We start from the raw sequence: 70685 nt of genomic DNA, 5'->3' as shown, positions 1-70685 counted from the left end.
TGTAGGTAATCAGGGTGGAGAAGGGGAGGTTGATGTGTGTATGAGGGGGGCTCATCAGAGCCTCTTGTTCTCCAGGATGCCCCTCCAGTCATCTGCCCAAGAGAGCAGGCGCCGGTGGCTGGAGCTGGGAAGTATGTGCTTGTTGTGGCAGGCTGTAAATAGGATGTGCTCCCAGCTTGGGTTAGGCTCTACACCTGCAACAGAGGCACATCACAAAGGTCACGTGACGCTTGTAGATTAATCGAACAGTCAAATACTAACTACCGAAAACACCTATATGTATGACACTAGCATGCATATGGCGCCATCATATAAATACATGCACATATATTTACACGCACACAGTTTTCCAGCTTTGCTACAAACACTTGACTCACCGAGGATGTCTGGCTTGTCATCTATGAGGACGTCCCCAGTCACCACAGTCTTGTCTCTGGTTAGGATGATCTGGTCCAAGAAATCATAGCCCAGGTGCTTCTCTATCCAGGCATACTGAACACACAACAGGGAGAGCGCAAAGACCCAAACTATTGTTAGGAAGAGGTACCACAACCACCACTCGGCCTCCAGCCTAAAGGATTACTGTCTTGACTCCGAGCTTACCTTCTCACCAGGGCAGTGTATATAATGTTTTATAGGGCTGGTGCAAATAAAGACATCTGTGCTGGAAAACGGAGAAGAACACAACAGGGTTCATTTGTTTTCAAGGTAAATCTTCTACAACATGGCATTTTTGAAAGGTGAGCAAAGGGGATGTCCTAACATGAGGATACAGGCTAGTATTGGAACAGAGTTACTGTGAATGTACTGTTTCATGGTGAGGGCATTTGCTTGAGGTTAACTACTATATGGTTGTTGACATAAGGTCGGCCAAAATGAAACACTAAAGCAAAGGTTCCCTCTATAAAGACGGCGTGGTCCTCTGTAGCTGTTGGTAGAGCATGGCACTTGCAACAACCAAGATAGTGGGTACGATTCCTGGGATCACTCATACATAAAATGGACGCGTGGATGACTAAGTCGCTTTGGAGAAAAGCATCTGTCTGTTAATGTGCTATTAGCATGATGACATTTTAACACGGCAAATGCATACAGCAGAGCACACCATGACATAGCAGTTCCCTTCCTGAGAGGGTTACCATGCTACTCCAGGACCACCTGCCCGCCTTCTCCACCCTATTTGTTTATAGCCTATCGGGTGATGACTAAATGGCAAATAGTCTCTAGGTGAGGGTCAAAACATTGTAAAGCATGTTGGGAACACAAACAAAACAGCAATTCCTTCTCTTTGAACAGCTGACTCAATACAGCTGACTCACCGGGCAAGTGTCTTTGAAATAAATGTGAGTATTTTAAGAATATTTCGTAAGCTATGGTATTGTTCAGATATGGTTTGAATGACCATATATGGTTCAAACTTACTTCTCCATCTTAGCCATCTCCTTGACGGCCTGCACTCCTCCAGGAAGGGGCTCCAGCTCTATAAAGAAGTCCTTTGACTCCCAAATGCTGATGGCCTTCTCCTACAGTCAATATAGCCTCTGCTTATCATCCAGACTTTTACAGATTGTGTGTGTGTTAATTTATGGCAGACACTGAGGACCTAGACGCATGGCATACTTTAATACTCTCATTATACAATGAGAGTGTTATATACAATTACACAATAATAGGGATATGGGAGACATCTTTATCAAGTGCATGCTTGCTATGACTATACTGTGGAAATAGAGCACTGTCTGGAGAAACTGGGGTTGCATTATAAAGCAGAAATTAAAGCACTTTGTCGAGCCACCATGTGAGTAGGGGTTAACTCAGCACAAGGACTTTCTTATAAATCTGATCTGTGTGTGACTGGCATTTACAGAATTCGATGTATTGACAGCTGCTGCTCTTGAAACCTTTTGAACATGCAGGGGACTTCTGATGCAAATGAATGAGCGACATAATGCCAGACTATACAGACATTTAATGTATGGATATTTCCCGTTTTCAGACAGAATGCACAGTTCGGAACTACTTACACACAGGTCACTCCTCAAGTTCCCATACTGAGACGACACCCAGAATCCTCGTCTGTCCTCCAGGGTGATGTACGGTTCATTGGGGTACCTGGCCCGGTATTTCTTCAGGAATCCCCCTTCGAAGTCTGCAATGACGCCATCCATGTCCACTAGAACCCGAAGTCTCTTACCAGAGGATGAAGACATCTTCGCGGAAATATACTTGAACTGGTCATGGAGTAAGATCCTCCCTCTGTCGCGTAACGTTACTATCTTGGGCAGTAATGACATGATTTACTTGCCTCGCTGATTTCTGTCGGTGATCGAACGATGGCTTCAAGACTCACGAAGCGCGAGATAAGTATTCGAAAGTCCAGAAGATAAAAATGTGTTTTTCCTAATACTGATAGGGTGCCATTTAAACAAAATATATTTTGGGACGTTGCTAATGTAACTAACTATTTGACACGGTCAGCTATTTATTTATGGTTTCAACCTTTATTGCAATTGGTCAGGCTTTGGCAGCAAGCTAGCTAACGTTAGCACTACCGGTATATTGATTAGCGCACAGGGTCAAATTTGACCAATGCCTTTCAGCAATGTATTTGGACTTGTTTACGATTCTTGTCAGTATGGACTGGTTCTTCAGCAGTTAGTGTCGCATCTCACAACCATTGTCAGCCGCACAGCAGCTGTGAAATTGGGTACAAATACTCTTAGATGTGTCGCCTACTGTACAAAATCCTGCAGTCAAAGACAATGTCGTGAAACAAGATTACGCACGTGTCCTCAGTTTCTCAGTGGAGTTTAAAAAGGCATTCTTGTATCATGGAGTGTTAACTGGAAAACATCTACAACATTTAACTTTTTACATCAAAAGAAGCTGAGCATGCATGCAGCAGAGGGAGCAAAATAACAGGGAAGGGAGGAATCAGTCAGATTCAGGGTGTTTAATAGTCACATGTACAGGGTTTGCAGGTGTGATTGCAGGGTACAGTGAAAATCTTAGGTGCTGAGCTCCAACATGCAATACTAAGTGGAATAAAATAATGAAAATTGTAATAAAAACAACAATAGAAATAGCACTATATACACCATACAAACTGTAGCAGTGATTAATAAATACATGTCCATTAGAGTAAAGCCTGTTGAGGGGGTGGGAGAATGAGCAGCAAGACCATTGTGTGGGGACAAAGTGAAATAAGAGTAATAATATACATATTAACAACTGCATCAGTGATGAATGTCGTTGGGGTGGGGGCCCTCGGGGACAGGCCAAATTTCAGCTCTGGAGAACACAGGTGCTAGAATCTTTCCGGTTCCCACACAGCCATGAGTGCCATGAATCTGGCTAGCAAGACTACACAGGTGTGGTCAATGGGAAGACATATCCAATGAGGAGGCCCCAGAACAATGAAGATATTCTGAGAAGCAGCTACAGTTAAGAGTGGAGTGTGCTGGCCTATTGTGTGGTTTGATAATTGTCTGTGGTAGGGAGCAGGGGAGGTCTCTGGCTCGTTGCTAAGCTGCAGGGAGACGTTGAGTGTCCCCTTGTAGGGGCCCCCAATCTAGTTTTGCCAAATCACATCTGAAACAAGGCTAACGTTGTAGACATGATAATTCATGTATTATTTTAATTGTTGTACTGTACCATGTGTATCCTGTGAATATGACAAGTAAACTTGACTCTATACACACATACAGTCAAAAATACAGGTGCAGGGCTATTCAATTAACCTTGTGTTACTGGTGTCCCAGTCCTGATTTGAATCAGTCCGATTAGGGAAACAACAAAAAAACAGTACTGCCCTGTGGCCTCCACGGCTGCATTCGAGTGGGAAATCTCCAATTATATAATGTCTTTGCCTGCAACCCGGTTGCATCTGCACTGTACTTCCTGTGTTTACTAGTGTGTAATCCTTAAAGTGGTAGCACAGGGAGACAAATTCCCAATTAATAAAATTAATGATAGAACATAAAGACAATCAGCAGATGTTTTCAGGGGGTGTACGTTTCGAGCAAAGGAGGAAATAAACGGTAACAAACAGAAATAACTAGGTTTCTGGATAAATTTATATTTTGCGTTTAGCAAATCTGTGCCTGTCAATTTAAGAGCCTAAAGTTCCAACCGTAAATCTCGTTAGATCCCGTCTGTTCTTTCGAAGATCTCACGACACTTCTCTCTCTCAGTGGCGGCTGTGTTGCCCCCTGTCTCAGCCAGCACGGACGGAGTTGTTTCTGACATTTGAATGAAAAACAGTTTGAATTGCTACCACTTTGGACAGATGAAATAATGGCTTCAGCCTTGGAGCAGTTCGTGAACAATGTGCGGCAGCTCTCTGCTCAAGGTATGGACACTAAACAGGTTTTAGTTCTCAGACGAGCTGGAACTATTAGCTAATGCTACCCAATGGGTTACTGTGCTGTTATCATGTATAAATAGCTAGGCTAGGTAGCCAAACTGGATAGATCCGTTTTGCTTTATCATGTAAACACAGCGCTAAATTTATTGTTTTGGTGAACGAGGCCTCAAAAAAGTAGTTCACAAAGATGCGTTTTTACCCCGGGACACTAATATGTACCTCAAACAACACTGCAAACGAATACTTGTTTTAAAATCTTACTTTTTGTTTTTGTTAGAGAAAATAATTTCTGGGGTATGCCTTCCGGTAGTTCCGCCCTAAGCACGCGCGATTGGATGAAGAGCGCCATTGTCAAATGTTATTGGGCGACAGTCCCATCTGTAACGCAATATGCAATAGTTCCATTTGTAATGTACCCAGTGCAGGCCTTGACAGGACACTTGACCGGCCGATATATTTTACAGTTGCCAAGTACCTCAAGTCCACGATGATTTCATCCACGGGGGAAGTTCAGTAGCCGCAAACAATGTGAGCTATGCAGCTAGACCGCGTTCCATTCTAAAAACGTGCTCAATATTCTTAGTGCCACCCAATATTCTATTCTTTAAAACAAATATATATTACTAAATGATTAACGTTATCATTTACATATGCGGGTGTATTCAGTTGACATTCTGGCTATTTTGTTGGTACAGAGGTTTATAGAGGTTTGCTATTATAGTCTGTATTATATTGTTAGAAATAAGCGAGCAACATAATTAAATATTTATTTCTGACTATCATGGGCTTTCATCTCTGGGTAAGATGAGTGTAACGTGGGTCTGCTGTTGGACAGTAGAGTTTGGGAGGGCTCCATCTAAAAATGGGAGAAACACTTGTGTCAATTAAACTCTTTATGATATAGACTCTTCATCCTATATACCCACATGCACTCCCGTTTTTTATTTGGACCTGTACTCTTCAACCAGCTCTAATGGCTCAACTATCAAGTGTTGCATTGTTTGTTTTACCTATTGTCTTTACTGTTGCATATCAGGTCAGATGACACAGCTGTGTGAACTGATCAACAAGAGCGGGGAGCTGTTGGCCAAGAACCTGTCCCACCTGGACACTGTACTGGGGGCTTTGGACATCCAGGAGCACTCCTTGGGCGTGCTGGCTGTGCTGTGAGTAGCCTGCTCTCTTCTGCAGTTATCTAATCCTTGATCAATGATTTTATAAGTCAATCACTGATCTAGGATATGACTGAGTCAGTTTCTGCTTACTGTACCTGTGTGCATTTGAGGCTCATCTTACCTTATTTGCACTCACTGTATATATATACTTTTTGTTTTCTTTTGTTCTACTGTATTATTGACTGTATGTTTTTTTTATTCAATTTCTGTGTTGTTGTATGTGTCGAATTGCTATGCTTTATCTTGGCCGGGTCGCAGTTGCAAATGAGAACTTGTTCTCAACTAGCCTACCTGGTGAAATTATGAAAATATCACACAGATCAAGGTGTTAAAATAAAATTGTGTCTGTTGAAACTGGTTGTCTTTTACAGTCTACATTCTTTGTTTTAATACGGTGACAACATTTTTTTCTTGTGTACTCACGGCCAGTTTTCACTTTCCCTTCATAAAGGTTTGTGAAGTTCTCCATGCCAAACATCCCTGACTTTGAGACGCTCTTTTCCCAAGTCCAGCTCTTTATCAGTACCTGCAATGGGGAGCACATCAGATATGCAACAGACACTTGTAAGTCTAAACATAATTTATTTTTGGTTTCTAGAAGCCATGTATTGATGTGTTTACTCCATACGGTGTTAACGTCTTGTAGTGATGGAAGTGTTTCCTAAGCAATGTGGATAATGTTTTTCAAGGTCAAATGATCAGGGCAAAATGTATTTCGCTTGAACCTGTTAAACCAGGGGTTCGCAGATTTTTTTTTGCCCTGCAACCCCATTTGACATCAACATTTCTTGCGACCCCACCATGTGGGAAAAAAGAGGTAATCAACGGCCAATGTTTACTTTTTTAAATTGGGTTTATGACAGTCTATTACATATCAGCCTGACAGTATTTTTCTGGACAGTATTTCAATCTGAGGAAGCAAAGTTTGAAGTGACTGTAATGCATCAAAGGTATTGGGATGTTCAGAAGATCATCAGGCAATAACTGCAATGGAATCGGGGAGGGGACTGTGGATCTGTCCCTGTACGTTAGTCACACGCGAGTCAGACCGCACTGGCCCGATTTTTGATGCAACTTGGGTGAATGATGCGTCTTGTAGAGATCCGGCATTTACAAAATGATACTGATTGGCCCAAGGCGGGAGCTGTAGTAATGAACTGAAATGTGTGATATCCCAATTGGCTCAAGGGGGTGTGCTGCATCATTCGTGGGGGTGACATGTTTTCTTGTTTTGTATGATGATCTGTGTAGAAAAGAACGTCATTGTTGGTGTTCTTTTCCCTGTCTGATTTTGTGCCTAATGATTTAGTGTTCTAATGAGTCCTGCTCGGCTTGTGGTCATTGTAGAGGGAAACAGAAGATGGGTACGGGTTCCTGAGAGCGTTATCTTTCAGTGATGTGGTTGTAATATTTTGTAGCATAAACCGTTCAAAAGGATAGAGACACATTTTGTAGGAAGCAAACAGAAATGGCTCTGTTAATTACAACCGCATCTAGCGGCTACCAGAGATTAGATATAACTGCGATTCTATGAACCAAGCACAATTATTCTGTATTTTTTCCCCCAGAGTTTCTCGCGATCCCATTTTCATATCCGGTGACCCCAAGTTTGGGAAATGCAAAACCCACTATTTGATTTTTCTCTCCACAGTTGCCGGCCTCTGCCATCAGTTGACAAACGCCCTTGTAGAACGGAAACAGGTAAGTCTTGCCAAAATGGGAGCAACACATTTCAATCAGAAGAGCTAATGCATGAACTTACTTGTCGATTAACTTGGTCTGTTTGAAAAAAGGACTTGTGTTTTTGCAAGATAAGACCCAGCTTATGTCATTACTACTCTACATGATTTAGAAAAAACATAAAGCCAACCAATGAGAAAGCATATTGGTTCATTCTATTTTATATAAGTTTAATGCAGCAGTTTTTTCAAAGAAGGATAGAATTGGCTCTGTTAATTCCATGCTTGGATATTTTATTTGTAATCACAGCAGTAGAGGGTATGTGAAACAGATGTGTGCCAGACAACTCAGGGTAAAATGATCGTACCAAGGCTCAAACCTGTGGACCTCTGTCTTGCTAGCACACGTGATCGCCCTGCTTGGCAACGTACTATCCAGTTATGCCACCAAAACGGAACCTCGATGGCACCATTGGCGACATTTCAAGCTAGCTGTGGAGTGAGTTCATGGCACATTGTTGTCTCTGTTACATTTGGTTTAATGCATCTCTTTCCTTCACAGCCATTGAGAGGCGTCGGCATTCTAAAACAGGCAATAGACAAAATGCAGATGAACACAAACCAACTTACCTCAGTTCATGCGGACCTGTGTCAGGTGTGTAACCGCTTCATGTCAACTGGCTCTTTGGACTTTACATGATTATTGAAATGTATTGATGCTTGGCTATGAGACTAAGCATGAATGAGCTCTCCATTATTTTGTGTGTACATCCACAGCTGTGCTTGTTAGCAAAGTGCTTCAAGCCTGTCCTCCCATTTCTTGAGCTTGACATGATGGACATCTGTAAGGAAAATGGCGCCTACGACGCAAAGCACTTTCTATGTTACTACTATTACGGAGGCATGATCTACACAGGTCTGAAGAACTTTGAAAGAGCACTGTATTTTTATGAACAGGTACTGGCTTATTTGAGAATCTAAAATGTGTGTGCTAAAGCTGTTTTGGATGTGTGTTCCTGTTATCGAAAGTGAATTGATTTAGCAGACTACTAGTAACACATTTGTTCATCTTAATACCATTTGAAATGACCTTTTTTAAGTGACTATTTTGATACTGTGCATGCATGCAGTAGTCAAGTACACTACACCTCGCGTTGACGTTGAATCTGTTAGGGCTTTGACTTGGCTGTAGTTGGTTTACGTCTCTAATTCCATTGTGTGATATTCTTATGCCCCCCTCCCAAGGCAATAACCACTCCAGCTATGGCAGTCAGTCACATCATGTTGGAGGCCTATAAGAAGTACATCCTGGTCTCCTTGATTCTACACGGCAAAGTGCAGCAGCTCCCCAAATACACATCACAGATAGTTGGGAGGTTCATAAAGGTGAGAGTGAATATATTTGACATCCTTAGATGTGCCATTACATCTCGAACACTAGAACCGCTGGGGCTCGAGGGACCCCCCCCCAGTCATTCAGACTGCACCAGTCTAACGGTGTAATTAATACATCATATATATGCTATCGCAAAACAATATGATTTGGTTGTATTTATGAAGGTCTTACGAACATTAGAATAAGAAAACAAAATGTTCAAATAACACAATAGCATTTTCATTAGTTTGTTACTGTACACTATATTTAAAAAGAAAAAGCACCAACATTCAAGTGTGGAGTACCTTTTTAAGTATGAAACAGGAAGCATACGTGTTGGATCGCGGTAACACCAACCAAATGATGTGGCCAAATGATAAAAACACCAGTAGCCTAAACATCATAAGTGTGCCTGATGAGTAATGAAAATCAGCACAAAAGCAATAATGGTATTATTTATTTATTTATTTATTTACATTTATTTAGCTAGGCAAGTCAGTTGAGAACAAATTCTTATTTTCAATGATGGCCTAGGAACAGTGGGTTAACTGCCTTGCTCAGGGTCAGAACAACAGATTTTTCCCTTGTCAGCTCGGGGACTCGATCTTGCAACCTTTCGATTATTAGTCCAACGCTTTAACCACTAGGCTACCCTGCCGCCCCATTATAATGAATATAAGTGTTGATATGACAGCAGTAAACACAAATCGTCAGTTATTGTCAGCTTGTGCTTACATGTTGTGCTGCTTCATGCAATGGCATCAGTTGGAGGGTGTTCATGTCACAAACGAAAGCTGGTGAGTGCGTTGCAGGTGTTTTTTTGCTTGCAACACTCTGATATTTTTGTGCTAATAATCAGCTGCAGCATTGTCACCGGCTTTGTTTTGTCCTGTCTCACCGTTTTCATCTGGTGGTGGCACAGCCACCTGCTCACTATTCTGGCTTTTTTTAACGATTAGGCCTCGGAGGTGAAGGTTCAGGCTGAGGCTCAGAATCAGAAGAATAATCATCAGAGACGTCATGATTCATTTCTTCCCCTGCCTTCTGAGTCGTTTTCTTTCAGATCTTGTAGCAAATGTGCATCCATTAGTCTTCTTGCCACTGTAAATTACACACACTCTCACTGTGTACTCCAAGTAGACCAGAGTAGACTAATTGGATTGGGTGGACTGATATAGGGTACATGCCAGGGTTTCCGTTAGGAAACTGGCAGCATTTTAATTTACCGGACATTTTGAGAAATTTACTGCACCCAAATGCATTGGGTGCGCAACTGGTGCTCAGAATGACAGTCCGATCAGAACGTTTAGCTTAAACTGTTGATAAACTATTATTTCTTCACATAAGCGCAGCAATGCGCGCAAGGCAGTAGGGTAACCACAAATGTTTGTTCCATAATGCAATTAACTGGAAAACATCGGTGTCAAAGCGCACTGCATGTGCGAGCGCTTTCATGTGACAGAGATGAAAATATCTTTAAAATAAATAATTTAGAGAGGGGAGATCTAGTATGCAACAACTAGCATAGGTTGCTAATTTGACTAGGATTGTGCCTTTGGCTACTGGACAATGAAAGAAAGTTGATATCAAATAATTGCCTCCAGGGATATGATCAAATTTAGGCTACTTTGAAGCAAGGTGAGACCTCATAATATGTAGTAAAACGTTCAGGTTTCAAACAATTAAATATGTTTTCAAAATGCATACTGCCTCCAGCTCATTGCAAAGTGGTGTGTGACGTGCTGATGAAGCCTGTTCTGTTGCCTATGCATGCTGTTTGAGATGCTGAAGCAGCAGCTCACGCTGTCTGACAGATTTTCCACTCAAAGGCTCTGTATACTGTAGGCCTAGGTGTGTGATCCATAAGATACATAACGAATATACTGTACACGCGCCAATTTAATTGTACAAAATGATGCAGTGTCACCTATAGACCGATAAGCATGACCAGTCAAATGTATTCCCATCGACTGTTATTTCCATCAATGAATAGGTTAAAAAGCCTTATTTCGCAATGGGATTTTTCCTTCTTCTCTGGGATAATTCGCCAGTGCCAATTTTGATTTATCTGCTTTTCAACAAAGAATATCGGCCAAAAGCCGGCAGTTACGGCTAACTGAAACCCTGGTACATAGCATTTTTTGGATTACAGTTAGAATAGATGAATTCAATAAAATGGTCTGTTCTTCATTCACAATTAGTGACTACATAGTTATGCGTCTTTTGCTTCCCCTTGCTCATCAATTCACCCATTTGCCCCCATCACACTTTACTTCATTTATTTAATCTGTTGACGTGTGAAATTAGTTTTGGTTTAGGTTCAGTTTTGAGGCAATCTGCAGGGTGATTATCAACTGAGCACTGCACCTTCAACTATCGGGAGAAGGAGCGTAGCAGGACCTACTGTTGGGAGGAGGGGCAACAGGAAAACGATAAAAAAAATGACATGCCCTCCTTAAACTGTCTGTAACTCCAGTCTGTCTGATATTAATATTCTAATATAGAGTCAAGGTCGGAGGGGGGCATGACTTTAAAAATGGCAGAGTAATCATTTATTTACATTTTATGAACAGTCCAAATAACTGCTTTAGCTATTCTAGTGTTGTGCTTCTTGTACTATATACTATACATATGACATAGTATTACATATTCTACTGCTTTGTTTCTGCAGCCTCTCAGCAACGCCTACCATGAGCTTGCTCAGGTGTACGCCACCAACAACCCAGCAGAACTGCGCACACAGGTGAACAAACACAGCGAGACCTTCACACGCGACAACAATACAGGCCTTGTCAAGCAGTGCCTGTCATCCCTCTACAAGAAGAATATACAAAGGCTAACAAAGGTATACTTCCTTCCCTTACCACATGTCACCCTTAGCCAAGATATCCTTCCCTCACCCCACCCGAGCCACAGCCTGTTCACCCCGCTACCATCAAGAAGGTGGAGACAGTACAGGTGCATCAAAGCTATGACCGAGAGCCTGGAAAAACAGCTTCTATCTCCTGGCCATCAGACTGTTAGAGTCCCCAACTAGCCGGCTTACGCCCAGTACCCTGCCCTGAACTTTAGTCACTGTTACTAGCCGGCTACCACCCGACACTCAACCTTGCACCTTAGACACTGCTGCCCTATGTACAAAGTCATTGAACACTAGTCACTTTAATAATGTTTACATATTGTTTTACCCTCTTCATACATACATACTGTATTCTAGTCGAGGCTCATCCTATTTACAGTGCATTCGGAAAGTATTCAGACCCCCTGACTTTCACATTTTGTTACGTTACAGCCTTATTCTAAAATGGATTTTACACACAATAACCCATAATGACAAAAAAACTGAAATATCACAGTTACGTAAGTATTCAGACCCTTGACACAGTACTTTGTTGAAGCACCTTTGGCAGCGATTACAGCCTCGAGTCCTCTTAGGTATGACGCTACAAGCTTGGCCCAGCTGTATTTGGAGTTTCTCCCATTCCTCTCTGCAGAGCTTCTCAAGCTCTGCCAGGTTGGATGGGGAGTGTAGCTGCACAGCTATTTTCAGGTCTCTCCAGAGATGTTCGATTGGGTTCACGTCCGGGCTCTGGCTGGGCCACACAAGGACATTCAGAGACTTGTCCCGAATGTGCGTAGGGTCGTTGTCCCAGTTTCAGGTCCTGAGTGCTCTTGAGCAAGTTTTCTTCAAGGATCTCTCTGTACTTTGCTCCATTCATCTTTCCCTTGATCCTGACTAGTCTTTCCTGTCCCTGCCACTGAAAGACAACTCCACAGCATGATGCTGCCACCACCATTCTTCACCGTAGGTATGGTGCCAGGTTTCCTCCAGACATGACGCTTGGCATTCAGGCCAAAGAGTTCATTCCTGGTTTCATCAGACCAGAGAATCTTGTTTCTCATGGTCAGAGTCCTTTCCAAGCGGGCTGTCTGTCGGGTTCTTGGTCACCTCCCTGACCAAGGTCCTTCTCCCCCGATTGCTCAGTTAGGATGGGCGGCCAGCTCTAGGAAGAGTCTTGGTGGTTCCACACTTCTTCCATTTTTAAGAATGATGGAGGCCACTGCTTTCTTGGGGACCTTCAATGCTGCAGACATTTTTTGGTACCCTTCCCCAGATCTGTACCTCGACACAATCCTGTCTGGGAGCTCTATTGACAAGTCCTTCCACCTCATGGCTTGGTTTTTGCTCTGACATGCACTGTCAACTGTGGGACCTTATATAGATGGACACACCACGCCTTTCCAAATCATGTCCAATCAATTGAATTTACCACAGATGGACTCCAATCAAGTTGTAGAAACATCTCAAGGATGGTCAATGGAAACAGGGTGCACCTGACCTCGAGTTTGAGTCTCATAGCGAAGAGTTTGAGTACTTATGTAAATAAGGTATTTCATTTTTTTTTATACATTTGCAGAAATTTCTTAACAGTTTTTGTTTTGTCATTAGGGGCTGTTGTGTGTGTGTAGGGTTGATTGATAAAAAATTAAAATAAAATATATATATATATATATATATATTATGTGATACATTTTAGAATAAGGCTGTAACGTATCAAAATGTGGAAACAGTCAAGGTGTCTGAAATCTTTCTGAATGCATTGTAACTACTGCTGTACACACCTTTTCTATTCATATACAGTTGAAGTTGGAAGTTTACATACACTTAGGTTGGCGTCATTAAAACTAGTTTTTCAACCACTCCACAAATTTCTTGTTAACAAACTATGATTATGGCAAGTCGGTTAGGACATCTACTTCGTGCATGACACAAGTGATTTTTCCAACAATTGTTTACCGACAGATTATTTCACTTATAATTCACTGTATCACAATTCCAGTGGGTCAGAGGTTTACATACACTAAATTGACTGTGCCTTTTAAACAGCTTGGAAAATTGCAGAAAATGATGTCATGGCTTTAGAAGCTTATGATGGGCTAATTGACATAATTTGAGTCAATTGGGGGTGTACCTGTGGATGTATATCAAGGCCTACCTTCAAACTCTGTGCCTCTGCTTCACATCATGGGAAAATCTAAAGAAATCAGCCAAGACCCCAGAAAAATATATTTAGACCTCCACAAGTCTGGTTCATCCTTGGGAGAAATGTCCTAACGCCTGAAGGTACCACGTTCATCTGTACAAACAATAGTACACAAGTATAAACACCATGGGACCACGCAGCCGCCATACCGCTCAGGAAGGAGACGCGTTCTGTTTCCTAGAGATGAACGTACTTTGGTGCGAAAAGTGCACATCAATCCCGGGAACCTCAGCAAAGGACCGTGTGAAGATGCTGGAGGAAACGGGTACAAAAGTATCTATATCCACAGTAAAACTATATCGCCATAACCTGAAAGGCTGCTCAGCAAAAAAGAAGCCACTGCCCCAAAACTGCCATAAAAAAGCCAGACTACGGTTTGCAACTGCACATGGGGACAAAGATTGTAGATTGATGAAACAAAAATAGAACCGTTTGGCCATAATGACAATCGTTATGTTTGGAGGAAAAAGGGGAGGCTTGCAAGCCGAAGAACACCATCCCAACCTTGAAGCATGGGGGTGGCAGCATCATGTTGTGGGGGTGCTTTGCTGCAGGAGGGACTGGTGCACTTCACAAAATAGATGGCATCATGAGGCAGGACAATTATGTGATTATATTGAAGCAACATCTCAAGACGTCATTGATTGCAATGGGTCTTCCAAATGGACAATGACCCCAAGCATACTTCCAAAGTTGGGTCAAAATGGCTGAAGGACAACTAAGTCAAGGTATTGGAGTGGCCATCACAAAGCCCTGACCTCAATCCTATAGAAAATATATGGGCAGAACTGAAAAAGCATGTGTGAGCAAAGAGGCCTACAAACCTGACTCAGTTACACCAGCTCTGTCAGGAGGAATGGGCCAAAATTCACCGAACTTATTGTGGGAAGCTTATGGAAGTCTACCCAAAACGTTTGATTCAAGTTAAACAATTTAAATGCATTGCTACCAAATACTAATTGAGTGTATGTAAATTTCTGACCCACTGGGGATGTGATGAAAGAAATAAAAGCTGAAATAAATAATTCTCTCTACTATTATTCTGACATGTCACATCCTTAAAATAAAGTGGTGATCCTAACTGACCTAAGACAGGGAATGTTTACTAGGATTAAATGTCAGAAATTGTGAAAAACTGAGTGTAAATGTAGTTGGCTAAGGTGTATGTCATCTTCCGACTTCAGCTGTAGACACGACCAATCAAATTTGACTATCAACTCAGCCCAAATATATCCTCCCACAACCTCCAAATGGACTTAGTCTTTTACCTCAATATACAGTGCCTTGTGAAAGTATTCGGCCCCCTTGAACTTTGCGACCTTTTGCCACATTTCAGGCTTCAAACATAAAGATATAAAACTGTATTTTTTTTGTGAAGAATCAACAACAAGTGGGACACAATCATGAAGTGGAACGACATTTATTGGATATTTCAAACTTTTTTAACAAATCAAAAACTGAAAAATTGGGCGTGCAAAATTATTCAGCCCCTTTACTTTCAGTGCAGCAAACTCTCTCCAGAAGTTCAGTGAGGATCTCTGAATGATCCAATGTTGACCTAAATTACTAATGATGATAAATACAATCCACCTGTGTGTAATCAAGTCTCCGAATAAATGCACCTGCACTGTGATAGTCTCAGAGGTCTGTCAAAAGTGCAGAGAGCATCATGAAGAACAAGGAACACACCAGGCAGGTCCGAGATACTGTTGTGAAGAAGTTTAAAGCCGGATTTGGATACAAAAAGATTTCCCAAGCTTTAAACATCCCAAGGGGCACTGCAAATCTACCAAGACCTGGCCGTCCCTCCAAACTTTCAGCTTATACAAGGAGAAGACTGATCAGAGATGCAGCCAAGAGGCCCATGATCACTCTGGATGAACTGCAGAGATCTACAGCTGAGGTGGGAGACTCTGTCCATAGGACAACAATCAGTCGTATATTGCACAAATCTGGCCTTTATGGAAGAGTGGCAAGAAGAAAGCCATTTCTTAAAGATATCCATAAAAAAGTGTTGTTTAAAGTTTGCCACAAGCCACCTGGGAGACACACCAAACATGTGGAAGAAGGTGCTCTGGTCAGATGAAACCAAAATTGAACTTTTTGGCAACAATGCAAAACGTTATGTTTGGCGTAAAAGCAACACAGCTGAACACATCGTCCCCACTGTCAAACATGGTGGTGGCAGCAACATGGTTTGGGCCTGCTTTTCTTCAGCAGGGACAGGGAAGATGGTTAAAATTGATGGGAAGATGGATGGAGCCAAATACAGGACCATTCTGGAAGAAAACCTGATGGAGTCTGCAAAAGACCTGAGACTGGGACGGAGATTTGTCTTCCAACAAGACAATGATCCAAAACATAAAGCAAAATCTACAATGGAATGGTTCAAAAATAAACATATCCAGGTGTTAGAATGGCCAAGTCAAAGTCCAGACCTGAATCCAATCGAGAATCTGTGGAAAGAACTGAAAACTGCTGTTCACAAATGCTCTCCATCCAACCTCACTGAGCTCGAGCTGTTTTGCAAGGAGGAATGGGAAAAAATGTCAGTCTCTCGATGTGCAAAACTGATAGAGACATACCCCAAGCGACTTACAGCTGTAATCGCAGCAAAAGGTGGCGCTACAAAGTATTAACTTAAGGGGGCTGAATAATTTTGCACGCCCAATTTTTCAGTTTTTGATTTGTTAACAAAGTTTGAAATATCCAATAAATGTCGTTCCACTTCATGATTGTGTCCCACTTGTTGATTCTTCACAAAAAAATACAGTTTTATATCTTTATGTTTGAAGCCTGAAATGTGGCAAAAGGTCGCAAAGTTCAAGGGGGCCGAATACTTTCGCAAGGCACTGTACCTCCCTCTACTTAAATATACCCCCTTTAGCTCATGTATCTTCTTAACCTCAAATGCCCCCCTTACCTCACATATACCTCCCTCCTAATGTCTACCAATAGTCCCACTCACCTTAAATACTTCACCTTTACCCCTAACATACCATTCTCATCCCTAATATCCCTCCATCCGCATTCAGCTATATTCAAAATATACCATCTGTCCTTCACCTCAAATGAACCTTCCACATCCCTATCTTCTCCCTGTTACCAGGGTGTAAACAAAGTTTTTCAAGTAAATGGTCAGATTGTATATGACCACCGTTCTATTTTTGCAGACTTTCTTGACTCTGTCCTTGCAAGACATGGCAAGTCGAGTGCAGCTGTCAGGGCCCCAGGAGGCGGAGAAGTATGTCTTGCACATGGTAAGCCAACGCGACCGCAGGAGGAAAGGCATGCTGTATCTCAGTACTCCTAAGAACACTCACTTTTGAATATCTGAAAGAAAATAGGCTTTACCTGATTTGGATTTTTCCATTGGTTACGTTTTCTGTTCCTTACAGATTGAAGATGGCGAGATCTATGCCAGTATCAACCAAAAGGATGGCATGGTCTGTTTCCATGACAACCCGGAGAAATACAACAACCCCGCAATGCTTCACAAAATTGACCAAGAGGTAAGAGAATAGCAGTGTTGATTATCTATCCTTGTATGAAAATGACTGAGGTACAATGGTGTCTCTTTTGGTAATGTTTTAGTGAAGTAAATGCCTTGTTCTGTGTCCTTCACAGATGCTGAAGTGTATAGAGCTGGATGAGAAACTAAAGTCCATGGATCAAGAAATCACAGTAAACCCGCAGTTTGTGCAGAAGGTAAAAAGCAACTGTTCCGTTTTCTAGGCTCCTCTAGAGGTTTTCCAAGAGGAGTATATTTGAAATTCAGGTGTTTGAGGTGTTTTTTTTTGTTGTTTTTTTTGAATATATATTTTTTTATCCCATTCTAAGACATGAAGTAGCTATATGAAACGTGTGGTCTTCCAATTATTAGTATAGAAATTATTACTAATGGTTAGCATCACATTGTGTGTTTCAGAGTATGGGAACGCAGGAGGATGATGTAGGCAGCAAAACGTCAAGTTACTCCTGAGGGCCATGGACAGGGGAGAACACTGCCACCCTTCAGGTTCTCATTGGATTACTTTTTTTAAAAGTGGAAAAACATTCTATTGAGTATGGACATTGGTCAAGGAAAATCTAAATGTGTGGAATGATAATTTGGTTATTTCTTTCACGGTGTCTTGAGGAAACCTAAACAAAAAAACAATTTTGTCAGTGTTTTATTTATCATTGTTCAGGCGGAAGAGCCACTGCTGCATTAACAACCATAATAATAAAAACTGGACTTATTTGTTCAAAAGGAATGTGTGCTAAAGCACCGTTTTTCTGTTGCATGATATATATTTTTTTTAGGAATTTCCTTATAGGATAACATGCAACATTTGAGGAAATCTTAAGTCTCATGTTTCGAAGATCAGTAATTTCCCTCAACCTGCTAGACACATTTTCTGGTATATCACATGGAGATTTGACAACAAAAACAAGGCTGTACTTCTGCCCATGAACAAATGTAGAGAGGATAGTACAGCTTAAAAAAATAAAACAATTGGTGCACTGTTTTTTTCCATCCCCTAGAGGTCTCTCGTGTACTGTGTTGTACTGTAGTTTGCATTTACTGCAGGTGGGATGAGCTCTGAGCTGGAGTCATACTTATCTGTTATCTGGAAGGACTCAAGAATACATTGATTCAGTAAATTGACACAATTTTGGATTAAATGGATCACATCACATTCCTGTTTTGTCAGCAGTGTTTACCGTAGTCTTCTGATATTCTGTGCTACTTATGCCTCAGCTATTTGTGCAGTGTTTCGTTTGTCATATGTGAACGGAGAGATGTAGGATTTATTGTATTGCAAAGCCTCAACTTCACCCATTCATGTCCATAAGACATTTTTAAATGTCCTTTGGTACACTTGTTCTCTGAGCTTACTGATGCATCATTTGAAGAAGAGAAAAAAAGTATCGGCCAAAGCCTATGTATACAATGTGAGTTTTTGGTATTGTACTACATTTCATTAATCAAGTCATGTGAATACATGTTCAAATGATCAGATCTTAATAATGTTTGATATATAGATTGCCTGGATGTGTGTGTCCTATCCATCTACACAAAAAAAGCAGAGTGCTGAAGCAGGTAAAAAATCACCTGTCCTCAGTGCCAAACACTCACTACCGAGTTCCAAATGGCCTCTGGAAGCAAGGTCAGGACAATAACTGTGCGTCGGGAGCTTCATGAAATGGGTTTCCATGGCCGAGCAGCTGCACACGAGCCTAAGATCACCATGCCAAGCGTTGGCTGGAGTGGTGTAAAGCTCGCCACAATTAGACTCTTGAGCAGTGGAAATGCGTTCTCTGGAGTGATGAATCACGCGTCACCATCTGGCAGTCCGATGGACGAATCTGAGTTTTGCGGATGCCAAGAGAATGCTACCTGCCTGAATGCATAGTGCCAACTGTAAAGGTTGGTGAAGGAGGAATAATGGTCTGGGGCTGTTTTTCATGGTTCGGGCTAGGCCCCTTAGTTCCAGTGAAGAGAGATCTTAATGCCACAGCATACAATGACATTCTAGACAATTCTGTGCTTCCAACTTTGTGGCAACAGTTTAGTGAAGGCCCTTTCCTGTTTCACCATGACAATGCCCCCGTGCACAAAACGAGGTCCATACAGAAATGGTTTGTCGAGATTGATGTGGAAGAACTTGACTAGCCTGCACAGAGCCCTGACCTCAACCCCATAGAACACCTTTGGGATGAATTGGAACACCGACTGCGAGCCAGGCCTAATCGACCAACATCGGTGCCCTGTGGAGGCTGTTATAGCAGCAAAGGGGGACCAACTTTAACACATTGCTTTATTCTTTATTTTGGTGTTTCTAAAATGACATGTATGCTACTTGACGTTCTGTGTGTATACTTGAATTCTCATTGTTTGTTTTCTATGAGTATATTGTTGCCATTTGTCATTATTATTCCATCACTTTAGTAGTTTTTAGTATTGAACGTTGTGTAAGTATTCTTACACATATGTATACTGTATGATACGGCTAAGAATAAAGTAATCTACTCTTTAACACTTTAAATGTTAGGGGTGGACCTCATCGGACCCTTCACGAAATCCAGGAATGGCAACATCTGGTGTCTGACGGCAATACCCATTAAGGTCAGTAAAGAAAGAGAAGGTGCTTAAACCTAAATTCCCGTATGTAACCCATTTAAAAGGGTCATACGAGGAACCTAATACATTCCAATAGGCACCAAATAAAGTGTGGGGATTGAGAAAATGAGAACTCTTAGCCTAGCAAGTCTATTACCTGTAGAATGAGCAATATTTCCATTCTTCAGCACCATCATTGCTCATACACCGTATAGAACTAATCCTGAAATGGAGTGAAGGAGAATCATCTCATCTATCCTTTTTCTCCCCTGTGTGATCTGTTCATCTCCAAGGCTTATTCAGGTTTGGAACTGTGCTCCCTCCTGAGGGGTGTCTCACCCCTTACATTCTCTCCATACATCTTTTTAGAGTTCTTGCTCCTCCTATCTCTTCCTCTCCATGGTGATGTCATGCATAGTACTCTACATAATATTTAACATAAACAGCCATGGATAGGTCCTGTCTGTCTGGCGACTTGGTGTTTTGATACAACCAAAAACATCCACCGCAGACAGCACAGGTTACTTCAGTCAATATTCGCTACAAATCACATGCAATAACTGTTCATATATTTTTACCTTTTGAAACACATTTGGCATTGGGCTTAGAATGGGTCAAATAAAAATAGTGGTTGCTTTTAAACAATTTAAGTCTAATATATTTCAATATACATATGAAGTTTTTTATATATATATTTTTTTAAACGTTTTCTCAAATCCAACTTTGACATTGGAAGTATGATAGATTATGACAATTGTAACATTTGGCCAATGTGGCCTGTGGACACTTGTACTAACTACAGTGCCTTTGGAATGTATTCAGACCCCTTCCTTTTTCCACATTGTAGTTATGTTACAGCCTTATTTTAAAACGGAATAAAAACATGTCCTCAAATCTACACAATATCCCATAATGACAAAGCGAAAACAGGTTTTTAGAAATGTTTGCTAATTTTTATTAAAAAACATACCTTATTTACTTAAGTATGCAAACCCTTTGCTATGAGACTCGAAATTGAGCTCAGGTGCATCCTGTTTCCATTGATTATCCTTGATGTTTCTACAACTTGATTGGAGTCCACCTGTGCTAAACTCAATTGATTGGACATGATTTGGAAAGGCTGTCTATATAAAGTCCCACATTTGACAGTGAATGTCAGAGCAAAAACCAAGCCATTAGGTCGAAGGAATTGTCCGTAGAGCGCCGAGCCAGGATTGTGTTGAGGCACAGATCTGGGGAAGGGTACCAAAAGATTTCTGCAGCATTGAAGGTCCCCAAGAACACAGTGGCATCCATCATTCTTAAATGGAAGAAGTTTGGAACCAACAAGACTCTTCCTAGAGCTGGCAGCTCTGCCAAACTGAGCAATTGGGGAGATGGGGAGCCTTGGTCAGGGAGTTGACCAAGAACTCGATGGCAACTCTGGTCTGATGAAACCAAGATTTAACTATTTGGCTTGAATGCCAAGCGTCACATCTGGAGGAAACCTGGCACCATCCCTACGGTGAAGCATGGTGGTAGCAACATTGTTTGTGGCGATTTTTTTTTTTTTTTCAGCGACTGGGAGACCAGTCGAGGGAAAGATGAACAGCGCAAAGTTGAGCTCCTTAATGAAAACCTACTTCAGAGCACTCAGGACCTCCGACTGGGGCAAAGGCTCACCTTCCAACAGGACAACAGCCCTGAGCAAACAGCCTAGACAACTCCAGGAGTGGCTCTGGGACAAGTCTCAATGTCCTTGTGTCCCAGCCAGAGCCTGTACTTGAACCTGATTGAACATCCCTTGAGAGACCTGAAGAAAGCTGTACAGTGACACTCCCTGTCCAACCTGACAGAACTAGAGACAATCTGCAGGGGAGAAACTCCCCAAATACAGATGTGCCAAGCTTGTAGCGTCATACCTGAAAGACTTGCGTAATTGCTGCTAAAGCAAAGTACTGAGTAAAAGGTATGAATAGTTATATAAATGTTTTTGCTTTGTCATTATGGGGTATTGTGTGTAGATTGGTGAGAATCTATGTCATTGATTTTAGAAATAAATGTGGAAAAAGTCGAGGGATCTGAATACTTTCCTAATGCACAGTATGTTGACAACCCAATGTCATGCCTTTACACCAAACATGTGTTCTGGACGTGAATGCGTTTAAATATGGAAGATGGAACTGTATATTTTAGTCACAAATAAAAGGGATAGTTAAAATATATTTGGTACAGTCAGTGTGCTGTATTTACCACCAGTGCTTTTATGTAGCCATTGGGAATCGCTTGACGGGCGGATGTGGTTTGTAATAAAGAATTGAGCCAATCAGTTTCCGCATAGGGGCAAAGACATCATAGGGACACACCAAGGAGGAGAGTCGATTAAGCTGCACCGGGCGCCCATTTACTGGGTGAAAAGTGATTTGCATTCATTTTGGGACTTGGCTTTCTCACGGTCACGAGACAGTTGCCCCGTTTTGGCCGGTGAGGAAGTAGGCTCAAACTCTGCTCTTCGGTTAAGCACGCGGAGCAGAGTATGATTCGGTGTTTTCACCTGCCTAAGTGGTTGCTTTTCATAGGAACGCATTATCAGCCTTACCAATTAAAACGAGTTTGAAAATTCGACATATTTCATGGAAAATATAACGAGACAACATTGACAGAGCGGCGCAAATTACTGTTCGATTTGAGCAGATCGTACGGTTCCGCCCGTGCATCCCGTGCCATTGTAATATAATCCTCTCAATCAAAACCAGGTACCTCCTTTCCATTGGTCAGTAGAGGTATGACTGAGGTGGGGCTTGCCGCAAAGCTCGCGGTATTCTGTTGAAATTCCATTGCCGACCATTAAAACAACGGACTAACAATTTACCGAAGTGGAGACAACGAGAAATAAGACACAATGTTGGATTTAGTTGCAGAAGAAATGTTAACATTCGGAAATAGGATTACTCAAGGATTGCATTGAAGTGGACTGCATTTTCCTCTGGTTTTGCCGTGGCTAGCTAACTCTCAAGCTAGCCGAATCGGAACAATCGGTAGCTAACCAGCCAGCTATCTAACGTAGCTAGCTAACTACAGTAACTACAGACTTGTGTTATATGTAGTAGGACAAGGACGGTGCACTTTTCATCGCTAAAAATACGCAAAACGAATGTTGTTTCTGTCATGAGTCCAGCCGGGTGCCCCCATGTGAACGGTTTCAAAGTGGATAACTGGAAACAGAATCTACGGGTTATTTACCAATGCTTTGTGTGGAGTGGATCTGCCGAAACCAGGAAACGCAAGGTAAAATGTTTAAACGCTAACGTTAGCTGACTAGCTCAGAACATGCTGCAGCAGACCCGCTCCTCAAGCGAACTGCCCTCAACGTCTCACAGGCTAGCTGTCGCACATCACTATGTCTAAGTACCAAGTCACACAGGAAGAGGCAGCTCATAACAAGTGTGACAGTGTGACAGACCCTGGTTAGTCAATTAGCTATCGTGAACGTTAGGTCTAACTAGTGATATTTGCTACTGGTTACCACCATAACGTGTCAAACGTTGGCTAGGTAACGTTAACTAACCACAGTACACATTTTCAGGCATGTCTGTTTCTCTCGGCTTGGGCAGGTGCAGTTTTGGACAGGATATTGACACTGTATGTGAGACCTTTAACATACTACCTAACCTCCCACGTCTTATGCATCACACAATCGTGTGTGCCAGTAAGCAGTCCCTACTCTGTTTACGGTGCTTGCATCCCCAGCTAGATACATTGCTTGTCCGCCTGGAAAGTATCGCGTAGGCTACACAGAAAATAAGTACATCTCAGCAATCTACATGCTTCTTGAATAACATGAACACAGTACTTGGGTTATTTCTTCCAAGTGTACAATTCCTTTGCTAGCTCTACTTTTCCGTGTGCCATCTGCGCTCGTCACCGGCCGCCCCCGCGCAACGGTACAGACAGACAAAATACGATAATCTTATGTTCCTTATGAGCCAAATACAGTCGGATCTGGGGATATTATATAACTAACGTAGTTAGCTATTGTAAAAAAAATATACATTACATGTGTGTCCATATCATGATAATTTAACCGATGCATCCATTGGCTACAGTAGGAGAGAATCACCAAATATTTTTTTCACCAATTTATTTTCAGACAGTTTTGGGAGATCATCTCTCAAAGCATATTCGGCTAGTCTGCATTAGAATTCTCGTGCAGTACAGTCTGTGTCCACGCAATGCGTCATATAGCTGCTGTCGTTCTAGCGAGACTAGAGCCTCCACTTGTTGGTGTCATTGTGTTGGTAGGCAGTGCATCGCCTACCATCTCCTCCGTTCACACACATTTTCAAAGGTTAGGGCGTCTTAAACCCACTAAGCGTTTTGCCCGAGTTCATCAAGTGATACTGAGAGGCTGCAGTGAAGGATTCACACAAGCAGGAAGCCAGCAATGTCTATTCTTGAGACCCAATCCAGATATCATGTGTGTGGTTGGACTAACCCCAGGAGTTTGCATACCATAGTCCTCATGTAACAGTATTGTCTGTTCAGTGCAGCGATGTAGATGGTGCAGGGCTCTACACGGAACTTTTTTTTATAAGGAGCACGTGTACGCCTAAAGTTGAAAAATTTAGTTGCGCACACACATTTAGGAGCACAATGGAAAATACTTGAGGTAATGAAGCTAGAATCCTTGTCTGTTTCCCCCCCAGGCCTCTGTCTCTGTGGGTTCAAGGGTTTATTGGTGTCATGTGTACAGTGTAGCTTCCTTCCAAATGGTTTCAACAAGAGGTCGACCGATTATGATTTTTCAACACCGATACTGATTATTGGAGGACCAAAAAAAGCAGATACGATTAATCGCCGATAAAAATAATAAAAAATAAAGAATAATTATATATATATATTTGTAATAATGACAATTACAACAATACTGAATGAACACTTATTTTAACTTAATATAATACATCAATACAATCTATTTAGCCTCAAGTAAATAATGAAACATGTTCAATTTGGTTTAAATAATGCAAAAACTAAGTGTTGGAGAAGAAAGTAAAAGTGCAATATGTGCTATGTAAGAAAGCTAACGTGTCAGTTCCTTGCTCATAACATGAGAACATATGAAAGCTGGTGGTTCCTTTCAACATGAGTCTTCAATATTCCCAGGAAAGTTTTTTTTTTTTTTCTTCTTTTTTTCTTTTTTTTTCCTACTGTATTATTGACTGTTTTGTTCATTCCATGTGTAACTCTGTGTTGTATGTGTCGAACTGCTATGCTTTATCTTGGCCAGGTCGCAGTTGCAAATGAGAACTTGTTCTCAACTAGCCTACCTGGTTAAATAAAGGTAAAAAAAAAAAAACTTATGTAGTTATTATAGGACTATTTCTCTCTACCATTTGTATTTCATTAACCTTTGACTATTGGATGTTCTTACAGGCACTTTAGTATTGCCAGTGTATCAGTATAGCTTCCGTCCCTCTCCTTGCTCCTCCCTGGGCTCGAACCAGCAACACAACAACAATTAGCGCGCGCTAACTAGCTGCCATTTGACTTCGGTTACACAAGCCTCATCTCGGGAGTTGATAGGCTTGAAATCATAAACACAATGCTTGACGCACAACGAAGAGCTGCTGGAAAAACACATGAAAGTGCTGTTTGAATGAATGTTTACGCGCCTGCTTCTGCCTACCACCGCTCAGTCAGATACTTAGATACTTGTATGCGTGTATGCTCAGTCAGATTATAGCAGGACACGCTAGATAATGTCTAGTAATATCATCAACCATGTGTAGTTAACTAGTGATTATGATTGTTTTTTATAAGATAAGTTTTATGCTAGCTAGCAACTTACCTTGGCTTACTGCATTCGCGTAACATGCAGTCTCCTTGTGGAGTGCAACAAGAGAGATGCAGGTCGTTATTGCGTTGGACGAGTTAACTGTACGGTTGCAAGATTGGATCCCCCGGGCTGACAAGGTGAAAATCTGTCATTCTGTCCCTGAACAAGGCATTTAACCCACCGTTCCTAGGCCTTCATTGAAAATAAGAATGTGTTCTTAACTGACTTGCCTAGTTAAATAAAGATTAAATAAAAAAATCGGGGACCAAAAATACCAATTTCCGATTGTTATGAAAACGTGAAATAGGCCCTAATTAATTGGCCATTCCGATTAATCGGTCGACCTCTAGTTTCAACATTGTAACTGTTTCATCTCAGGGCCTTCAGCTTGCTCACCGCAACACACACACACTGTAGCCAGTGTTTTGTAAGGTAAATGGTAACCATCTCACTATCTAAAAACATCATGAACAATTTTGTCCTTTGAGTCCTCATCACTGGTTGTTTGAGGTTAGGGATAGGCACGGGAACGGACGTCAACGCCATCTTTTTGCCAGAGATGTATTAAAAAAAAAATACTGTGATACTATTTGGTGGAATGTGCTTGGTGGCTTGTCCCAGGATGAAAATAAAATAGTCTTGACTGTTCGAGGCACAAACAGATCTTCTCCCTGTCGGATCACTAAACAATGGTGTCTGTTTCTCGTATCGAAGTTAATGACTGAGCACAGAATGCATGCATCCTACAAATAGAATGTCTGAGTTCAGAGAGTGTTGTCATATCCGAATAAGTGCTTCAACCAGTACCATGTGTGACAGCTGTGAGCAGTCTACTGCACCCCCCCTAACCAGCCATGTAGCCTACTCGGCTGCTTTTCTCCATCTGTTCTTTCTGCACTTCTCCATCAGTTTTAATATGTTACTTAGCCGTGATGGCGAGCTAGAGTGTGCAGACAGGGATGGGGTTGGAGCGGCTTGCAGCGTGAGCCCAGTGGATGCGTATCTCCTGTAAGAACAAGCAGGCCAGTCTGACTTTGCTGTCACGCTGCCTCTGAGTGCCACTGCCATAGATGAAAAAGAGGGCACAGTGAGTCATCCTTACCCTCTCTCCCTTGTACCGCGAATTGGCGTATGTTTTCTGTAATTTTATAAACCATGTCAGGGGCAGTTTTTTTTTATTTTGTCTTTAAAAAAAAGATATATTTTTTTACATCTCGTAGACTGCAAATGGTTGGTTTGATAACAAACAATCCTGTTAAGTCAGGTTACTTGGCTAGCAAGTTAACCACATGGGACCTTGGCTATGCACACATTTGGATGGCACAGAAAAAGGGATAGATAACCTACTCAGATGCTTCAAAGGTAGGATACATATGCCTAATGTATTTCAAAGATAAATCTGAGTCAAATCAAACTCTAGTTCTGGTGTTAAATTGTTTGGTGCCTACCTTTTGGTGTCTGTGCGAACTAGAATGACTGCTGTGTGTGTGGGAGAAAGCGAGCAAGAGATTGTAGGCTGTGTAAAGTTGTCTGAAGAGTAGGCTAAATATGGTTTCATATTGTTTTCCCCTGCCCCAATGAAAATGTAGCTGATTTATGCATTTATATTCCTTACTACATTCCTCCTGCCCAATCACAGGTAGCCTTCGGATATGAGTAAATCAGCTATTTTCAGCAATAGCTTTTTCTGTTATACAGAGAAAATGTGAAGTTAAATTCATTGTGTTGTATTAAGGACATGTGTGAATACCCGGGAAAGACTTCAGTGCAGCACACATGCAGAATGTATGGAAAACAGGCATCTGGGGCAGGGCAAACCCTGTGATATTTGGCCTGATATCACATTGTTAGTAAAATGTTGGTATAGTGACAACCTCTTTGATAATAGGCCATTTTTCTTGTAGTTTACCAACTATATATATATTTTTGTTGTTGTGTGTATCTGTGCTAAACCATCACCTTTTTGGGCCCTCACCAGTTAGCATCCCTGCTTTCTAGTTGTTTGACTCCACGCCACCCCATCTTGCGTTAGGCCGGGAATCTATATTTAACCATGTGTGGCATGGTAATCTAAACCCACCTGTCCACTGGGTGGTGGTGTGTTATGGGGAGACCTGTGTTCAGAGCTGTCAATGACCAGGCTTGGTGTGTTTAATCAGGGCTGACGCGGCGATCTGGGGTTGTGGAAGGGCAGCAACAGACTGATGAATATCTATTGTTTTTTTCTTAGCCCCCCCCCCCTCTTTCTGTCAAGTTCTTTCTCTACCTCTTTCTTTCTCCTTCAGCTCTCCTTTCATACCCCCCCACCATGCAGTCACCCCTGCTCCATGGATACCTCAATTAGGGTTAGCGGAGTGAGTGATGCAGGGATGAGGAGAAAACAAACGGATCGACCACCTGGGCTGGACCTCCTAATGAGCAGTTGATTGTATCATCAGTCTGTTTAAACGCCTCATTTCTGTCCTGAGAGAGAACAGACCCACAGAGGTGACATGGCACCCAGGTCGTGTTCACTAAGGCACACCGTAGCGAAACCCTTTGAAACAAAAATGTATTAAAATAACTGCAGGTATTACCTCCCTGTATCACTTTTTCAAACCTGTTCCATGCCTCAACCTAGTCATTCTCTTCTGATACTGGCAGTGCCCACCTCCTAAAGTCTATGAAGGCTGCTCCATTGAAGCAGTTGTTTTGAACGCACCTTGGTGCTGTCCTCATCACCGCCTTTGACCAGCCACTCTATGCCCCATTAACTTTGTGAATTTTGCTCGCATGAAATCTTCAGGCACCTGGGTCTTTTGAGCGATCTGATTGTTGAGGAAAGCCTAATACCTATGGTCAAAATCATAACCGTAATTCGACCATGTGTCCCTCCCACCTAACTCTTTTTCTAGAGAAACCTTCAAATCTAAGTTTATTTGTCACGTACAGGTGCAGTGAAATACTTGTCATACTAGCTCCAACAGTGTAGGAGAATGTGTAGCAAATGCAACACAAATAATAAAATCATTTAAACACATGTCAGATTCCAGAATGTAAATGTATGTGTGTGTATACAGGATATAATCTGGAAAATAAAACATGTACAGTAGTAGGTATATTAGTGACTGATGTCCAGACAGTAATATAAATAGTACCTGAAGTGATCAGTGTTCAATGACTATATATATTGTATTCAGAGTACCTTTTCCACATTTTGTTATGTTACAGCCTTATTCTAAATGTATTCAATATTTGTATTTTTCTCATCAATCTACACACACTACCCCATAATGACAAAGTGTAAACAGGTGGACTTCAAGTTGTAGAAACATCTCAAGGATGATCAATGGAAACCGGATGTACTTGAGCTCTATTTCAAGTCTCATAGCAAAGGGTCTGAACTTAAATAAATAAGGTATTTCTGTTTTTTATAAATGAAAATGTATCACTGTCATTTGAGGTATTTTGTGTAGCTGGATGGGGGGGGGTTATTTAATCCATTTTAGAATAAGGCTATAACAAAATGTGGGAAAAGTCAAGGCGTCTGAACTTTCTGAATGCACTGTACATGGAGCATTAGTCTCAAGGTGCAGGGCAGAGTACCGGGCAGGTAGCTGGCTAGTGATGTCTGTTCAACGGTCTGATGGCCTGGTGATAGAAGCTGTCTGTCAGTCCTGGTGCACTTCAATGTGTAGGCTAGGTTTAGTGCTTGATTCAGAGGACCATGGCCCGTCAAGGAATTCACTCAATCCATTGTCGAACATGTCCTGTTTTAATGACCCTCTCCATTCTTCATGGGTTCTTTCATTCTTTCCTTTACACGGATCAGTCGTCCTGGTCCCTTTGCAGAAAAACAGCCCCAAAGCATGATGTTTCCACCCTCATGCTTCACAGTATGTATGGTGTTCTTTGGATGCAACTCAGCATTCTTTGTCCTCCAAACATGACGAGTTGAGTTTTTACCAAAAAGTTATATTTTGGTTTCATCTGACCATATGACATTCTCCCAATCTTCTTCTGGATCATCCAAATGCTCTCTAGCAAACTTCAGACAGGCCTGGACATGTACTGGCTTAAGCAGGGGGACACGTCTGGCACTGCAGGATTCGAGTCCCTGGCGGCGTAGTGTGTTACTGATGGTAGGCTTTGTTACTTTGGTCCCAGCTCTCTGCAGGTCATTCACTAGGTCCCCCCGTGTGGTTCTGAGATTTTTGCTCACCGTTCTTGTGATCATTTTGACCCCACGGGGTGAGATCTTGCGTGGAGCCCCAGATCGAGGGACATTATCAGTGGTCTTGTATGTCTTCCATTTCCTAATAATTGCTCCCACAGTTGATTTCTTCAAAGCAAGCTGCTTACCTATTGCAGATTCAGTCTTCCCAGCCTGGTGCAGGTCTACAATTTTGTTTCTGGTGTCCTTTGACAGCTCTTTGGTCTTGGCCATAGTGGAGTTTGGAGTGTGACTGTTTGAGGTTGTGGACAGGTGTCTTTTATACTGATAACAAGTTCAAACAGGTGCCATTAATACAGGTAACGAGTGGAGGACAGAGGAGCCTCTTAAAGAAGTTGTTACAGGTCTGTGAGAGCCAGAAATCTTGCTTGTTTGTAGGTGACCAAATACTTATTTTCCACCATAATTTGCAAATAAATAAATTAACAATCCTACAATGTGATTTTCTGTTTGTTTTTTTTTCTCCATTTTGTCTGTCATAGTTGGAGTGTACCTATGATGAAAATTACAGGCCTCATCTTTTTAAGTGGGAGAACTTGCACAATTGGTGGCTGACTAAATCCTTTTTTGCCCCATTGTACCTAAAAAATATTGAGTACTGAGTAACGTATCTGAATACTTATGTTAATGTGATGTTTCTTTTTTTTAAATACATTTGTCAAACCTTTTTTTCCTTTCTCATTATGGGGTATTGTGTGTAGATTGTTTGGGGGGGACAATTATCCATTTTAGAATAAGGCTGTATCAAAAAGTGAAGGAGTCATTACTTTCCAAGTGCACTGTATATACAAAGGTATGTGGAAACCCCTTCAAATGAGTGGATTCGGCTATTTCAGCCACACCTGTTTCTGACAGGTGTATAAAATCGAGCACACAGCCATGCAATCTCCAAAGACATATTGGCAGGTGAGAAATGCTCACTGACAGGGATGTAAATACATTTGTGCACAACATTTGGGAGAAAACAAGTTTTTGTGTGAATGGAACATTTCTGGAATCTTTCATTTCAGCTCATGAAACATGGGACCAACACTTTACGTGTTGCGTTCATCATTTTTGTTCAGTATACTACCTCTGAGCTATAGCCAAAGAATAGGTATTCCATTTTTGTTTACTTTAGATTTCGGATGAAGATGGCTTCTTCTCAGTAAAGTTTCTTGAGAGAAGGAACTGAGGGTTAGCAAATGTTCAAGCGCAAACCAACTATGCTGCATGGCCTTTGGCTTCCAAGGGTCTCTCCCCTGTTCTCTCAACTCCATTTATCCTTCTCTTCTCTCCCTTTCTCGCTCTCTCTTCCCCATCTCTCGGGCACATCTTATTGCTTTCTATCCCATCATGCCTTTCACTTCACAGCCATGCTGGCTCACAGCAGCAAGCTCGCCTCATCTGCATGCGTTTGAACTGTCACTATTCATCCTCTGCTGCCACGTCCTCCCCCTCTTTCTCTCTCTAGGTCCCTCGCTCTCTCTTTCTCTTCTCTCCAAGTCACCCTCCATATTTCACATTATCCCTCTGCAGCAGTATGCCTTCCATTCCATATACCCAACCCGTCACAATGGATTCAGGGTATGGTGGCCCTAGCCGTCAGTTATGTGTAAGATGTTCTAGCCCAGTTTTCCCCGTCTGTCTGTCTCTCGGTCCGAGCAGGACCGTAAGTAACTGTCTTTGTTGGTCAGTACACTGAGGATCTCTCCATCGGCCTGCTGCTCGCCTCGCCTGTTATGTTTGTGTAGTTGGCGCTGTCGCACTTCCTCTGACTAGCCCCCTTTCCATCTCACTGCATCATGCTCCATCACCAACACAGAGCAGCCCTTCTCTCACTCCGGCCCAGCCAAAGTCTGATGTCATCCCGGAAGAAGACCAATCAACATTCTTAGGCCACTCACTCTGGTCCAGTTCCACAGTCACCCTCAGGATCTAGGTGTGTGTGTGTTCAACTAAAAAGCTTCAGCATGAGGGGGTTTGTATCGTGTGTGTGTGTGTGTGTGTGTGTGTGTGTGTGTGTGTGATGTATCAGTGTATAGCGAGCCAGCAGCAGTCTTGTAAGAGGAAGCTGCTCTGTCTTTAGCCCTCTTTATTAGATGATCTGGTCAGGGGGCACCGCTGCGATGGATACACCTCTTTATAGGATATTAACACCAACAGGAAAGGGTGTTGACAACAGTGCCATACTCTGGCTTGGTGTTCAGTACGGTGTGTAACTTTGAAAATCGGCAGAAACTGTACTGCGCTGAACGACCAGTTGAAAAAGGTTGATTATGGTACGCTTTACTTTTTCAAATGGGGTAATATTACAGTTGCTTTGTCAAACAACGCGTGCGTTACTTTCACAATCCTATCTCTACCGGGTGAGTTTTTCCGTGATTTGGCCTCAACCGGTTTCCTCAGTTTTTAAGCTAGCAGAGAAATGCCATGACAGCTGCTGTCCATAAAAATGTATAGAAGGCGCACCACTGATCTTTGCCATTGATCACTTCTGTGATAGCAAAGCCCATAGAGCTTTCCTGTGTATTGGCAAGTGTGCCCTCTATACATCTCTATGGGTCTGTGTTAGAGATGTTAACCGCCTAAAATACGTTTGACTGGTCATGTTTATCGGGCTAGGTTCATTTTAGCTTTATGTAGCTAGTTTGCATAACGTGTGTACTCGTTATTCGTCATGCATCTTATTTATCACACACATACAGCACAGCATACAGAGAACCTGTTTTGAGGAGCGGAATGGCCCCATCACCTGTCAGACGGCACGAGAGCAGGCCCTCAAAAAGCTGGTACTGAAAGTGAAACGTGCTTTTATAAGCCCGGTCATTGTGCAAGAATGAACACACGATTGCATTTAGAATTGTTAACGATTTTGATGGCCATGATCTTTAAAAAGGGCGATATTAAATATATATATATATATATTATTTTTTTTCTCTCAATCTCAACTGGTAATTAAAGTGTGCCTGTCATTGGAGTGCGTAGGCTATAGTCAACTGTACGAAAGCTATCAGCCACCGCTTTACCATGTGACCTTGAGGCTGTAGTTTTAAACCTGAACATTTTTACTTCAAATAGTGAGAAATGTCTTCTTAACTTGCTTCAAAGTAACAAATCCAACCATTAAAAATGTAGAGGCTTTAAAGACTTCCTCATGCCATTTTAACCAGCATTTCTCTCTTGAAGAAGGGAGTGTGAATATGTATTTTACATTTTTATTTAACCTTTTAACTAGGCAAGTTACTTAAGAACAAATTCTTATTCACAATGACGGCCTACACCAGCCAAACACGGACGATGTTGGGCCAATTGTGCGCCGCCCTAATGGACTCCCAATCACGGCTGGTTGTGACACAGCCTGGATTCGAACCAGGGAGTCTGTAGTGACGCCTCAAGCACTGAGATGCAGTGGCTTAGACCGCTGCACCACTCAGGAGCCCAAGAAAAGAGAAAATGGGAGAGGGACAGAGGATGGGGAATGCAGATGGCTGAAGTGAAGAGCACGATGAGAGGAACAGACGGAAAGGAAGAAAGAAGAGGGGGAGTGAACAGTGGAGGAGAGATCTCAAAGGATGTTTGAGGGCAAGCTGTGAGTCTGGGACAGACCGAGGGAGAGGGAGGCTGAGAGCAGCTGTACTGCAGTGCAGAACACCCAGTACTCGTGTGTGTGTGTGTGTGTGTGTGTGTGTGTGTGTGTGTGTATGTGTGTGTGTCAGACTAGGGGTGTGTGTATTTCCTCTGTTTTATGGAGATAACCTGATCCTAGGTCTTTGGCTGGATTATATTACTCAAACAAAAAAATGAGGAGGAATGCATTGTTCTTCCAGTCATTTTGCAGATTCCACATCCTGTGTTCTACCTCTCACGTCTTGCTGCTTTTACTCCCCTTTGCTCCCGCCCTCTCTTTCTACATCCTTTGCTCCCGCCCTCTTTCTACATCCCCCGCTCCCCTTTACTCCCGCCCTCTCTTTCTACATCCCCCGCTCCCCTTTGCTCCCGCCTTTTTCTACATCCCCCGCTCCCCTTTGCTCCCGCCCTCTCTTTCTACATCCTTTGCTCCCGTCCTCTCTTTCTACATCCCCGCTCCCATTTGCTCCCGTCCTCTCTTTCTACATCCCCCGCTCTACTTTGCTCCCGTCCTCTCTTTCTACATCCCCGCTCTACTTTGCTCCCGTCCTCTCTTTCTACATCCCCCGCTCTACTTTGCTCCCGTCCTCTCTTTCTACATCCCCCGCTCTACTTTGCTCCCGTCCTCTCTTTCTACATCCCCCGCTCTACTTTGCTCCCGTCCTCTCTTCGTCTCCCTCTCTGGTCTGGCGGAGATCAGCTGCTGAGTCTCAAGGCTCTGCTTAGATCAGGCAGGATTGACTTTGGCATCCCTCTTTCTTTCCCTCTATCACTCCTCTTCGCTCCTTTCCACCCTGTTCTAGTCTTGTTTTCTCTCTCACACACACACTGTGATTGTGCTTTCACTGCTGCTCACCAACTGCGTTGTGTGATTTTTGTTTTGTTTTTTTGAGGCTGAGGCAATAAAGGTGTGAAGATGTCCCTGTGATCTCTCTGCTCACTCAGGTGGCGTGCCGCTAGGGACACCCTGGCAGGACAGCTTTAACGGCGACATGGTCTCGTTGCATAAATGGGGTGCAAAATGGTACAGCAGAGAAACCGTGACAGTAAGGTTACCCTAACGGCAGCCTAAAAAAAAGGGATCAAAAAATCTAGGTTAGTGGTTACTAAACAGCCGGTCGACTCATTGATCTCCAAGGCATTCCGAGTCGATTGCGAAACATTTCAAGACTAAACAACGATAAAGCCTTTCATTCCTATTCTTTTCTGTCTACTACTTTTGGCAATAGGTGCACTTATTTCAGCTGCCCTGCGCCTGGTTGGTGAAGTGTTCCCATATCGAGCCGATTCATGCGTACAAACTCTGCATAGTCATCGTTCCTGGAGAGTAAATCAAGTGTACCTATAGGCTTACCGTGAGTCAGTCGGATTGCTCAGGTCAGCGTGTCTGCAGCTTCCCCGTTGATACGTAATTCAAATACTTTGAATGTTTCCAAACTTTGCGTTGTCTTCAGTCCATCGAAGAACAGGAAGTGGCCCAACCACGGAAGATGACTGAAGTTTTCGGTGATGACTTTATGGGATAGCTAGCAACTTGTAAACAATTACCCATTCCTATAAGTGAGTGCTATTTTAATGGTAATGTTAAAATAATAAGCTACACATTGTCTGTAAAGCAAATTGACTGTCTCCCATTTAAGTTTATTGGGATGGTAATGACTTTTGTTGTTGATGATAGTTATTATGTGGAGGTCGCTAGCTACAGCGGTATCTTCAGCCTAGCTTTTAGCTAGCTAGCTGCTCTGCAAGCTAGCTTGACTTGCCATAAAGTTAGAGAAACAAATTGAGGAAAAAGTAATAATCAAAGCATCTTTTATAACTTGAAACAATATATTTCTGTCTTGAATGAAAAGGAATATTTTGCAATCTACCAAAATAAATGTGATCTCTGACCAAAGACAGACTCTCCTCCATCTTGCGTTACAAACACTTCACTGTGACGTGTCTGGGGGGAAATTCAGACACATCATACGGGCTATTGAGCTGAAGCATCTGTTTGTAGAACATTTTCTCACGCCCAAATATGGTAGTGGGAGGAAGTCCAGTAGTGGGAGATGGAACTTCTGATCATTTTGTCATCGAAGAAACATCTGATCCCAATACATTTTCCTGTTCCCAAAACGATACTGAAATAAATGTTAATAAACGCAATGTAGGTGTTGGTCTCATTTTTCATGAGCTAAAATAAAAGATCCCAGAAATGTTCAATGTGCGCAAAAAGCTTCTCAACTTTTGTGCCAAATTTGTTTACATCCCTGTTAGTGAGCATGTCTCCATTGCCAAGAATATCCACCCACCTAACAGGTGTGGCATATCAAGAAGCTGATTAAACAGAATGATCATTAGACAGGTGCATCTTGTGCTGGGGACAATAAAAGGCCACTCTAAAATGTGCAGTTTTGTCACAATACCACAGATGTCTCAAGTTGAGGGAGAGTGCAATTGACATGCTGACCGCAGGAATGTCCACCAAAGCTATTGCCAGAGAATTGAATGTTAATTTCTCTACCATAAGCCGCCTCCAGCGTTGATTTTATCGAATTTTGGCAGTACATCCAACCAACCTCACTACTGTAAACAACATGTAGCCACCCGGACAACTGATGAAGCTGTGGGTTTGCCAAACCGAAGAATTTCTGCACAAACTGTCACAACCCGCCTCTAGGAAGCTCATCTCCGTGTTTGTTGTCCTCACCAGGGTCTTGACCTGACTGCAGTTTGGCGTTGTAACCGACTTCAGTGGGTAAATTATCTTCACGAATGAATCCCAGTTTCAACTGTTCCCGGGCAGATGGTTGACAGCATTGTGTGGGTGAGTGGTTTGTTCGTGTTTATGTTGTGAACAGAGTATGGGAAGGCATAAGCTACGGACAGCAAACACAATTGCATTTTATCGATGGTGCAGAGATACCCTTACGAGATCCTGAGGCCCATTGCCACCATCACCTCGCTTCAGAAGGATAATGCACAGTCCCATGTTGCAAGCATTTGTAAACAATTCCTGGAAGCTGACAATGTCCTGTTCTTCCATGGCCTGCATACTCACCAGGCATGTCACCCCTTGAGCATGTTTAGGATGCTCTGGATCAACATGTACGACAGCGTGTTCCAGTTCCCGCCAATATCCAGCAACTTTGCACAGCCGTTGAAGAGGAGTGGGACAACATTCCACAGGCCACAATCAATAACTTGATCAACTCTATGTGAAAGAGATGTGTCGCGCTGCATGAGGCAAGTAGTGGTCTTACCAGACACTGACTGGTTTTCTGATCCACACTACTTTCCTAGCTTAAAACATGTTTTTGTTTATCTGTGACCAACAGACACACATCTCTATTCTCAGTCGTGAAATCCATAGATTAGTGCCTAATTACTTTATTTCAATTTACTGATTTCCTTCTATGAGCTGTAACTCAGTAAAGTCTTTGAAATTGTTGCGTTAAAAAAAATAAAAAATAATTGTTCAGTGTAGAATTTGTTTACGAGTGCACTAAATTGTATAGATTTAACACTGAGCCAAAGTTTTTTTTAAATTGCATTGTTTAGTACTGCAAGGTTAAATTGAGTGTGCACTTCACAGAGAAAATATGCAAATACTTGATACAACACGCCATAGGATCTCGCTAGCTTGTGCTTGGCTTTGTCCACCGCCTTGCTTGTTCTGCACGTTATGGTTAATTTGCTCCTACTGTAAATGACACCGATGAACTATCTTGGTTTAGTGAATACCTTTGCTACATTTATCCCTTCAGTAGCGGGGAAAGCCTCCGTGAAGATGGTGTACGGCGTACTGAAATATGTCACAATGTGTACGGGGCATTAGCAGAGTGGGAGAGCTGAAGTGCGGTCTGAATTTGAGAGGTGGACCCCTGATGCTCTCCTGCTGAGACTGACCGTCAGATGCAGACACCAGCAGTCCAGTAAAATAAAGAAAACAAATTATTTCAATTGATGCTCATTTAAGCTGGGCCTCACAAGTAATACAACAAATTATCTATTACCAGTCTGATTATATACCTAAGGTTTTTAAAAATAGAATTTCAAAATGGTTTGAGAAGAACAACATTGGTAGGGCAATTCAAGCATAGCCAACAGACAGTGATAATCTATTGGGCATATAGCCTACTGCACAAATCTCACTGCTCCAGAATGGCTTTTAAATAGGTTGTTGCATAGGCTTACTTTTTTAAAGTCCCATGTTTTACATTTAAAAATATATTTTAAATACAAAATATGAGCGGTAGATCTAGGCCTGCATTTTGACTCCAAGTGATCTAGGTCTATTTCAAGAACAGGTTCAAGACTGACGTGTATAAACCCTGGCTGACTGACAGGGGGCACTTGTATTGAAGCCACCACGCATATGGGTACCCCTGTGTCACATATGGGTACTCCTCATATGGGTACTCCTCTAGTGGACTCGTGATCTCCAGACTGACGATGTCATTGGTATGGGACAAGAGAGATTTGGCAGGTGTGGGAGCTGCTGATCTGGCAACCCTGTTGTCAATCTTCTCCACCCTGCCAAAGGTGCAGAGATTAGGCAAGGACAGTGAAACTAAACATGTCAGCTGAAAATTGCACGCTGGCTTTCTCTCTGAAAAAGGGATATGTTGTTTCATCATTAGCCCTCAATCCCTTTGCGTCTCAGAGATGCCAGGTGTGCAACCTAGCCTGTTTGGTGAAAAGATCGTAAAGAACAATGTCAATTTTCTCCTCATTTCGTTGATGGCAGCCCATAGTCACTAAACTGTCTAAATCCAGTCTAATTGACTTACCAGCTTCTTCGTGAGTTTAGGATGATAACGATGCTTTTGGTTTCTCTGTTAGTGATCCTCAACCTGTGGCCCTCTCTCGCCCCCTGCAGGCCAAGTCGTGTATCTGTCACATGTGCGGCGCCCACCTGAACCGGCTCCACTCCTGCCTCTCCTGCGTCTTCTTCGGCTGCTTCACCAAGAAACACATTCACGAGCACGCCAAAAACAAACGACACAATCTAGGTAAGATGATCACAAGCACGACAACCGCCAACCCTGCTTATGAGAACGTCACAGCAAAGAGCTGTGTGGCTGTAGTGTCGCTCCTTCATGGACCACAGCCTGAGTCCCACCGTCTCAGCCCTGCCCTCCGAGAGGAGAGGCCATAGAACATCTGCTCTGCTCCAGTGCCTCAGTCTCCTAACACATTCATAATCAACACATCGGACCTGATCAGCACCATTAGCACCGCCACAACACACCGCCCACTGCCAGGTCTCCCCCCGAAACATCAAAGACCACTAATTACCCTCTCCGCTTAACGAGGTAGGCCTTGGCCGCCCCTCTGCCGCCTCAATTCACACAAGTAGCTAATTCTACTGTTGTGGAGGAGGGTAATAAAGCACCCAGCCTGCTTCATGAAGCAGGGAGACGGTCATTTAACACAGTGGCCTTTTGTTCTCCTCAAGGGAAAGCATGAAGATGAGAGAAAGCACTGCTTTTTTTATGATGGCAAAACCCCAAATGATCACCCAGAGACCCCGTGTTAAGCTGAATGTGTCAACACACTTTGTTACTGCTGTTGCCGGCAAATCACCAAATCCTTATGGAACTTAATCACAACACAATTCAACACCCCAGGACTATTCCCCAGGAGCTTTTGAATGTTACCTCTGTATTTGGTCCCACCTAGACTCTAGGCACCAATGAGTTGTTTTCTGCAGCTAGGTCAGTGCATTGCAGACCAGGGTCTAATTGGCCTTGTCCTCTTCCTTTTTTCAATACTGTGCGACTGCACTGCAACACAAAGTAATGGGCCTCCGGCTCGGAGCTAGGATAGGATATACACTCATCGGCCAGTTTATTAGGTACACTAATCTAGTGCCAGCTCGGGACCCCCCCCCCCCCCTGCCTCCAGAACAGCCTGAATTCTCAGTGCATGGATTCTACAAGGGATGTTGGTCCATGCTGACGTGATGACATCATGCAGTTTCTGCAGATTGGACGGCGGTACACCACCAGCCTGTACTGTTCACACCAGGCAAGATGCGTCCATGGACTCATGCAGCTTACGCCAAATCCTGACTCTGCCATCAGCAAGACGCAACAGGAACCGGGATTTGTCGGACCAGGCAATGTTTTTCCACTCCTCAATTGTCCGGTGTTGATGACTGTGTGCCCGCTGGAGTCGCTTCTTGTTTGTTGCTGCTAGGAGTGGGACCCAGTGTGGTAGTCTCCTGCAATACCCCATCTGCGACAAGGATCGACAAGTTGTGCGTTCTGAGATGCTGTTCTGCACACCACTGTTGTCCTGCGCCTGTTGACTTGCACGATTCTTGCCGTTCTCCTTCGACCCATGTTTTCGCCCACAGGACTGCCGCTGACTGGATGTGTGTTTGTCGCACCATTCTTGGTAAATGCTAGACACTGTCGTGCGTGAAAAGCCCAGACGGCCGGCTGTTTCTGAGATACTGAATCTGGCATGGCTGGCACCGATGATCATACCACGCCCAGTCACTTAGGGCACTCGTTTTGCCCATTCTAACGGTCAATGGGACAGTAACTGAATGCCTGTCTGCCTGCTTTATATAGCAAGCCACGGCCACGTGACTGTCTGTAGGAGAGATTTTTTTGTGAACGGGGTGGTGTTCCTAATAAACTGTCCACTGAGTGTGTGTGTGTGTGTATAGCAATTGCTTTTCTCTTTCCAATATAGGGAATAATGGACAAAAGTTATTGTGCCATGTTTAGATGTAGTAATGCTTGTTAGGGGGATTATATAGGCTAGTGTTAGTGCTGCGGCAGTGCAGGCTTCCTATGTGCTTGGCAACACAGACAGTTCAGTGTTATCTCCTAGCCCAGGCCCGTGCGTGCCCTCCCTCCCAGCCACTGGAGATTAATTGGTGTGTTAATTAGGTTAGCTACTGAATAAAAATGTGCCAGCGTGCAGATAGATTTACGCTACAGCAGCAGCAGAAGAAAAGGACAGATCTCACTAGACTAGCGTGCAGGGTAATTAACGTCTTCGTAAACACTACAGAATTAAATTAAAATGATTCCTTCTCTTCTTGATCCTTTCACTCCATTTTCCTTAATGTTCTTCCTTTCAGATATTTGATCTGTTCTTCTATTTACCTCATGTTATGTTTGTCTCCTCTCTTTCTCCCCCTCCCTTTTCTGCGTTCCCATGGTTACCTGAAGGTCCGCTGGTTTATTTTCGTTTTGGTCTTCTCTCCAGGATTAATAAGCCTGGTCTCACCTTGTTACACAACTCTGTTCGCTCTCTCTCCTGTTCTTGTCGTGCCATTGACAGCGTGGCTGTCATTCAATCTGAGGCCCAAGGCTAGTGTTTCACTCTCTCTGTCCTGTTGGGCTCGATTAGGGAGTTGCCTCCGTCGTTGATGTGACAATCTGCAGGGAAGTTCTCTTTTCACAGCAATATCAGCATTAGAGGCTTAGGTGCAATATCCACGGCATATTGCATCTGTAGAACAAAGTTTTTATTTGTTTTGGTGTGAATTGAATCTACAGGCAGACATGTTCTTGTATTTGCTATCAACTACAGCTTGGTACTAATTCACCTATACCTGCAGGGCCCAGCCTGACATTTTCAATACATTCAGTCACACCAGTCAACACCATATCTAATCCACATTAATACTGTAATTAATCATGCGGCCGACCATTTACACACACACACACACACACAGGCGCACGTCCGTGATGTACACCTGGTGCTCATAACTTCTGGCTCAAGCAGACAATTGAAAGAGGCAGGTTGTCATGGGAACTGCAAACAGGTATTGACGCTGCGGTAGCTTAATTAAAAGGTGAGGAGGATATGATAGGTAATGGGATAGAGAGGTAGCTTTCACCTGTTTGTTTTTTTTGTCTGTGTCTCTGTCCCGCTGGCTGTGTCTCTGTCCCGCTGGCTGTGTCTCAGTAAAGATGTCAGCACATAAGCTGGCCTTGCAGAGGTATAGAATGTGTTCAAGAGTGGTGTAGCTGCAAGCTAGCTGCATACCCACCTTTCTCAACAGCTAACCCGGGGGCTGCAAATTAGCAAACATAGCCTTGAGCTTATTCATTCCTTCTTCCTCCTCCCATCTAATTTCTTCCTCTCTCGGTCTTTCTTTTTATCTTCCAGCTATAGATCTACTGTACGGCGGGATATACTGCTTTGTGTGCCAAGACTACATATACGACAAAGACATGGAACAGATTGCCAAAGAGGAACAAAGGAAAGCGTGGAAGTTGCAAGGTAGGTTCTTTCCCCTATTTAGGTAGGTTCTTTCCCCTCTGGCTTGCACCATAGCACACTGACACCTCAGCTGTAGGTACATCTTTAGGGATCCACAGTGTAGTACATTGATGCACCTCTTGTTGTACACAAGCACTATGTAAAATACCTGTATTCACTAATAGAGATTCCACTGCCTTGGGCCACATATGTTTCCATCTTTCTTATTCACTTCCTCTCAGGCTTATGGTTAACTTCTTGTGGTATTGGGGACACTTGCGTCCCACTTGGCCAAAAGCCAGGGACAATGCAGCGCGGCAAATTCAAATAAATTGATATAAAAATCAGACTTTCATTAAATCACACATGTAAGATACTCAATTAAAGCTACACTCGTTGTGAATCCAGCCAACATGTCAGATTTTAAAAAGGCTTTTCGGCGAAAGCAATAGAAGCTATTTTCTGATGATAGCACGACAGTAAACAAAGGGTAGCATATTTCATTAGTATTTTTTTCCTGTCGTTTGTATGTCAGGTGTAGGGGAGAAGTATTCGACGTGGGAGCCCACCAAGCGAGAGCTGGAACTGCTGCGGCACAATCCAAAGCGCCGGAAAATAACAACAAACTGCACCATCGGTGAGGGCACCTCCAGCGCTGCAGAGGCTGGCTATAGCAAGAGTTGTCTTGTGCCTGATCCCTTTATCCTAGCTCCTTACCCTGGTCCCTTTAATCCTAGCTCCTTACCCTGGTCCCTTTAATCCTAGCCCCTTACCCTGGTCCCTTTAATCCTAGCTCCTTACCCTGGTCCCTTTAATCCTAGCTCCTTACCCTGGTCCCTTTTATCCTAGCCCCTTACCCTGGTCCCTTTAATCCTAGCTCCTTACCCTGGTCCCTTTAATCCTAGCTCCTTACCCTGGTCCCTTTTATCCTAGCTCCTTACCCTGGTCCCTTTAATCCTAGCTCCTTACCCTGGTCCCTTTTATCCTAGCTCCTTACCCTGGTCCCTTTTATCCTAGCTCCTTACCCTGGTCCCTTTAATCCTAGCTCCTTACCCTGGTCCCTTTTATCCTAGCTCCTTACCCTGGTCCCTTTAATCCTAGCTCCTTACCCTGGTCGCTTTAATCCTAGCTCCTTACCCTGGTCGCTTTTATCCTAGCTCCTTACCCTGGTCCCTTTTATCCTAGCTCCTTACCCTGGTCCCTTTAATCCTAGCTCCTTACCCTGGTCCCTTTTATCCTAGCTCCTTACCCTGGTCCCTTTTATCCTAGCTCCTTACCCTGGTCCCTTTTATCCTAGCTCCTTACCCTGGTCCCTTTATCCTAGCTCCTTACCCTGGTCCCTTTTATCCTAGCTCCTTACCCTGGTCCCTTTTATCCTAGCTCCTTACCCTGGTCCCTTTAATCCTAGCTCCTTACCCTGGTCCCTTTAATCCTAGCTCCTTACCCTGGTCGCTTTTATCCTAGCTCCTTACCCTGGTCCTTTTAATCCTAGCTCCTTACCCTGGTCCCTTTAATCCTAGCTCCTTACCCTGGTCCCTTTAATCCTAGCTCCTTACCCTGGTCCCTTTTATCCTAGCTCCTTACCCTGGTCCTTTTAATCCTAGCTCCTTACCCTGGTCGCTTTAATCCTAGCGCCTTACCCTGGTCCCTTTAATCCTAGCGCCTTACCCTGGTCCCTTTAATCCTAATGCCTTACCCTGGTCCCTTTAATCCTAGCGCCTTACCCTGGTCCCTTTAATCCTAGCTCCTTACCCTGGTCCCTTTAATCCTAGCTCCTTACCCTGGTCCCTTTTATCCTAGCTCCTTACCCTGGTCCTTTTAATCCTAGCTCCTTACCCTGGTCCTTTTAATCCTAGCTCCTTACCCTGGTCCCTTTAATCCTAGCGCCTTACCCTGGTCGCTTTAATCCTAGCGCCTTACCCTAGGCTTTCCCCTTTCTGTGTTTCCAAATCTGAAGAAACCCAATGATGGGATAAGCAATATGGCAGAAGGAAGTTCTAAGGCTTGGTGGAGTCATTGCCATATTCAACACACCAGACCTGCAAACACATAAGGGTTAGAGGAAGGAGGCCGGGACTAACACAAGCCTGGTCTGCATCTCTCTTTCTGGGTGTAGTTCATTCCCTATGAGGTTCAGTGTGATGACAGCAGCTGCAGTGCAGACTGGGTGTCTGGAACACATGGGTGGATATAACTCCCAGTCTCTCCTGAATCTCATTGCAGGGACTCCAGTTGGGTGTGTCTGAAAAGGTGTGCGCAAGTGCGAAATATACACAGTTGTGTTAGGTACTAAGTACCGGACAACAAGGAAAATCTCAAACCAAGTTTATTCACCCAATGGGTCAGACAGCTGAACAGGCAAAGGCATGTTCCCGCCAGTACAAGTATATATACCCCACTTTAGGTGAAGTCTCCTCCTTTTCTCAAAGTTAAGTGACGTGGGTAATAAACGGTCCCTTCTTCCTTAATGTGACCTGACCTGACCTCTGCCCCCATTCCTCACCAATCCACAGCTCTCCACCCTTATCAGTGACCACAACCATGTGATTGCCCTTCCCTTACTCAGTAACATTCCAAGCCTCTATCCATATCCAACCTTAATTGACCCCACCATATACATTCCTCCTACAGATAACCATTCACTTCTGGTGTAGCAAGTAGTTCAAATTACAACCCAACAACTGAAACCAGACTGTGGCCCTTCTTCTTTCCAGAGGATACCTGATGTCTAACAATAACGTGAACGTTACGTATCCTCCTCTGTCCCTCAGTACCATGAACAAGGAGATTTCATATTTCAAGTTCAGAACCCATCAATAGTATGTTATCGATCTGGGATTTCTGAAGTGCTGTCCATTGGGGAAATAAAACCTTCCTCTCCTCCCTTTCTCACCCCTCATCCACACAGCGAGGGAGCAGATCTGCTCAGACTGAGATGGAGAATCAATGGTGTTAAACAGTGTCGCTGCAGGCTACTGCTAGCCGCTCGCTGTCCCTCTCCTCTCACTCTATGCTAAACGTAATGAGGTTGGATGAGATGAAGAAAGACCAAGTCTAAATGTGTTTTTGTCAAGCTGCCTATGTGTGTGTGTGGCTGAGTCCAAGTACATTGAACCTGAATGAAGCCTATGCGACACAGAGAATGGTGCATGATGGGGAATGTGTTCATGTCCAGAAGGCAGAAGCCTCCTCACTCTCTTGACAGGTGCTCGCAACTGAATCTGCTTGTCTTCTCCTCAATCCCGCTCTCGTTCCGTCCCTCCTCGTCCCTGTTTTCGCTGTTAACTAAACTATGGGTTGTAACGTGAGCAGGTGGTCATGAACAAGGGCATTGGAGCAGGTCCAGGCTTCAGAGCATGGCATTTAGTGTGTCTGTGTGTGTCTGTGCAAGAGGGAGACAAATATTCAGTAGTATGTTATTATCGATCAGCTGTTAATGAAGTGCGGTACAGTGGGAGGAAATGACCTTCGTTTCTCATCCCTCTCTTTCTCACCCCTCCTCCACACAGCGAGGGAGCCGCTCAGAGATGGAGAATGGTGTTAAACGGCATCGCTGCAGGCTACTGCTAGCCGCTAACCACTCGCGTTCCCTCTGCGCCCTCGCTCTCTCTCTCTCTGTCTGCCTCTCTCTTTCTCGGTCTCACTCTCGTGAGAAATATCAAATGTGATCATTTCTTTTGTCAAGATGCGCTCTTGCCCCCTTAGGAAAGACACCGAGAAGGGTGCTCTGTGTGTGTGTGGGGGGGGGGGGGGGGGGGGGGGGGGGTTTAGTTGTCCGGAAAGGAGCGACCTCCTCACTCTTGTCTCTCCCTCTCCATCCCTCCTCCTTTTTCCTCCATCTCTATTTTTCTTGTAACTAAACTTCTAGAGGGAGCAGTTGGTCAGGGCCAAAGTGTGTTGCGTGTGTGCCTGGTCTCACCTGTTAGGGACGCCCATCTCTCTGGGTCTCTTACCCTGTTGTCCTGACAGTTTGGGGCTGCTGTTGTCACTCCAAACTTCCTCTAGGGACCACTGTGGCCATCTGTGTTAGTGTGGCCTCCACTGGTCCTCGATTACTGTGGTACTTTTGGCACTGGTAACTATATTCAAGATGCGTTTTCTCTCTTTCTGTCTGTCTGTTTCTGTCTGGCCCTCTCGCCCTCTCCCTCTGGCTCTCTCGCCCTCTCCCTCTGGCTCTCTCGCCCTCTCCCTCTGGCTCTCTCGCCCTCTCCCTCTGGCTCTCTCGCCCTCTCCCTCTGGCTCTCTCGCCCTCTCCCTCTGGCTCTCTCGCCCTCTCCCTCTGGCTCTCTCGCCCTCTCCCTCTGGCTCTCTCGCCCTCTCCCTCTGGCTCTCTCGCCCTCTCCCTCTGGCTCTCTCGCCCTCTCCCTCTGGCTCTCTCGCCCTCTCCCTCTGGCTCTCTGGCTCTCTCCCTCTGGCCCTCTCGCCCTCTCCCTCTGGCTCTCTCGCCCTCTCCCTCTGGCTCTCTCGCCCTCTCCCTCTGGCTCTCTCGCCCTCTCCCTCTGGCTCTCTCGCCCTCTCCCTCTGGCTCTCTCGCCCTCTCTCTCGCCCTCTCCCTCTGGCTCTCTCGCCCTCTCCCTCTGGCTCTCTCGCCCTCTCCCTCTGGCTCTCTCGCCCTCTCCCTCTGGCTCTCTCGCCCTCTCCCTCTGGCTCTCTCGCGCTCTCCCTCTGGCTCTCTCGCCCTCTCCCTCTGGCTCTCTCGCGCTCTCCCTCTGGCTCTCTCGCGCTCTCCCTCTGGCTCTCTCGCCCTCTCCCTCTGGCTCTCTCGCCCTCTCCCTCTGGCTCTCTCGCGCTCTCCCTCTGGCTCTCTCGCCCTCTCCCTCTGGCTCTCTCGCCCTCTCCCTCTGGCTCTCTCGCGCTCTCCCTCTGGCTCTCTCGCGCTCTCCCTCTGGCTCTCTCGCGCTCTCCCTCTGGCTCTCTCGCCCTCTCCCTCTGGCTCTCTCGCCCTCTCCCTCTGGCTCTCTCGCCCTCTCCCTCTGGCTCTCTCGCCCTCTCCCTCTGGCTCTCTCGCCCTCTCCCTCTGGCTCTCTCGCCCTCTCCCTCTGGCTCTCTCGCCCTCTCCCTCTGGCTCTCTCGCCCTCTCCCTCTGGCTCTCTCGCCCTCTCCCTCTGGCTCTCTCGCCCTCTCCCTCTGGCTCTCTCGCCCTCTCCCTCTGGCTCTCTCGCCCTCTCCCTCTGGCTCTCTCGCCCTCTCCCTCTGGCTCTCTCGCCCTCTCCCTCTGGCTCTCTCGCCCTCTCCCTCTGGCTCTCTCGCCCTCTCCCTCTGGCTCTCTCGCCCTCTCCCTCTGGCTCTCTCGCCCTCTCCCTCTGGCTCTCTCGCCCTCTCCCTCTGGCTCTCTCGCCCTCTCCCTCTGGCTCTCTCGCCCTCTCCCTCTGGCTCTCTCGCCCTCTCCCTCTGGCTCTCTCGCCCTCTCCCTCTGGCTCTCTCGCCCTCTCCCTCTGGCTCTCTCGCCCTCTCCCTCTGGCTCTCTCGCGCTCTCCCTCTGGCTCTCTCGCGCTCTCCCTCTGGCTCTCTCGCCCTCTGGCTCTGGCTCTCGCGCTCTCTCTCTGGCTCTGGCTCTCTCGCGCTCTCCCTCTGGCTCTCTCGCGCTCTCCCTCTGGCTCTCTTGCTGTCTGTCTCTCTGCCTCCCTCAGGTCTTCGAGGTCTGATCAACCTGGGAAACACGTGTTTTATGAACTGCATCGTCCAGGCCCTCACCCACACCCCCCTGCTGCGGGACTTCTTCCTGTCCGACAGACACAAGTGTGAGATGCAGTCCAACTCCTGTCTGGTGTGTGAGATGTCACAGCTCTTTCAGGAGGTATGGGCTTAAAAATATATTTATCTTTCAGTCTCACACGCCTCCTTTCTCCTACCTCGTTCTCTCTCAGCCTACCTCTACAGCTGTCTAACCTCCATCTGTCTCAGCCCAACTATCTTCACTCTTCTCTCCTTCTAAAACTATTATTGTGGACGTACTTAGAATGTAGTATGGTTTAAGTGCCTGTTTCATCCTGTCCTTTCTCCAACCTTCATTCTCTCTCTCATCCCTCTTATTTTCCCTTGCCTCACCTTTTACTTTCTTTCTCTCTCTTCATCCTCCTCTCTCCTTGTCCCATTTCTGTCCCTCTTTTCCACATCCTCTGCCTCTCCTCCTAATGTTTCCCTTTTCTTCCCTCTCTCTTTCTCTTCTCTCGCTCTCAGTTCTACTCGGGCCACCGCTCGCCCCACATTCCCTTCCGGCTGCTGCACCTGGTGTGGACTCACGCGCGCCACCTTGCAGGCTACGAGCAGCAGGATGCCCACGAGTTCCTCATCGCTGCCCTGGATGTGCTGCACCGCCACTGCAAAGGTCTGCATCATAGCACACACACACACACACTACATTATAAGCCTTAGAACTACCTTGTGCATACGGGAAGTATTCAGGCCCCTTGACCTTTCCCACATTTTGTTACGTTTACAGCCTTATTGTTAAATTTTATAGCATTTTATTTTTCTCATCAATCTACACACAGTACCCCATAATGCCAAAGCCAAAACAGGTTTTTAGACATTTTAGCAAATTTATTAGAAATTTAAAAAACTCACATTTTACATAAGTATGCAGACTCTTTACTCAGTACTTTGTTGAAGCACCTTTGGTAGCGATTACAGCCTTGAGTCTTCTTGGATATGACGCTACAAGCTTGGCACACCTGTATTTGGGGAGTTTCTCCCATTCTCTGCAGATCCTCTCAAGCTCTGTCAGGTTGGATGGGGAGTGTCACTGCACAGCTATTTTCAGGTGTCTTCAGAGATGTTTGATTGGGTTCAAGTCTGAGCTCTGGCTGGGCCACTCAAGGACATTCAGAGACTTGTCCCGACGCCACTCCTGCGTCGTCTTGGCTGTGTGCTTAGGGTTGTTGTCCTGTTGGAAGGTGAACCTTTGTTTATGTGTAACTCTGTGTTGTTTTTTTTGTCGCACTGCTTTTGCTTTATCTTGGCCAGGTTGCAGTTAGAAATTAGAACTTGTTCTCAACTGGCCGATCTGGTGAAATAAATAAAAACTTCACCCGACTCTGTTGTCCTGAGTGCTCTGGAGCAGGTTTTCATCAAGGATCCCTCTGTCCTTTGCTCCATTCATCTTTCCCTTGATCCTGACTAGTCTCCCAGTCCCTGCCTCTGAAAAAACATCCCCACTGCATGATACTGCCACCACCATGCTTCACCGTAGGGATGGTGCCAGGTTTCCTCCAGACGTGATTGTTGGCATTCAGGCCAACGAGTTCAATCTTGGTTTCATCAGACCAGAGAATCTTGTTTCTCATGGTCAGAGTCCTTTAGGTGCCTTTTGGAAAACTCCAAGTGGGCTGCCTTGTGCCTTTAACTGAGGAGTGGCTTCCGTCTGGCCACTCTACCATAAAGTCCTGATTGGTGGAGTGCTGCCAAGATGGTTGTCCTTCTGGAAGGTTCTCTCATTTCCACAGAGGAACTCTGTCAGTGACCATCGGGTTCTTGGTCTTGGTGGTTCCAAACTTCTTCCATTTAAGAATGATGGAAGCCACTGTGTTCTTGGGGACCTTCAATGCTGCGGACATTTTTTTTGTACCCTTCCCCAGATCTGTGCCTCCCTACAATCCTGTCTCGGAGCTCTACGGACAACTCCTTTGACCTCGTGGCTTGGTTTTTGCTCTGACATGCACTGTCAACTGTGGGACCTTATATAAACAGGTGTGTTCCTTTCCAAATCATGTCCAATCAATTGAATTTACCACAGATGGACTCCAATCAAGTTGTAGAAACATCTCAAGAATGATCAATGGAAACAGGATGCACCTGAGCTCAAGTTTGAGTCTCATAGCAAAGGGTCTGAATACTTATGTAAATAAGGTATTTCTGTTTTATATTTGTAATAGATTTGCAAAAAAATGTCAACCTGTTTTTACTTTGTCATTATGGGGTATACTGTGTTGATTGATGAGGAAAACTAATCCATTTTAGATTAAGGCTGTAATGTAACAAAATGTAAAAAAGGGAAGAGGTCTGAATACTTTCTGAATACACTGTATATACAGAGACGCATATATTACACACACACACACAGATTGTAGAAAGCAGACTGCTCTACTCAAATGGCACCCACACTCTCCACAGTCAACGGGTGGGAGGAAAAGCAGGAATATGAGAGAGGGGGAGAGAAGGATCTACAGAGGAGGAGAGTGTGGGAAATGGCTGTGCTGGTCTGCTAACTAACTGCCCGGATGAGGCAGATAACTGACTCGCTGGATGAGATGAGATGAAAGGCAGATGATTGACTGCCTGGATGGGATGAGATGAGATGAGCTGAGAGGCAGATAACTGACTGCCTGGATGAGATGAGATGAGAGGCAGATAACTGACTGCCTGGATGAGATGAGATGAGAGGCAGATAACTGACTGCCTGGATGAGATGAGCTGAGAGGCAGATAACTGACACAGACACTCTTTACATAAAAGCGCTGATTGTGTTTGCTTGGCTCTGTCGTCCTCCACCATCCCTCTCTGTCTCATTCCCTCTCTGATATTGCGGTCAGGGGAGGGGAGGGTTGATGTGGTAGTTCGACATGCTTTGATTCTCAATCGTGTGTCCGTGTCCCTGTGCTCACCAAGGAGATGACAACGGGAAGAAGGCTAACAACCCCAATAACTGCAACTGCATCATCGACCAAATCTTCACTGGAGGCCTGCAGTCTGACGTCACATGTCAAGTCTGCCAGTAAGCGCCCGTGTGTGTGTCATTGTTTTTTTCCTTCTATGTGACATTTATGCTTCATCCTTACTTTGTCTCTGTGTCTCTGTCTCTCTGTCTGTGCTCTTGTTGCATCATGTTTTACATCACTCAGTGTCAGCCCTGGTCTGACCCCCTCTCCTCTGCAGTGAGTCAGGGAGAGTGGGACTGATTTGAACAGACACACACCACCCACTGTTTCACTCCCTCTGCTGTAGCAGGCCCCCTACCGGACAGTGTAGACCGACAGTGTTCTATCTCCACCTGGTGGACACATGGAGCATTGCAGTCAGTCAATAATCCACTCGGTTTCCTCCTTCAAAATGCATACAAAATGAATCCCAAACGTTACCAATAAACTTATCCAAACAAGTCAATCAACGTTTATAATCAAACCTTAGGTACCCTAATAAGCAAATATACGCTAACATTTAAGAAGGAGAATCGTTATTGTCTTTACCGGCGAAAAATACCAAAACACGCTCTCATCCACGCGCTTGGAAACACTACAACCAAAATGGGAGCCACCTAGAAAATCTACAATTTCTGGCTCATTTAAAAAAAAAAAAAAACAGCCTGAAACTCTTTCCAAAGACTGACATCTAGTGGAAGCCCTAGGAACTGCAATCGGGCACAATTTCGCCCTATTATGAAAGTGCCAGCCATTGAAATCAGTGGCAGGATTAATTGCTTTTTGGGGGGATAGTTTGTCCTCGGGGTTTCGCCTGCCATTTCAGTTCTGTTATACTCACATACATTATTTTAACAGTTTTAGAAACTTTAGAGTGTTTTCTATCCAAATCTAATTATATGCATATCCTAGCTTCTGGGCCTGAGTAGCAGGCAGTTTACTTTGGGCAGGCTTTTCATCCGGGCGTCAAAATACTGCCCCCTATCCCAAAGAAGTTAACTTGTGTGAACATAACAAGATTCAACAACTGAGACAATAACTGAACAAGTTCCACAGACATGTGACTAACAGAAATTGAATAATGTGTCCTTGAACAAAAGGGGAGTCAAAATAAAAAGTAACAGTCAGTATCTGGTGTGGCCACCAGCTGCATTAAGTACTGCATTAAGTACATCTCCTCCTCATGGACTGCACCAGATTTGCCAGTTCTTGCTGTGAGATGTTACCCCACTCTTCCACCAAGGCACCTGCAAGTTCCCGGACATTTTTAGGGGAAATGGCCCTAGCCCTCACCCTCCCATCCAACAGGTCCCAGACGTGCTCAATGGGATTGAGAACTGGGCTCTTCTCTGGCTATGGCAGAACACTGACATTCCTGTCTTGCAGGGAATCACGCACAGAACGAGCAGTATGGCTGCTGGTATTGTCATGCTGGAGGGTCATGTCAGGATGAGCCTGCAGGAAGGGTACCACATGAGGGAGGAGAATGTCTTCCCTGTAACGCACAGCGTTGAGATTGCCTATAATGACAACAAGCTCAGTCCGATGATGCTGTGACACACCGCCCTAGAGCGATGTACCGATCCTATGCAGGTGTTGTTACACGTGGTCTGCCACTGCGAGGACGATCAGCTGTCCGCCCTGTCTCCCTGAAGCGCTGTCTTAGGCGTCTCACAGTACGGACATTGCAATATATTGCCCTGGCCTCATCTGCAGTCCTCATGCCTCCTTGCAGCATTCCTAAGGCACGTTCACACAGATGAGCAGGTACCCTGGGCATCTTTCTTTTGGTGTTTTTCAGAGTCAGTAGAAAGGCCTCTTTAGTGTACTAAGTTTTCATAACTGTGACCTTAACTGCCTTCCGTCTGTAAGCTGACAGTGTCTTAACGACCGTTCCACAAGTGCATGTTCATTAATTGTTTATGGTTCATTGAACAAGCATGGGAAACAGTGTTTAAACCCTTTACAATGAAGATCTGTGAAGTTATTTGGATTTTTACGAATTCTCTTTAAAAGACAGGGTCCTGAAAAAGGGACGTTTCTTCTTTTTGCTGAGTTTACATGCAAAGAAATATTGTCACAGTGTTGTGACTACTGGTGGGGGTCATATTGATGGTTCCATAAGCTTCAGGTCTGTCGAAGCCCAAACCTTACAGTGCCATTCCCTCAGACTCCTCCCCTCTCGTCCTGTAGCGGTGTTTCCACGACGATTGACCCGTTCTGGGACATCAGTCTGGACCTGCCAGGGTCGTCCACGCCCTTCTGGCCCCTCAGCCCCGGGGGGGACGGCAGCACACTGAACGGAGAGAGCCACCTCTCCGGGGCCACCACGCTCACAGACTGTCTTCGCAGGTACTACTCACCCCTTTTATCTCGAGTTCTTTCTCCCTCTTTCTCTATCCCTCTCTCCATCTATCAAAGGCCACCACTCTGACTGTCTACTCCGGTATCTCATTACTATTCTTCACTTCCATATCACTTCCTGTTTGTCTCTCTAGTCTGCTGTCCAGCTCTCTCCACATCAATGGAGACCCCATCAATCTCTTACACACACACACACACACCCGGAGTGTGTTCTGACCATGGTCCTGTCTTCTGCAGGTTTACCCGACCAGAACACTTGGGGAGCAGCGCCAAGATCAAATGTAGCGGTTGCCATAGTTACCAGGAGTCCACCAAACAGCTGACCATGAAGAAGCTCCCCATTGTGGCGTGTTTCCACCTCAAAGTCAGTGTGTGTTTTCTCTGTATTTGTGTAAAAGGTAGTGAGCACTCCAGTTTTAGTTCCCTTTTCCACTTCAAACTCATGTCCTACCTCTGTTGTCTCTACCCGATCTCTCTTTCATTTTTTCCTCTCTCCTCTTTCTCTCTCCAGCGGTTTGAACACTCAGCGAAGCTGCGGAGGAAGATCCCTACCTATGTCTCCTTCCCCTTAGAGCTGGACATGACTCCCTTCATGGCCTCCAGGTCAGTCTGAACAATGAGCCAGGCCCACCGTGGAAGAGATGAGGGCTGCATCTCAGTAGTCGGAAGTTACTTCCACATATTTTCGCCAGGTGAAGTCACCAAGTGAAAGTCAGCCCTCTGATGGTCTCCTTGCTATGTAGCGTTCACGTGGCAATTCTCAAATCCGTTCTAACGAAGGAAAGGAGACAAGGAAAGGAATCCCCGTGAGTCGACTGAGATGCAGCCCTTTTCTGTCATAGAATTAAATAGGTGTATGAGCTGTCTGACCAACCACGTCCATTTTCTGTGTGTTTAATTGGTGTGTTAACTTAATTAGCCAGACACAGGTGTGTGTGTACACATTAATGCAGAACTCCCTATGCGTATCCCCTGTCGTGACGTTGTATTAGTTAATGTGACGACTGTTGCTCATCGAATGATTACAAGTTTATAATTGCGTGATTAACTGAATCAAGCAATTATTAACTCATTAACCTGGGGCACCATGGGAAAACTAGTTTTTATTGAGTTTCTATTTCCCAAATGAACTCAAAGAATATCAGAATATTGATTTTACAACAGCCGCTAATTAATCAGTTGCCTCTACCAATCGCACGGACCCGGGTCTCGCCAATGAGTTCGTACCACACCAATCTTAGATTGAAATGATGATAGCCGCTAATTGAAATGATAAAAGATACACATAGACAAAACACATTATAGGCTATTGATTAGAACTTAGTATAACGGGCCAACACACTATGGCGCGTGTCACCCAAAATGGGGATTTCAAAGAGAGAGGAAAAGAGAAAGTACACGAGAGAAATATACATTTGGGTGAATTTGTCAGCTATGCTATTCTAACCCTAGCCTTGCCCCAATCTGCCGCTCTTATGGGTCAGATTATAATGATGTAATTACGTGGGGTAGAACTCCGAGGATTCTCTGCGTGGACCGTTCAGGGGACCGTTCAGCTGCTCGATGACGCACTTCTTCTGCGCACCTCTCTCTGATCGTCCTCCCGGTGTCAGTGTCCTTTTGGCTTAGGAGTCTGTTCTCTCACCCTTGCTATGGAAGGGGTATTCTGAGGACAGACAGCTCTGTAGCTCAGAGCTCACAGCATAGGAATGAACCCTTGAGATACCACGATTCGCTGGGATTGGATGCTAAGGGGGTCCGGCTTGAATTCACCCGCTTAGACACAGCTACTCATCTGTAGCTTGGGTAGAAAATGATTTATTTGTCTTCAAACTTGTGTTGCGTTCTGGGTTCGTTGACTTTTTAGACCGTGGCTGCAGCTTGGGTCACGTAGTCTTCTCTGTGAATTCTTTACTCACAGGTTTTATACCCTTGGGTCAGAAGTGGGCGTAACCGCCTTTAGGGCAATTCTCTGGGCGTACCAAGTTAATAAGGCAAGGCTAGATTTTCTCAAATCCAATTTTAGACAACTAACTTAACATTTCATCTTTACCAAAACATTCCCTTTGATTTTGACATTTTCCACACAACGTACAATGTGTAAACATCAAACATATGCTAGGAAAACTCTTCACGTTACAATGTTTTCATAAATAACGTAATCTATTAACCTTTAATAACAAAACAAAAATGACATACATTTTCATATTCCATCTATCGTCATGACCACCATGACGGAAACCATTGTTCCAAAGTCCCTTTATTTCATGTTTAATGTTCTGAGGCTGGTTTTACATAGTAACAGGACAAAATAATTTGTCTGTGGCCTGAGATTTACCAGGGGCGTGAGGGGTCATAAAAACCCCACATCTTCAGACCCCTAGATCTCTCCTCCTCTGGTGGGGTTGAGAGATAATCTGTAGGGTTGTGGTCTCCTGTAACCTGACCTGATCAGGACAGTCATGACACCCCTGATGCACAGCATGTCAAAACAACACCTGCTGCTGAGGGGGACTCAAATGGATTCAGATCACTCTCCTCCAGAGAGGAAGAGCGATGCCTGGAACTGCATCAGTTAATTGACTGAATGACTGTGTGGGTGTGTATGAAAGAGATGCGTTATAATGGTGTGGAGGTGGGAATATAAACTGTAGGGTTAGTGTCACACCAGGCAGTCAGTCAGGGGCCTCATTGGAAACCGTGCCTGGCAGGGTGAGATGTTAATGTCATAGCTAACACGGCTTAATAGGGGTGCTATAGGATTCATTGTAATCTACACGTGTGGTATTAAAGGGATCGTTCACCCAAATTACAAAATCACATTGGTTTCCTCACCCTGTAAGCAGTCTATGGACAAGGGTGAGACGGCAAACCATGCTTTGGTTTAGTTTCCCTGGTACTGTTAGCGGTAGCATGTGGAAGCGGTGACAGGGAAACTAAATCAAAGCATAGATTGCCGTCTCATCTGGTCCATAGACAGGTTAAGTTATTTGGTGAACTATCCCTGGAGTGAAGCCTAAGGATGGCTCAGTATGACGGTCTTTGTTCATCGTTGCTGACATGTCGTCTGTGTGTCTTTCAGTAAAGAGAGCAGGATGAACGGACAGTACCAGCAGTCAGTAGACGTGTTCAACAACGACAATAAGTATGTGCGCTGTCCCGCAAACAATGGTACTAGGTTGCATATAAAGAACACCATAATGACAGTGAATTGGCTCTCATGTTCTCTCTCGCTTTGACTCGAACCAATTCTCATCCATTTTCTGCCTCGCTTCTTATCTCCCCTGTTTTCTCCCTCCAGGTATTCTCTGTTTGCGGTGGTCAACCACCAGGGTACTTTGGAGAGCGGTCACTACACCACGTTCATCCGGCAGCACAAGGACCAGTGGTTCAAGTGTGACGACGCCGTCATCACCAAGGCCAGCATCAAGGACGTACTGGACAGCGAAGGGTAAGCTCTGAAAATATCCTGAGTTTGAACTGTGGTCATAACGAGTAATTTTTGTTCACAAAAGTAGTACACTGGGCCTTTACTAGTATTAGCAGACTGATGTGGAGACGTCTGTAGCACGGGCAGACTGTTTATTTTGCTGCATCTCCCCTTTGGCAGAAAAGGTAGCTGTGTAATTAAGAACGGTATCCTGCAGGATTCAATAGTTGGAAATGTAAGAGTTGACTGGAATCCAGAAAGAACAAAACATGTACATCAAAAGGTGCGAAGACTCAAAACATCCACATCAAATGAAATATTTTTCTTGATCAAATATATCAATAAAGTATTTTTATATTCCACAAGTATTCACACTGTACAGATAATACTGGTTTACATTTCTTCACCAAGGTAGTGTCCTACTGTCCTGTGTACCTATATAGACATCTTCAGCATGGCCAATTATTTTCTTTCTGCATTTGCCCCACCCCCGAGGCTTTAAAAAAATGTAATTTAACCTTTATTTAACTCGGCAAGTAAATTAAGAACACATTTTTATTTGACAATGACTGCCTACCGGGGAACTGCCTTGTTCAGGGGCAGAACGACAGCTCTGTCAGCTCTGGGATTCGATCCAGCAACCTTTTGGCCCAACGATCTAACCACTAGGCTACCTGCAGCTTTGACCTAGTCCAGCTAGGTCTTCTCCAAATGTAATCCACAACTCCATCTCCATCATGATGCAGTAGCCTCTACCTTCTGTTGTTCATATTTTTTTCATTATCATGAATAATTACTTGTATGTATCAGTGTGAAATCTTATCGATGAATCTCTCTCTGTTCTCAGGTACCTCTTGTTCTACCATAAACAGTTTCTGGAGTACGAATAGCCACCTTCCTTCAGCACTGATGTCAACAGCCACCAAGAGACTTGCAACAACAAGGTGGCGACATGACGCACGCCTACCTGAAACTCTACGTCAGTGAAGATTGAAGCTGGGGGAATGGAGGGAAAGGAAAATGAATCATGTATCCTTTCTGCGTAAAGGACACTCCAAAACCAATCTGCACTGAAGCTACTCAGATCTACTTGATGAGGAGAAAGAGAGGAGAGGTGGAGGGAAGATTGCAGGATGGAGAGGGGGAGGGGGGTGTGTGACTATGGAGGCCTTGTTGGAAGAGAAAGCGCTTCCTTCGCTCTCAATCTCCCTCTCGCTATTCTTGTTTCAGACAGACGGGCAGATGGAGGGACAGACTGACCGTGGGCACATCTCATAAAAACTTCACATTCAGTTATTTTATCATTTCTGAAATCCATCATTCCACCCACACATACACCCATCTACAAGTGACCAAGCATTTTCAAAGGCGGAAATATATTTGGTTGTCTAATTTCTTTATGCATTATTGTTGCGCTGACTGCAAAACAAGCTGACAAATGGTATTTACAATATTGCAAAGACAAAAGTGGTTACTATAATCGTTGTTTGTGACTTTTTAGTAAAAAAATACTGTATGATTAATCTAACACATCTATTTTGAAACCCCGGAAAAAGACTTGAGTTGAATAAGCGGAGTGTTGTTCTGTGAAAAAGCTATCCTCTTTTGTGTTTTACTATTCGCGATGGCAGCGAAAATACATAAGTATATTTTTATAATTAATTTTAGTCCTTGTTTATGGTTTCCCATCCTCCCCTCTGCCTCGAACAACCTTATGTTGTGCAGTCAGTGTCCTTTTCAAAAAGACACCGTTTCACGTTTGTTCCTTTCTTACGCTGATGGTATAATTCTGGTGTTGCTGACATATCGTGGCGAATTAGTTTCAGGTGATGCGCTGTTGTGGATAAGAAAAAGACTGGCACATTGTGCATCCTGCCGGAGACGATGGCTCGATCTGACAGTGTTAAAACTTGTCCACGTGTTTCTTGAATTCCGTGTATGCGCGCGCGCACGTGTGTTGTGCATATGTTTGTGTACTGAATCAGTACTTTCAATTCAGCATGCTGTCTACGATGGATATAAAGTCGGTGTCGGAGAGGTTTTTTTTTTCACATCATGTGTATGTATGTATGTATGTGTGTGTGTCTGTGTGAGTTAAAATAAGAAACCAAGGTATAAACTGAGTTACTTTATCGGCCAAGGATCATTATGGTCTAGTCAAGACTACACCCCCAACACTTTATCTGCTGCAAGAACTGGACACTGATGGTGAGACCCAAAATAAAAACCTATATCTTTACCCGCCCGTGTGCTGCAGGGTTTTATTAGCTTGTTGAAGATTTACTGGAGGTCTTTCATGGCACGTGGAGGCCACCTGCCTGTGAATGTCCAGCCAGGTCACCTGGGATAGTCAGTATTTGATGTCCGTCCATGTCTGAGCACGTCGGCTGATGACGTGGAGACCGGCCACTAGGGTCAACAGTGAATGCCTAAGCATCCCCCTCTGGTGCCAAAGGTTGCATGTTCAAATCTAGCAATAAAAATATGCTTTTGAGATTTCTGTTTTAAGTCTACCCCAAACCGTAACCCTTACCTTAAATATTCTGAGTTAATGCCTAACCTTAAACATGAACTTCGTAATTTGACATTTGAGAAACATGGATGAACGTCTAATTCTGACTGAGAGGTAGTTGTAATGTCTCCCAAGAGACGGAGAGGGTGTCCTAATTTGATCATTTTTGTTGCTGAGAATTTTCTTGCACAACAGGAAATGCAAACTTGTGTATTCAAGGTTTTTAAAATCTCCATTTTAAAATGTCAGACGTGATTTGCCCTATTGAAAAATGTATCAACCACTACAAAAATGTCCATTAATTATAATCCACATAATTCACATTTCTTGTTGCTGCAGGATTAGTTTCCTGCTGTAGAAAACTGGCTCAAATGAATATCCAACATCTGTACAGGCATACAGTGGGGAGAAGAAGTATTTGATACACTACCGATTTTGCAGGTTTTCCTACTTACAAAGCAAGTAGAGGTCTGTAATTTTTATCATAGGTACACTTCAACTGTGAGAGACGGAATCTAAAACAAAAATCCAGAAAATCACGTATGATTTTTAAGTAATTAGTTTGCATTTTATTGCATGACATAAGTATTTGATCACCTACCAACCAGTAAGAATTCCGGCTCTCACAGACCTAGTTAGTTAGTTTTCCTTTAAGAAGTCCTCCTGTTCTCCACTCATTACCTGTATTGACTGCACCTGTTTGAACTCGTTACCTGTATAAAAGACACCTGTCCACACACTCAATCAAACAGACTCCAACCTCTCCACAATGGCCAAGACCAGAGAGCTGTGTAAGGACATCAGGGATAAAATTGTAGACCTGCACAAGGCTGGGATGGGCTACAGGACAATAGGCAAGCAGCTTGGTGAGAAGGCAACAACTGTTGGTGCAATTATTAGAAAATGGAAGAAGTTCAAGATGACGGTCAATCACCCTCGTTCTGGGACTCCATGCAAGATCTCACCTCGTGGGACATCAATGATCATGAGGAAGGTGAGGGATCAGCCCAGAACTACACGGCAGGACCTGGTCAATGACCTGAAGAGAGCTGGGACCACAGTCTCAAAGAAAACCATTAGTAACACACTACGCTGTCATGGATTAAAATCCTGCAGCGCACGCAAGGTCCCACTGCTCAAGCCAGCGCATGTCCAGGCCCGTCTGAAGTTTTCCAATGACCATCTGGATGATCCAGAGGAGGAATGGGAGAAGGTTATGTGGTCTGATGAGATAAAAATTGAGCTTTTTGGTCTCCTCCAAACACTCGCCGTGTTTGGAGGAAGTAGAAGGATGAGTACAACCCTAAGAACACCATCCCAACCGTGAAGCATGGAAGTGGAAACATCATTCTTTGGGGATGCTTTTCTGCAAAGGGGACAGGACAACTGCACCGTATTGAGGGGAGGATGGATGGGGCCATGAATCGCGAGATCTTGGCCAACAACCTCCTTCCCTCAGTAAGAGCATTGAAGATGGGTCGTGGCTGGGTCTTCCAGCATGACGACGACCCAAAACTCACAGCCAAGGCAACTAAGGAGTGGCTCCGTAAGAAGCATTTCAAGGTCCTGGAGTAGCCTAGCCAGTCTCCAGACCTGAACCCAATAGAAAATCTTTGGAGGGAGCTGAAAGTCTGTATTGCCCAGCGACAGCCCCGAAACCTGAAGGATCTGGAGAAGGTCTGTATGGAGGAGTGGGCCAAAATCCCTGCTGCAGTGTGTGCAAACCTGGTCAAGAACTACAGGAAACATATGATCTCTGTAATTGCAAACAAAGGTTTCTGTACCAAATATTAAGTTCTGCTTTTCTGATGTATCAAACACTTATGTCATGCAATAAAATGCTAATTAATTACTTAAATCATACAATGTGATTTTCTGGATTTTTGTTTTAGATTCCGTCTCTCACAGTCGAAGTGTACCTATGATAAAAAAAAATTATAGACCTCTACATGCTTTGTAAGTAGGGAAAACCTGCAAAATCGTCAGTGTATCAAATACTTGTTCTCCCCACTGTATATAATGTTCTATGTCACTCGCTTCTGTCTCACTCCAGTTTCTCCTGTATCCCCACTAATTGTTCAGGTTAGGATTGGGGAGGAGAAGTTGATCCTAGATCTGTACTTAGGGAAAACTTCACCCTGGAGTGGGCGGTATCAGATCTGTCCTGAGTTGTTTATTTATTTAGTGTCCAGTCTGGTTCAGTTCTGCAATCAGAAGCTGGGCTGACTGGGGGAGCAAATGATTCTCTGTGATGATCCACACTGAGGGGCTCTGGTCGGAGAGTGGAGGTCCTGGGGGACAGCCTGCTGGTAGAGGGTGAGTGGGGGTCTCTGCTGCTTCTCTCCCCTGCCAGGCACTCCGAGGTCAGGGAAGCAGTGGACACACACACAAGTCTCTGTGGGTCTGGACGAACGGCTCAGTGTCACACTGTTTATCTGGAGCAGGGATGGATCCATCGGGCAATCTAAAGATGGTACATACACACACACACAGGTTATCTCGATCTAAAAGGAGCCATGTTGAGTTACAAGATTGTGATCTTGGATCACCACTGTGATTAATATTATTTGACTCTGCTGGTCGTCTATGAACATTTGAACATCTTGGCCATGTTCTGTTATAATCTCCAGCCGGCACAGCCAGAAGAGGACTGGCCACCCCTCATAGCCTGGTTCCTCTCTAGGTTTCTTCCTAGATTCCTGCCTTTCTAGGGAGTTTTTCCTAGCCACCGTGCTTCTACACCTGCATTGCTTGCTGCTTGGGGTTTTAGGCTGGGTTTGTGTACAGCACTTTGTGGCATCAGCTGATGTAAGAAGGGCTTTATAAATACATTTGATTGTTTGTTTTTTACCTTTTTAGATCTTAATGAATATTCATAAATGGACGGGGGGGCTGATCCTAGATCAGCACTTCTATTCTGAGTGGCTTTATGACGCTTTGAACTGTGCTACCTTTTTTACACTAGATGTGTGCCCAAACTGACCTTTGGAGGACTGGCTGTTCTGGTTAGGCTCTTGGCCCTTCTGACCTTCATGACCCTGGGTGTGACTGTTCTGTGTGGCCCCTGGTCGGGGGGGCCTCCTCAGCAGCACCAGCAGAGCCACAGACAGGGTCAACAGCAGCAGAGTCAGACACAGGCCCAGCAGAGAGTACACCAGGGTGGTTGAGTAGGGCAGGCCTCTGGGTAGGTAGGCCCCCCTGATGGTATGGTTCTGGAAGGCATTCCCATCCACAGGCCTCAAGATTCCATTCAAGGCAGACTGTTGGGCTTGAGGGAATTAAATGACCTAAATTAAATCCTTATGTACTCTGCAATAACGTCCATGTAATGTGAAGTGAGTCGTAACGTAGCGTATGCACCATTTCCAAATGTCAACGCTCTTCTTCCAGACGGTTCTCAGTTCTGAACATCATCAAAGCCAAATGCATTTAATCCCAAAGTTATCTTATTTAAATTTGACTGAATTAGAGAGAACACCAAATGGCACCTTCTGGGAGGGTACCGTTTGGGACATAGACATTACATTTCAGCTAGTCCAGCCGTGTAATCCTGAGGTAATGAAGCACCTGGCTGGGTAAAGGGCATTTGAAGGAATTGGTGTGCTCAACTCAAATGTTTGTAGAATGAAAAAAGTATTTGGTTGCTGGGTTCAAAAGGCATATATTTTTAGAAAGGAAAAACATTCACTCTGGAATATTCTTGACATTTTAATGTCTTTTTATTTTTTTACATTTTTTTAGCAACAGAGGTCAGAGCAAAAGGCCACAGCCTTGACCAAACGCTGACGAAGACTGTGGCCAAAACTTGTTCGCTTGCTCTGACCTCTGCTTCTACAATTAAATTAAATAAAAGGGCATTCAAACGTAAGGAATATTCCAGTGAGTGTGGGTTTTTCCTTTTAAAAAATGTATGACAGACTGCTGCATTTGTGAAGGGGTCGCTTGCATGTCAGTTGTTATACATATTGGCTCGACTGCCAGAAGCTCTTTTGGAGATGGCTGTATGCTCAATTAATTACTTGGTAGTGTACAAACTATTCTGACGGTTTGAGTGTGTTACAGAGAGAGAGAGAGAGAACGAGAGACAAAAAGAGAACATTTAGCACCTAAAATTCTGATGAAAAAGGGTTTGCTAAGTGAGTGTCCTATATGTTTTGTAATAGCTACAACATACTGTGCGGATGTATAGTACTTTAGAATGCTGTTCACTCACTCTGACACTGGTGGGAACACTCTGAGGGATGGCTGCCACACACCGCAGCACACCTCAGACACATCTTCAACAGCCTGTCATAGTACTGCCCTGGGACCGCCTTACACCCCAGAGACACTGGCACAGGGATGGTCTGAGTATTATAACATGCATGGTATAGTCTTCCTGTGTTTTGACACAAAATGGCTACTATGTTCCATATCAGCCATGATTCCAGTAGGCTATACATGTTACTTAACCTGACAAAAATGGTATTGAGATTCATTAACCTTTTGTATGATCCTTTTACCACTGATACAACACCATATAATTAAATACAACAGGGCATATATAATTAAATACAGTGCCTATCAATACTTCAACCCCCTTGGATTTATTCACATTTTATTGTGTTACAAAGTGGGATTAAAATTGATTTAATAAAAAAATGGCAATGAGCTACACATTATACTCTAATGTCAAACTGGATGAAACATTTAATTTTTTATGATTGAAAAATATAACACTAATATCCACTGAGTTCACAACACGTTAGGAACACCTTCCTAATATTGAATTGCACCCCTTTTTGCATCAGAACAGCCTCAATTCGTCAGGATATGGACTCTACAAGGTGTCAAATGTATTCCACAGGGATGCTGGCCCATGTTGACTCCAATGCTTCCCACAGTTGTGCCAAGTTGTCTGGATGTCTCTTGGGTGGTGGACCATACTCAGTGGTGTGTTGTTGGATTTGCCCCAAACATAACGCTTTGTATTCAGGACAAAAAGTTTATTCCTTTGCCTTTTTCAGTATTACTCTGCCTTGTTGCAAACAGGATGCATGTTTTGGAATATTTGTATTCTGTACACACTTTTTTTTTCTGTCATTTAGGTTATTATTGTTTAGTAACTACACTGTTGATCCAGACTCAGGAGAAAACTATCACAGCCGTTAAACTCTAACTGTTTTCAAATCACCAAGGACCTTATAATGAAATCCTAGAGAGATTTCCTTTCTCACTGGCAACTCAGTTAGCAAGGACGCCTGTATCTTTGTAGTGACTGGGTGTATTGATACACCATCCAAAGCCTAATCAATAGCTTCACCATGCTCAAAAGGATATTCATCATCGTTTTTTACATTTTTAGCCCATCTACCAATTGGTGCCCTTCTTAACTAGGCATTGGAAAAGCTCCCTGGTCTTTTTTGTTGAATCTGTGCTTGAAATTCACTACTCAACTGAGGGACCTTGCAGCTAATTGTATGTGTGTGATACAGAGATGGGTTAGTCATTTAAAAAAAAAAAAACTTAACACACACAGAATCCATGCAACTTATGTGGCTTGTTGAGCACATTTTTACTCCTGAACTTACTATTTAGTCTTGCCATAACAAAGGGGGGAATACTTCTGCAACCAAAACATTTTAGTAATACATTTTTTTATTAATTTGTCAAACAAAAATATCATTTTGACAATATGGAGTACTTTGTGTAGATCAGTGACGACATAAAATCACAATGAAATCAATTTGAATCCCACTTTGTAATGCAACACAAGGGGGTGAATACTTATGATACGCACTTTATCTCTATGTATAACTTTGACGATTGAGTCCACAGGAGGTTGGCAACACCTTAATTGGGGAGGGTGGGCTTGTGGTAATGGTTGAAGGGCGGCAGGGTAGCCTAGTGGTTAGAGCGTTGGACTAGTAACCGGAAGGTTGTGAGTTCAAACCCCCGAGCTGACAAGGTACAAATCTGTCGTTCTGCCCCTGAACAGGCAGTTAACCCAGGCCGTCATTGAAAATAAGAATTTGTTCTTAACTGACTTGCCTGGTTAAATAAAGGTAAAATAAAATAAAAAAATAAATAAATAAAAAATAGGTGGAATGGTATCAAATATGTCAAACATGATTTCCATATGTTTGATGCCATTACATTTACTCTGTTCCTTCTATTATTATGACCCGTCCTACACTCAGCAGCTTCCACTGATTGAGTCATAAGGACAATCATACCGTGTATTGGCCTCTCACTGACTTCTCAAGTCAGTGTATGTGTTATTGCCCCCGGCGAGCGTTTGTGTGTATGTGAACTTACCACAGTACTCGATGCATCTGAGGTGGCGATGGGGCTGCTGGCAGACCATCTGACAGGTCAGACACTTCCTGACCAGGCGGTCCCAGAAGTAACCCTCAGAACAGCCTAATCCCATGGCTCAGTTCGGGTGTCAACTCACACTCTGACTCACTGAATGACAGATGGGGAAATCAGGGTCAGTTCATGGGATCCTTGTGTAATTTCTATTTATTAAGGATCCCCATTTAAGTCAGCAGCTACTCTTCCTGGGGTCCAGCAACATTAAGGCAGTTATATACAAAAAATGTTACATTACATTTCATAACGCATCAGTCTTGGATCACTTGGTTTGGATGGATTCAAACCTCTTTAGTTTTACACAAAATTATCCTGTCCAACTAGTTCCAGAATATATCAGAAGAGAGGGCAAGGCTCCAAAAACAACTCAATACAACTTCAAAGATTTAAATGAACTCTTCTTGACAGAGGAATAGTGCGCTGCGCTCTGCTGGGCACAGAATCACTGAGCCGGAGAAAGTACACATGCTCAACGAATGAAGCTGCGCCTCGCCTTATTCTTGAACTTCATAAAATTGACTCATACATTTGTTCTTATCTGTGCATTTGCTTAAACAATTCTCCAACAGTATCATGTAAGGCCTTTTACTACTGATTTGATTCCTTTCACCACACGTGACGTTATCATGGTGTTTTGTTGGTGTAACACTCTATAGCATAAACAATAGCTCATTGCATACACCAGTAGGTATTCAAGGCATGATGTTGATCTTTGTCTGGAGATCCGATTTAGTAAACATTCCCCCCCCCCTTCATTACCATTCCCAGGTGGTCAATTAATAATTAAAGACGACATCTTTTAAAAAGTTATAAACCATGAACAGCATAACCATTAACCAACTCGCATGTCAATTTAAAAAATGCATCTCGTGACATAATGTAACAAAACAGATATCATATGACTTACCCACAGAGAGATGAAAGACATGTATGGACCTTTGTTTGAAATGTGCCTCTCATGCATTGACGTTGGGCTACATGTATTTGAGTTGGGGGCTGATTTGGGTACAACCGCAAAGTCTTTTCTGGGACTTCCCCCTTGCACAGAAGGTGAGCTACTCTCTTGTTATGGTGAGTCATATGCTTGATAGGTGTGAATTGTGACTAAGAGTTAGAATTTTGTCATGTCTATTCATATACTTTTACTAAGCAATGTGAACTTGCCTACCTTTCCCAAATATTGAATGAGACAGACAGTATGTTATTTACAGTGGTCTGTTACATTGGTAAAAATGGCATGTAACGTAGACTGCAGACTCACTGCAGCCTTGTAGTATGATGAGGATTTGGAGCACAATATAAAGCTCTTATTTAAGCAAGTCCTGAGGAGGTGTGGTTATATGGCCAACATACCACTGCTAAAGGCTGTTCTTAAGCACGAAGCAACGTGGAGTGCCTGGACACAGCCCTTAGCTGTGGTTTATTGGCCATATACCACACCACCCCTTTCTAAAGTCTTCTAAAGCCAAGTTAATAAACCGATCACTGAACATTTAGAATCCCACCATACCTTCTCAGGCTGTGCAATCCGATTTCCGAGCTGGTCACGGGTGCACATCAGCCACGCTCAAGGTACTAAACAATATCATAACCGCATAACCGACTCTGTCAATCACAACATTCTTATTGGCAGACTCGACAGCCTTGGTTTCTCAAATGATTGCCTCGCCTGGTTTACCAACTACTTCTCTGATAGAGTTCAGTGTGTCAAATCGGAGGGCCTGTTGTCCGAACCTCTGGCAGCCTCTATGGGGCTCCCACAGGGTTAAATTCTCGGGCCGACTCATTTCTCTGTGCATATCAATGATGTCACTCTTGCTGCGGGTGATTCCCTGATCCACCTCTACGCAGACGACACCATTCTGTATACATCTGGCCCTTCTTTGGACACTGTGTTAAACTTCTTATGGCTGGGGGCAGTATTGAGTAGCTTGGATGAATAAGGTGCCCAGAGTAAACTGCCTGCTACTCAGATTTGGATAGAAAAAACTCTGACATTTCTAAAACTGTTTGAATGATGTCTGTGAGTATAACAGAACTCATATGGCAGGCAAAAACATGAGAAAAAATCCAACCAGGAAGTGGGAAATCTGAGTTTTTTTCTTTGCCTATCGAATATACAGTGTCTATGGGGTCACATTGCACTTCCTAAGGCTTCCACTAATGTCAACAGTCTTTAGAACCTTGTTTTTATGCTTCTTCTGTGAAGGAGGGGGGAATGGGAGCTGAATGAGTCAGTGGTCTGGCAGAGTGGCATGAGCTGACCTACGCGTGTTCACGTGAGAGTTAGCTTGAGTTCCATTGCATTTCTGAAGACAAAGGAATTCTCCGGTTGGAACATTTATTGAAGATTTTATGATAAAAACATCCTCTCTGGTCACCCCCAAAACCAATTCTTTCTTTGGCCGCCTCTCCTTCCAGTTCTCTGCTGGCAATGACTGGAACGAACTGCAAAAATCTCTGGAAATGGAAACACTTATCTCCCTCACTAGCTTTAAGCACCAGTTGTCAGAGCAGCTCACAGATTACTGCACCTGTACATAGCCCATCTATAATTTAGCCCTAACAACCACCACTCCCCCTACTGTATTTATTTATTTAGCTCCTTTGCACCCCATTATTTCTATCTTTACTTTGCACTTTCTTCCACTGCAAATCTACCATTCCAGTGTTTTACTTGCTATATTGTATTTACTTTGCCACCATGGCCTTTTTTTGCCTTTACCTCCCCTCATCTCACCTCATTTGCTCACATCGTATATAGACTTGTTTATACTGTATTATTGACTGTATGTTTGTTTTACTCCATGTGTAACTCTGTGTCATTGTATGCGTCGAACTGCTTTGCTTTATCTTGGCCAGGTCGCAATTGTAAATGAGAACTTGTTCTCAACTTGCCTACCTGGTTAAATAAAGGTGAAATAAAATAAATACATTTTTCTTCTTTCTATTGTGTTATTGACTGTACGCTTGTTTATTCCATGTGTTGAGTTGAGGTTATTTTATTTTTACAGGGACAGTGCACATTAATCAACATTAATCAACGTCTCAGGAAAAGTGCTGGTTTTATTTTTAAATGTTTTATTTCACCTATATTTAACCAGGTAGGCTAGTTCAGAACAAGTTCTCATTTGCAAATGCGACCTGGCCAAGATAAAGTAAAGCAGTTTGACACATACAACAACACAGAGTTACACATGGAATAAACAAAACATACAGTCAATATTACAGTAGAACAAAAGAAAACAAAAAGTCTATAGACAGTGAGTGCAAATGAGGTAAGTTAAGGACACAAATAGGCCATGGTGGCGAAGTAATTACAATATAGCAATTAAACACTGGAATGGTAGATGTGCAGAAGATGAATGTGAAGGTAGAGATACTGGGGTACAAAGGAACAAAATAAATAAATAAATACCAGTATGGGGATGAGGTAGGTGGATCGATGGGCTGTTTACAGATAGGCTAAGTACAGGTGCAGTGATCTGTAACCTGCTCTGACAGCTGGTGCTTAAAGCTAGTGAGGGAGATGTGAGTGTCCAGCTTCAGAGATTTTTGCAATTCGTTCCAGTCATGGGCAGCAGAGCACTGGAAGGGAAGACGACCAAAGGAGGAATTGGCTTTGGGGGTGACCAGTGAGATATACCTGCTGGAGCGCGTGCTACGAGTGTGTGCTGCTATGGTGACCAGTGAGCTGAGATAAGGCGGGGCTTTACCTAGCAGATACTTGTAGATAACCTGTAGCCAGTGGGTTTGGCAACGAGTATGAAGCGAGGGCCAACCAACGAGAGCGTACAGGTCGCAATGGTGGGTAGTGTATGGGGCTTTGGTGACAAAACTGATGGCACTGTGATAGACTGCATCCAGTTTGTTGAGTAGAGTGTTGGAGGCTATTTTATAGATGACATCACCGAAGTCCCGGATCGGTAGTATGGTCAGTTTTACGAGGGTATGTTTGGCAGCATGAGTGAAGGATGCTTTGTTGCGATATAGGAAGCCGATTCTAGATTGGAGATGCTTAATGTGAGTCTGGAAGGAGAGTTTACAGTCTAACCAGACACCCAGGTATTTGTAGTTGTCCACGTATTCTAAGTCAGATCAGTCCAGAGTAGTGATGCTGGACGGGCGAGCAGGTGCGGGCAGCGATCGATTGAAAAGCATGCATTTAGTTTTACTTGCGTTGAAGAGCAGTTGGAGGCCACGGAAGGAGAGTTGTATGGCATTGAAACTTACCTGGAGGGTTGTTAACACAGTGTCCAAGGAGGGGCCAGAAGTATACAGAATGGTGTCGTCTGCGTAGAGGTGGATCAGAGAATCACCAGCAGCAAGAGCGACATCATTGATGTATACAGAAAAGGCAGTCGGCCCGAGAATTGAACCCTGTGGCACACCCATAGAGACTGTCAGAGGTCCAGACAACAGGCCCTCCGATTTGACACACTGAACTCTATCAGATAAGTAGTTGGTAAACCAGGCGAGGCAATCATTTGAGAAACCAAGGCTGTCGAGTCTGCCAATAAGAATGTTGTGATTGACAGAGTCGAAAGCCTTGGCCAGGTCGATGAATACGGCTGCACAGTAATGTCTCTTATCGATGGCGGTTATGATGTCATTTAGAACCTTGAGCGTGGCTGAAGTGCATCCATGACCAGCTCTGAAACCAGATTGCATAGCGGAGAAGGTATGGTGGGATTCGAAATGGTCAGTAATCTGTTTGTTAACTTGGCTTTTGAAGACCTTAGAAAGACAGAGTAGGATAGATATAGGTCTGTAGCAGTTTGGATCTAGAGTGTCACCCCCTTTGAAGAGGGGGATGACCGCGGCAGCTTTCCAATCTTTGGGAATCTCAGACGATACGAAAGAGAGGTTGAACAGGCTAGTAATAGGGGTTGCAACAATTTCGGCAGATAATTTTAGAAAGAGAGGGTCCAGATTGTCTAGCCCGGCTGATTTCTAGGGGTCCAGATTTTTGCAGCTCTTTCAGAATATCGGCTATCTGGATTTGGGTAAAGGAGAAATGGTGGGGGCTTTGGCGGGTTGCTGTGGAGGGTGCTGGGCAGTTGACCGGGGTAGGGGTAGCCATGTGGAAAGCATGGCCAGCCGTAGAGAAATGCTTATTGAATTTCTCAATTATAGTGGATTTATCGGTGGTGACATTTAGAACCTTGAGCGTGGCTGAAGTGCATCCATGACCAGCTCTGAAACCAGATTGCATAGCGGAGAAGGTATGGTGGGATTCGAAATGGTCAGTAATCTGTTTGTTAACTTGGCTTTCGAAGACCTTAGAAAGACAGAGTAGGATAGATATAGGTCTGTAGCAGTTTGGATCTAGAGTGTCACCCCCTTTGAAGAGGGGGATGACCGCGGCAGCTTTCCAATCTTTGGGAATCTCAGACGATACGAAAGAGAGGTTGAACAGGCTAGTAATAGGGGTTGCAACAATTTCGGCAGATAATTTTAGAAAGAGAGGGTCCAGATTGTCTAGCCCGGCTGATTTCTAGGGGTCCAGATTTTTGCAGCTCTTTCAGAATATCGGCTATCTGGATTTGGGTAAAGGAGAAATGGTGGGGGCTTTGGCGGGTTGCTGTGGAGGGTGCTGGGCAGTTGACCGGGGTAGGGGTAGCCATGTGGAAAGCATGGCCAGCCGTAGAGAAATGCTTATTGAATTTCTCAATTATAGTGGATTTATCGGTGGTGACAATGTTTCCTAGCATCAGAGCAGTGGGCAGCTGGGAGGAGGTGCTCTTATTCTCCATGGACTTTACAGTGTCCCAGAACTTTTTTTAATT

At 44.0% G+C, this 70685-nt stretch overlaps 4 protein-coding genes across 12 annotated transcripts in view; 2 read left to right on the top strand and 2 right to left on the bottom strand.

Moving 5' to 3' along the window:
• nt5m (5',3'-nucleotidase, mitochondrial) overlaps positions 1–2916 on the bottom strand; it is a 5355-nt gene extending 2439 nt beyond the window's left edge. Inside the window, exons 1-5 of the mRNA XM_021564918.3 lie at positions 2025–2916; positions 1423–1523; positions 604–664; positions 378–492; positions 1–194 (exon numbers count right to left, since the gene is read on the bottom strand). The exon at positions 1–194 is cut by the window's left edge and continues 2439 nt beyond it. Coding sequence (XP_021420593.2) covers positions 55–194; positions 378–492; positions 604–664; positions 1423–1523; positions 2025–2294 — 687 coding nt within the window. The 5' untranslated portion in view covers positions 2295–2916 and the 3' untranslated portion in view covers positions 1–54. The remainder of the gene's footprint in view (positions 195–377; positions 493–603; positions 665–1422; positions 1524–2024) is intronic.
• A 1033-nt stretch (positions 2917–3949) lies between these two features.
• On the top strand, positions 3950–18322 carry cops3 (COP9 signalosome subunit 3). The gene is made up of 12 exons (XM_021564916.3): positions 3950–4351; positions 5403–5532; positions 5993–6105; positions 7193–7242; positions 7783–7875; positions 7998–8177; positions 8466–8606; positions 11267–11440; positions 16814–16900; positions 17039–17152; positions 17268–17348; positions 17569–18322. The coding sequence occupies exons 1-12, from the start codon at positions 4297–4299 to the stop codon at positions 17620–17622; spliced, it is 1272 nt and encodes a 423-aa protein (XP_021420591.1). The 5' UTR covers positions 3950–4296; the 3' UTR covers positions 17623–18322.
• Positions 18323–22156: 3834 nt separating this feature from the next.
• usp22 (ubiquitin specific peptidase 22) lies at positions 22157–58269 on the top strand. Of its 9 annotated transcripts, XM_036946295.2 has the most exons (14): positions 22157–23013; positions 38251–38383; positions 41508–41621; positions 42136–42237; positions 47231–47397; positions 47781–47928; positions 50208–50313; positions 52430–52588; positions 52838–52964; positions 53112–53203; positions 55683–55745; positions 55902–56051; positions 56211–56313; positions 56878–58269. In XM_036946295.2, exons 1-14 carry the CDS (start codon positions 22894–22896, stop codon positions 56896–56898), a joined length of 1605 nt encoding a protein of 534 aa, XP_036802190.1. In that variant the 5' UTR covers positions 22157–22893; the 3' UTR covers positions 56899–58269. The 9 variants fall into 9 exon arrangements, with proteins under 9 accessions (XP_036802190.1, XP_036802192.1, XP_036802193.1 ...); XM_036946297.2 differs by lacking the exon at positions 55683–55745; XM_036946298.2 differs by lacking the exon at positions 56211–56313.
• On the bottom strand, positions 56367–65903 carry tnfrsf13b (TNF receptor superfamily member 13B). The gene is made up of 5 exons (XM_021564913.3): positions 65804–65903; positions 64840–64989; positions 62756–62872; positions 61526–61810; positions 56367–61006 (listed from the first exon to the last, which is right to left on the bottom strand). The coding sequence occupies exons 2-5, from the start codon at positions 64952–64954 to the stop codon at positions 60753–60755; spliced, it is 771 nt and encodes a 256-aa protein (XP_021420588.3). The 5' UTR covers positions 64955–64989; positions 65804–65903; the 3' UTR covers positions 56367–60752.
• Between the last annotated feature and the right edge of the window lie 4782 nt (positions 65904–70685).

Source organism: Oncorhynchus mykiss, chromosome 16, assembly GCF_057628025.1.
Source record: "Oncorhynchus mykiss isolate SJ-2025 chromosome 16, ASM5762802v1, whole genome shotgun sequence".
Classification (NCBI taxonomy): Eukaryota; Metazoa; Chordata; class Actinopteri; order Salmoniformes; family Salmonidae; genus Oncorhynchus; species Oncorhynchus mykiss.
This window is presented reverse-complemented; position numbering and strand designations above follow the sequence as displayed.

Bases quoted from the DNA above. Each gene is read 5' to 3' on its own strand.
- cops3 (XM_021564916.3), top strand. From the start codon at position 4,297: ATGGCTTCAGCCTTGGAGCAGTTCGTGAACAATGTGCGGCAGCTCTCT. The intron at 8,607-11,266 runs GTGAGAGTGAAT...TTGTTTCTGCAG, and splicing joins TAGTTGGGAGGTTCATAAAG to CCTCTCAGCAACGCCTACCA. The intron at 17,349-17,568 runs GTAAAAAGCAAC...TGTGTGTTTCAG, and splicing joins ACCCGCAGTTTGTGCAGAAG to AGTATGGGAACGCAGGAGGA.
- usp22 (XM_036946295.2), top strand. From the start codon at position 22,894: ATGAGTCCAGCCGGGTGCCCCCATGTGAACGGTTTCAAAGTGGATAAC. The intron at 52,589-52,837 runs GTACTACTCACC...TGTCTTCTGCAG, and splicing joins CTCACAGACTGTCTTCGCAG to GTTTACCCGACCAGAACACT. The intron at 56,314-56,877 runs GTGCGAAGACTC...CTCTGTTCTCAG, and splicing joins CAAAACATGTACATCAAAAG to GTACCTCTTGTTCTACCATA.
- tnfrsf13b (XM_021564913.3), bottom strand. From the start codon at position 64,954: ATGGGATTAGGCTGTTCTGAGGGTTACTTCTGGGACCGCCTGGTCAGG. The intron at 62,873-64,839 runs GTAAGTTCACAT...TCCCTGTGCCAG, and splicing joins CAGATGCATCGAGTACTGTG to TGTCTCTGGGGTGTAAGGCG. The intron at 61,007-61,525 runs GTCAGTTTGGGC...TACCATCTTTAG, and splicing joins GAACAGCCAGTCCTCCAAAG to ATTGCCCGATGGATCCATCC.